Consider the following 72,089-nt stretch of genomic DNA (forward strand, 5'->3'; position numbering starts at 1 on the left):
AGGTTGAGGTCTTTCAACACAAGTAAGATGACACAAGTCAAATGCAATGTGTAGTCCTGTGTGTAAGGGAAGGATTTTAAACATTCTCTGAAACTCCAAAACCAGAAGGAAACAAAGAGAGAAACTAAGCTACAGAGGAAAGAGGAGTGATAGACTTTACATTCTTAATTAATTTCTATGATGTGTTTTGTATACTTTTATCTGGTCAATGCTGAGTCCAGTCATGTCCATGGCAAGTTCGATCACGTCACACTAGTTATGAGTGAGGGTAAAAGGGGCATCAGTTACCCCTTAAACTAATCCATAAAGCAGTACTCCTGGACACTCATCTGCTTTTGGTTGAGTCAGTCAAGTATTTGTGTTTTCTAGCAAGCTTTTCTCTGTGTTAAATCTACTGCATTTATTTTTTGATTGCAATTCTTGCTTTGTTTGAAACAGCAAAACATTAACAACGTGCTTATCTGCTCTGCTATGAGCCTACTTTCTGCCTGTTGCCTTGAACTTTTCCCCTGCCTATTTTAGGTGCATATACCTCTCCATCATATTTTTAATACATTTGGATGAAACTAAAAGAGTATTTGAGATACTTCCAGCTGAAAGAGCTGAGCACTGGACAACCCAATGTTCACAGGCTCTCACTGAAGATGCAGCCTGCACATCATGGGACAGGAACGTAAGGACTCTGCCAGGTTTTAATGCATCTTACTGGCTATTTTGACTCGGTGAGCACAGTAACTCCTCATGTTATGGTACATTTTGTTTTCTTAGCTTGGCGTACCTTTTTCTGCCACTGCTTATGCTTTGGAAGCCATGTAAAAATGTTGTGAAAACAGGCTTTCTCATGAGGTCTCCTTTCCTTCCTGGATTTTCTCATGTCATAAATCCAAGAATAGCCTTTTGTCTTGATATTTTGGTATTCCTTTTTTTTTTTTTTTCTGGCACAGGACAAATGTCTATGATGAATTAAAAAAAAAAAAAAAGAAAGAAGAGAACTGAACTTCATGTCTTGTAGAAGATTTGGCTCTAGTTTTGAGAAAAGCTTCATACTTCCTATTATTTTATTCAGTCATCCCTACCATGAGATTACTTTGCCTCAGGGTGATGGCTTGTAGAATTTACTCAAGCATTACTTCTTATCAAAACTTTGACCAACAACTTGGTGATCACTGGAGTCCCTAAGCACAGACCTTACAGGGAACTTACAGGCTCATTTAAAATGCAAATTACTGCTAATTAGGCAAACAAGCTACCAGTAAAGTAGATATGGCAAGTGAGTTGGCATCAGGTAAAGTAAAAGTGATAATGAATAAACTGGTAATTTGGATGGGTCATTGGTTTGGTTGTGCTTGATCAATAGCTGCTGTCTCTGTGCATTTTGGTTGAAGACCCACCATTTCACCAACTTTTGGCACCAAGAGAAAAGGGCACTTATGTGAAAAACACACTGCTCAGGCTAAAAAGTTGTGCTAGACCACATCTCTCCTACCAATATCAATATCTTCCAACAGAGGTAGGTCTCTCCCAGTGTAGGGAGCAACTGCATAGGTATGGAGACCAGTATTTTGGACTAAATCATCTTTAAAGAGCTTAATGTTAGTTTTCAGTCCTTTCACTGCTTTTTTCCCTGCTACCCTGCCAGATATTACTGCAGATCAGATTTTGCAATTACAGAGTAACCGCATCCTAATCCTGGGTTTTCCTGCTAATCAGAAACAATTTTTCTGTTTTTAGTTGTGTTACTTTAATTCATTTTGTCTTAACTCTTTAACTGCACTTAACAGAAGATAGATGCCTAAGGTTTTCACCCCTGTTCGTATGGGGAGCTTTTACACTGACCAGACATCAACAGTAACTTTAATATTATGTTACAGAAATATTCTTTGAGCATCTTAAGCACATGATCCTTTGAGGTTCAGGAAACAGAAATGAAAGCCAGTAGCTCTGCTATAAAGACTTCTGCATAATCTGTTGAGTCCATTTTCCTTATTTAAAATAGAAAAAAAAAAATAGCAGTTAAGAAGATAGAAAATAAGTAGCTGAAAAACACACTGAAATAACACGTCCACTAAAATAATGAAGCCATAAACACAAGGGAAAATTTGTGTTAAGGCTACAAAAATACTTTACCTCAGTTCCCTTGGGGCTGGTCTTTACAAGACACATGGCCCTTTTCACTTTATGAGAAGAATCCAAGACGCTCAGCTGGATTTCCAAGGCTGGTCAGTACTTTAAGAAAATATTGTAAGACTGCTGTGTCTGGTCTAACCCAGGACTCTGAGCCTGTGTTCAAAAGAGCTTTATAAGCAAATGCTGGAGCAGAGGTTTGACTTGAAGTGTATCTGTCATCAGCTGATGGTGCCCCCTGGTCCATTAACTGGTGCATTATAGAGCTGATCCCTTAATGAGGGAAAATCCCAGAGCAGTCCTTATAAAACTCAAATTTTGAGCATCTCAACTCTGCAACTGTTTTTTGAGACTGAACAAAAGCAAAACTCATAAAGCCATAATTTGTTTATCCTTTCTCAGATACTGTGTCACTGTTTCATGCTTTGCAAATATGTTCCTACCACAGAATGTTTAGGGTTGGAAAGGACCTTAAAGATCATCTATAAAGAAGTCTCCATCTTTACAATCTCTTTGCTTCTTTACATTTTCCAAGGAACACAAGAAGTCCCTCTCTTGCTCCCACACACTGATGAGGTGATGCAAAAGTTTGTATCTGCTGAAGCTGGAGTGATATAGTCTTAATGGCTGGACAAAGATAACTCTGTCTTAGTAATTTTTATGCTATTGTTGTTTTCTAGGTCTTAGAAGTCCTTCCCTGTGTCAGAGAAAACTAGTATTTCCTGTTACTGAAGTCAATGAAACTATTCATGTGAGCAAATACTCCTGATTATGAAAAGCAATTGTATATTTTAACGATTATGGTCATATTTTGACCAGAAGTATTTTGACATCCCTGCGAGGGCCAGATTTTCAGTGGGGTTTGGAACTCAGTGCCTTTGATTCTAAATCTTGTGACCAGGTTTTTTACTGAGATGAACACCCAAAGAGCACTTGGTGAGCTGAGCTCTGTGTGCTGAGAAGGGAAAGGAGGCCGCAGGAAAATCCATCTCCCTGCCTTTGGCAGCCTGGCAGGGGCTGATGGTGTGATTCCTTCCCAGGCTCCCACCAGCAGGACGAGGGGTAGGGATGTTCTGCAGTACGTGAGAGCCACACACAGTTTTGTCTTTCAGGATGGCTAAGTAATGACTGCATTACGTGGGTGGCATAAATATGGAATGTTTTGAGGGAAGTATCTCTTTCTTCGTGTGCCACATTAGACAGGACTGTAGCATTATCTGATAAAGCAAATCTCAGCATCTCTTTGAACAAAGTGCTTCTGTGGCAGGCTCTTTGCAGATACATAAAGCTAGACTTGTGTTTCAAACCATGGAGAGGGGGCTGGATATAGCTGTAGAGGTGCTACAGCAATGATTTCACAAGACTTCAGTCTTCCCTTCAGTGTGACATTCAGGATGTGATGTACCAACAACATCCCTGTCTTCCTCCCCACTGAAAATGTTTCACCTTTTTATGACCTCATGGCAGGAAAGAATCATTTTTGACTGATTTTAACTATGGCAGTGGTGCTCAGAGATTAAAAATGAAAGTTGTTTTGCCTTTCTAATCATCTTTTAACAATGCAGCCAAGCCTTTACTAAGTTGAACTGAAATTATTATCTTTTATTATATTACGATCACATAAGAGAGGAGAAAAATGTTCTTATTTAGTCAATGGGCATTAGTGGTAGTATTGAATATATAATATTATGAAAAGACATTTATAACTCTTAAATTTGCTCTTTCTATATCTGATCTGGCATTTGCTGCCTCTATGCTGGTGTCCATATGTGTGTGCTATAGATCGGTGTGCGTGTGTTGTAGGGAAGGAGGAAGAGGGCTGACCAGCTAAATCCATCAGAAACAAATATCATGCAACACCAATCTGCTTCAATGCTTTTCTCAGTGCCCAGAAACTCTAATTTCCATCAGGGTCTCTAAGTTCTGCTGCATTTTTCCAGAACTCCATTTCGACCCTGCAAAAGGGGTGGAAGTAACTAGAAATGTACTAGAAACATTGTGGGGTTTGAGTTAAATTTTCTTTAAAGTTTCTATTTGTTCTGGTTTTATTTTGGTTTGGGTTTTTTTTTCCTTTTTTTTTTTTTTTTTGTCCTGTTTGTTGGTTGTGATTTGGTTTGTTTTTCCATAGGTTAAGTAAGATGGGAGGAGTTTTGTTGCAGATATAGGCAAGTGTCCTTTGCAAACACACAAGTAAGAGTGTTTTACAGCAGCAGGTAAGGGGATCTGTTGCTTGACACTGCAGAGGGTTATCCAGGATCACAGGGGTCAAGGGCTGTGTGTCCAACTTGTAAAGTTGCTCATCTGCTCTTTCCCACTGGAGGGGGAGGGAGCTGGTGTTCATTGCCCCTTCTACACACTAGGATTTCTGCTGCAAATTTGAAAGATGCAACTTCTCTACTTCTGCAACAAAGCTCAATGCACTTGTTAAATCCTATCTCAGAGATGTCTTCTACAGAAAATAAATTAATTAAAAAAACCCCTGTTTTAAATGAAAGTCCTTTCCTAACAAATAGCATTGACTACCTTTTCTTCACTGCTGTTTGGCTCTGCTATTTTTCTACTCAAACTAATGCGTAAAACCCCAAAAATATCATATTTGTGTCAGTTCTTTGACTTGCTGTTCACTGATCTGCAGCTTTCTTCATAACACCTGAAGATCATTTAAAACCTTGATAATTTTCAGTGGGTGCAGGAAATGTCAGCTGTCAGCATCTGTTGCTCTGTTGTGTATAAATACCTCATTTCTGGTCATACAAAACTCCTAACAGCTTTTTTTATGTGAGACACAGATGAAATCATGGAATCACAGAACCATCAAGGTTGAAAAAGACCTCTAAGGTCATGGAGTCCAACCATCAACCCAGCACCACCACAATGTTCACCACGGCCCCAGGTGACATCTCCACACGTCTTTTAAAAACTCCAGGGATGATGATTCCAACACTTCTCCGGGCAGCCTGTTCTATTTCTACCCTTTCCATGAAAAAGATTTTCCTAATATCTAAACTAAACCTCACCTGGAGCAATTTGAGGCTGTTTCCTCTTGTCCTGTCACTTGTTACCTGGGAGGAGAAACTGATCCCACCTCCCCACAACACTCCTTCATAGAGTTGTAGGGAGTTGTAAAGTTCCCCCCTGAGCCTCCTTTTCTCCAGGTAAAACAAATCCAGCTCCCTCACAACTCCAGTCAATCCTCACTGAACTTGTGCTCTAGACCCAAATCCTACTGTCTTAAATAATGTGAAAAGAAAAAAAAAAAGAAAAAAGGCAAATTATGTATTTTTCCACGATAATTCACATTTACTAAAAAACACATAAAGTTCTTAATATCTCGTGATTTTTTTATTCCAAATCTACTGGTAGTCAGTGAGATGGAATTTAAAATAAACTCTTTTCTGATTTTGTAGGAATGTTTGCATGTTCCTGGTCGTGTGAGTTGCAGAGAATGTGTGAACTGGAATTTGAAGTCAGGATGGGTTAATACATCTCAGGATACACCTTGACAGAGGCATTAATTCACTGCAGGTTCACTCCACATGGAATCTCTGCATTTTTATGACATGTACAGTTGGTTGTAATGCCATACTGGGTATCATGTATAACATCAAAGAGCTAAGTAAGTATAAAGGTATGTTGTATTTCTTCAGCTCACGTCAACAAAATCCTTTTCAACCTTGGATACCTCCTGGTTAAAATCTTTAGCTCGTATTGCATTTTTGTTTGGAGCATTTCTGTCCAAGAATAATACTTGTAACAGGAAAATGAAACAACTAGGCTATTTTTTGGGGGGATTTTTTTTTTATATAATTTTAAATTATTTAACTCTTAGATGTCCTTGGAAAGCAGACAAAAGTCTACCAAATAAAGCTAAGTTCTTGGAGTATCATCAGCTTGCTTTCCACGCTGTCATGAAATTGTTTTCTGAAATTGGGCTGCTTCCCAAATGAAATTTTCCTCTACTGAGATAACATCCCACAGCAGATTTTCTGAAGTCTTCAGAGATTATTCCCGGGCCAGGATTTCAGGCTCTACTGAGCACATTGAGAGAAGTTTTTGCAGACAGGACCAAGCCAGGTGCGACTTGGAAGTTGTGTAGATGTTTTCACGTGCTACGTGAACCCGGGGTTATAAGTCCTCCTGAGAAGGAGGGTTTGCTCTCTTTGAGCTTAGTGGCCTCTTCTGAGCAGTTTGTAGCATGGGTAAAATCATATAATCACAGACTGGTTTGGGTTGGAAGGGATCTTAAAGATCATCTTGATCCAATTCCCCTGCCCATGGCAGGGGCACCTTCCACTACACCAGGCTGCTCCAAGCCCCATCCAATCTGGCCTTGATAGACTGAATATCTGAATCCTTTAGGAAGGTTGCCTGAGTAAAGAAATTTGGATGGGAGAGCTCTACTGAACTGATGTTTGCTGAGCTGAGATGTACATTTATGAGAGGTGTGTACAGGCCTGGGTCAAACTGGTGTATTCTCTGCTTCCTTTGGAGGTGACCCCAAAATTCCTGTGACAGGGGAGCAATCAGGCTGCCCTCCCCAAAAGAAGACAAAGGGAATGATTGTCCAGCCTTTGCCCATACTGATGAGTAGTTAACATTAACTAGCAAAATATGGCAGGATCTGGAAGAGGTTTTGTTTGACCAAACAGTTTAAAATAGTGGTTGCAACTGAAGCCAGCTGCTGCAGATATTGGCCTTTGCATCAACGTAATTATAATAATCTTTGCACTTTCTATACTGCTGCTTTTCTAGCAAGGCAAATGACTTTCATGCGTTTATTTTTGTGCAGTGTATCTGAAAAGTGCCCATCTCTGAGGTGGACAGATGCCAATTGGGACATCGTGTATCGTGTAACATATTTCAGCTCGAGGCTCAGAAATGTCACAGGATCCACAGAATCCTTGAAGAACAGAGAGGACCTCAGCTTCTGATGTGTCACTCAAAGGAGAGGTTGTATATGACACATAGGTTGCTTTATACCACTATATAATTTGGTGTGCTTATGCAAAGAAGTGCATGTGGGATCGATGGCATATGGTATATTAAGAAAGAATAACACCAGATTTTTAAAAAAATGTATTCATCCATTAAATGGTGTAAATTAAAGTAAGCTGTCAAAATGACAGCACAATAATGCCATCTTTGCAATAGCACATACTGCAGCACAGTTAAATCATATCACTTTTGTGGAAGAATTACAGATGAGATCCAAGAAAAATTGCTTTTGAAATGCAATTCTTTGTTAGTTAAGAATCATCATTGCTAGCCAGGATCCCCTATAAACACATAAAGTACAGAGTAACCATAATAAATCATGATAATTTATATCACAGCTAATTCTGGGGAAGTAGCATCAGGGGTTATACTTCAGATACACTTCATATTATTCAAACTGTAATTATTTTCATTAAAATATAAAATTGCTTACAGCCAAGTTACTTGAAACACACAGTATTGCACATTTAACCATGTACACAACAGGGCCACAAGAGTTCAAAATAAGTAAAGTCAAGTGTTAAATAACAGCACTTATACTTTTTAATTGCATATCTTTGCAGACACAATCAATGCACTTTTAATATTCCTTTTTAGTGAAATGTTGGACTAGGTTTTTCAATCATCATCCTGTTGATTAAAAGTCAATGTCAAAATAAACTTGAGAAAACACTGTGAGCTGCTTGTAAGCACTGCCTCTCTAATGGTTTGTGCATGTCAAGAGGGCACATTTTATTCTAGGAGGAGAAAAAGAAATGCTTCAAGTTTGTGAGAAGGCGAGGGGTGGAAGGCTGAAGAGTTTGAATGTTTTCAAGTATAATAATTTACAATACCGCTCTCTTTCTCGTGCCTTTCTCTAACAATCTGCATGAGTTCTACAAACAGTAATTAATTACAGCCTCCAACACCTCTGTGAGGTAAATACAGGCAGTGTGAGGTGCTCTTCATCTGTCCGTGGAGCAGAACAACACTATGAACCCCTGGGAGATACAGGGGCTGCAGGAGAGCCTCCCTCTTGGACAGCCTGTGATGGGGCATAGAATCTGTGCCTGATAGTTCAATACTGGGCTTGGTTTAATGCTGTTTATCTGATTTCTCTGCTGATATGATCATCAGAGCAGCAGAGATGCCAACCTGAGAGCAGTGCATTAGAGAGTAGGGCCTGCCCTACCCACACGCTGTGCAGCTGATGGTGGGGGTTTGTCTGTCTTATTTTTAATTATTTTATAATAGGTGAATGAAACCACTTAATGCTGCTGGAGTTGTGCTAATTGTCTCTTCTTTTGCAATTTAAACCTTTACTCTTTGAAATGAACCCACAGAAACCCTCTGGCTCTTTGTGTTATTTCTAGTAGTGGTGACATGGGACAGGAGTGTGATGAGACAGGACAGAAATCTTCGTGACCATGTGGAAAGAGGAAAGATAAACTTTACCAGCATGCACATTGTTCCTTTTCTCAAATCACTCTTTGCTGAAGCTTCAATGAACTGCACTAATCTAAATGTGCAAATCTGATCAGGGTCCAAAGTCTTAACACACTGATGGAGTCTATTTTAGGGCCCTTAACACCTTAAATATATCTATTAAATCGAGAGTCAGATAATGAGTGATGAAATGCAGCCTAAAACCTGTTTGTTTGTTTGTTTTTCCTGCAGGATCATCCCCTGTTCACTGTAAGAGCTGGGTTTGGCGGCAGGGATGAATCATAGCTGGCAGCTAACAAGGTCCTCACCTGTTTGTTGCAAAAGTTAGGTAACTATGGTGGATGATACACTAAATTCCAGAAAAAGAAAGGGAAAGTGATTTCAGTTGTGCAAATGACCCTTGAAGTCAATGTGAGCATATAGAATTTGACTCTAGCCTCTACTTTCAATAATTTCACTAGAAAAAAACAACTGTGGCACATCTCTTGATGTAGGTCTTGACCACTGCTGCAGATACCACCAAGATATTGGAAATCTGTGGCACAGCTGAATCTTTTCTGTCTGTAACAAAACTCTGTGTTCAGACTGGATGAAGGGCCCAGGAAGGTTGACTGAGAACTCTTCTGCTGAAGGCATTTTTCTGGATGGCTTTTCCAGCAACTGTTTCCCATGGTAGTTCCAGGTGAGTTTTGAGTGCCTTTTGAACCTGAGCCCACTCCCTACGTTTTGTGGTGCTTTTGGCATCTTTGACATATTGAACTCTAATTTTAGTTTAGACTCAAACATCTCCATCTTTTTTAGGTCATGCAGCAGTGAGTCCTCTGTGTGCTAAAATACCATAATCCTTATTTCTCCTGAAGTGGAACAGTCCAAGTTATTTCTGTGATGCCAGTAATGGAGGAACTGGTTGTCTCAATCTTTATTTTGTATTCTCACAAACTGGTGAGCACTAGTAGCGTTGGATGTTAGGAACTAAAACACAGAGATTAGGGCTTAATCTCAGCACTAAACTTTTTGATGTCTAACTGATGTCAACAAAGCTGTTTTTCCCAGCTTTCCCATGCCTTTTGTGCAAAGTTACAGGGAGTTCAGAATGACATTCAGCAGTCTTCCCAGGAATTTCAGAGGAAAAGCGATCTTTAGGCAAGAAGACAATTCTCTGTTCTTCTGAATTAAGACATTTTTATGGAAGTGAAAAGGATGTGTACAAATTCAGCAGTGAAAAAAATGGATTTGAGCTCTGGCAGAGCAGTTGGTTGCCATCACTGTTTCCTGACTATATGATAGTGAGCTTGAACTGGAAAAGCCTCCTTTGCTCTGTCCCAGAGGGAGAATCCAAGCTGGTGTGGCCTGTGTCCAATGCTTGTGGTCCTTCTCCAATGAAAAAAAAGTTTATGGAGAGTGCAAACATTTCTGCAAATGGATGACTATTTTACTAGGGGGAACCTGACAGTCTCAGGTAAATCCAGAATATAAAACTCTAAGCACTGTCACAACCTTTAATGAGTTTCCCAAGCATAAGTTCTCCTGACAGAACAAAGCAGACCTGCACCCCCTGTGTGGACAATCTCTGTGCTGCCTACACATGTGATTGGTGTGGATGACAAAATAAATATCCTTCCGATTTTTTCTATTCCTACAATTTTTTCCCCCTTGATTTGTATTCCTCATTTTATGCAGCTTGCAATGGCCTTGCTAAAGACACCACAATCCTTCCACATGCACTTTTATATCCACATGCACTTTTATATTCAACATATGGACTTAGGATCCCAGGATGGATTGGGACCATGCCCTTTTAGGCATGAAAGAACATTTTTGTCCTTTTAGAACAGATTTTTTTTTTTTTTCCATTTAGATTAGACATCAGGAAGGAGTTAGATGGTGAGGCACTGGAACAAGTCACCCAGAGAAGTTGTGGCTGCCCCATCCCTAGAAGTGTCCAAGGCCAGGTTGGACGGGGCTTGGACCAACCTGGGCTAGTGGAAGGTGATGAGCTTCAAGGTCCCTTCCAACCCAAACCATTCTATGATTTGTCCTGTCACTTATTATGTAAACAAACTGTGCATTATTTTATCCCTTCCACCAGTTGTTAATTTTAGACCTTTACAATGAGAGACTGAAACAGAAGAAAATAGGTAGAGGGGTGGAAAGCCACTGAATTATTTGAGGTTGTGTGAGATACCAGCAATCTCCCCAGGAATATAACTTTTTTAGTTCAAGTTGACATTTAAATTGCATTTTGTGCTGGAACGAGAAGTCAGTGGGAGAAGAAGAATATCAAATGAAATAGTGGCACATGTGGTGAGTCACATTTGCTATTATTTTGTAAGTATTATAAAAATATATCTGATTTTATTGGAATTGACAGAAAATTATTAAAAATTTGAGATAAAGTTTTCCTTTGGTAAACTGTGCCTTACAGATGGCACATCAGAGAAAATTCTCTTCTTGTTAAGAAATCAAAACAGTTCAGGGAACACGGCAGCATCAGGATAATAATAGTTGACAGGTACAGTGGCTGTGAACAAACACCCATATCATGGTATCTGAGATACCATATTTTCCCCACTAAAATTAAACTATGAGCTCTCTTTGACAATGTTATGTTAATTATATGCCAGCCTTTGCTTCAGTTCGGCTTAATACTGCTTTAATTCCCTCACTAGCAGGTCTTTTTTTGGAGTTCACCAGGGATGTTTGGTTAGAACTCTCTTTCCACACCTCAAATCCACCCCAAGCAGAGCTCCAGCAGCTGCTGAGGGTAAGTTGGACACAGGTAGGAGAACCAAGTGAAACACAACCCTGTAATAACCCCATAGTAACTCTGCTTGCCCCATGTGTTTGTGCTGACAGCTGTGCTCTCGATTTTCACTGCATTTAAACTCAAATTATGTTTTATGCTTAATGTCACAATGACCAGGATGGATGAAGCATTTTTGAAACTAACTGCATGGATTCGGGACAACGGGATTTTTATGATGATAATTTGCTATTTCAGTACGAAACTAAACTGATAGTAAAATTGACAAAGTCCTTACATAAAAAAAAGGCAAAAAAAGTAATCAGTCTATAGTTACATTTGTCAAACCCCTTGATTAAATTGGTGTTCAAAGCAATAACAGCCACAATTTATATTACAATATATTGCATTTTTATGCACAATAGAGAATGAGACAAAATATCATGTGTCAGTGAATGCCACTTCAAGTGAGGTAATTAATTAATTCAAGCAAGGTAATTAATTCTATACTAAATAAATCTGTAGCATTAGACAATTTCAAAGTTAATACACTGTTTTTTTCCCCCAAAAGGCTTGTCTCTTCTGCTGATTCCCAGTCTCCTCACCTCCTGCAAGTGTTTTTAGGTGGAATAACTTCCTAGTTTTAGTTTGACTCAAAAAATTTAGAAAAAATATAGGAACTACTGGGATCATTCAGGGAAGGATTCTTTTCTAGGTGGATTCAGACATGAATATATGAGTTGGCTGTTACTTTTAGGCTTTCCAGTAATGCTTAGAACTGCCTTAGCTTTCTGAGCAAATCAGTCATTCCAAAAATAAAAGAAGGGCTCTTCTACCCCCTTTTCTCTTTCTCTTGCTGTGACATTACAGGGGGAAAACCTGCATTCGTTCTGCACAGCAGAGATAATTACATTTTGATAGTCTTAATGAATGAGTTTATATAGAAATGTTATCGCTCTGACAGTCGAGAACAGGCTGAAGCACAAGTGTAGTGATGAGGCTGAAAGCTGTGCTTGAATATATATGAGTGCACAAGCAGCATCCAGACTAATTCTTCTTCAACTCCTTAAATTGTAGCCTGAGATGCACAGGAAGCCTTGCAGTTGCTCTCTACTTGTAAATGTGAGGGGGAAGTGAAATTAGCATAGATAAAAGTAAACCTAAAAGATATGTATCTGTGCTGGTATGCAGAATTGCAGGGTCAGTGAAATCATTCAGAGCTCTGGGCTTAGATTCAGCATATTCAGAAGGTAAAACATCGAAATTGGGGAGAAACAGGGAAGTGAGAAACGGTGCAGTAGGAAGAAAACAGAAATACTGAAGCTCTTTGGAGATTACTACTTCCAGTGAGGAGGAGTGTCATGAGAGCATGGGGGGAAAAGAAGGCTTGCAGAGCCTTGTTTTGGGTGGTTCTAGTCACCATGGTGTTATCTTCCAGAGCTGCCTCCTTCCAGTGCTCCCACAAGATTTCACTCATCCTTTTATGCTCTATGTAGGGCCCCAGAGCACCCAAGGGCGTGGGACCTCTGCCTCCCACAGCAGCAGCTTCTGCTCCAGGCAGAAAAAATTGTTGAGGCATCATCAACCCTCCCCAGACACTTCCTCTTGAACCCAAGCTTTCGAAAGCAAGATGTCATGGATAAACGAAACAACCAAACAAAGAGGAAATTCCCTGAATGCCCCAAATATAACTGTTGTCTTTCCTGGTGGTGCTTTGTCTTCAGTGAGATTTTCTCCATTACTGTGGAAATGTCACCAGAGAACTCAGAAGCCTCTATTTTCTTGCTAATTTAGCAAATATAAATAAAGAAGATGCCAGATCCAAAGTATATTCAAGGCAATGAGATTCCTCTCATTGAATCAAGTGAATTTTGGATCAAATATTTGGAAGTCCAGGCTGAAATGCAACACAATGTAGAGGAGAAATGTCAAGTTTGATTGCTGCTGGAAACATAAGAAAGCAGTGCTGCTGATCCAGAGGCTGAGGCAGGAGCCGAGAAGGTTAGCATGGAGATGACAAGCCACTCTGGCTTGAGGAGTCCATCTGAGGTTCCTTCTCTTGCCATTCCTCAGTTCCCCATCTCCTCTGTCACACTGCTTCTACAGAAACAGCATATTTGTAAGAGAAAAAGAGTATTATCGTGGTCTTCTGCAGCAAATAGAAAGGAAGTGAAACTTAAAAAAAAAAAAAAAGGAAGGGGGGGGAAAAATCCAAGGAAAAGCCACTTCAACCACCTTTCTCCCAACTACCTAGCGTGTGCCTGCTGTAGAGCAAGGCTGGAGTAGATCAAAGACAGACCTAACCCAGAAAGGTTTGCTAAAGCCTGGATAAAATGGGATAAGGATCTGACTCACCACTTCCTCTGGTTTTTGGAAAACCTAAACTATATGGCCACGGCTTTTCAAATCCAATCCAAGCCCTTCTTCCCACCCGGTGCCGGCTCTGCCCCGTGTTCCGAGGGGAGCCGTTCTCATGACTCAAGGGGAAGGCTGACCACCATTCTCAACTGTGTCCCTGTGTTCCTCCTTACATATTTGGTAAAAAGAAGGAAAAAGAAAAAAAGAAAGAGAAATCCATATTCCAGTTTTATGAAGACACAAGCACATACACAGCAATGCTTGATCTGAAGCCAGCTAATGGAGAGGATATGTTGAAACCACCAGGCATATTGTTATGAGGAGAACAATAGATATTGGCAACATTGTTTGATCCATGTGCCAAGGGTAAAATTAAAGCCGTATGTTCACCCCACCAGACACAGATTGTGGATGGATGTTTACGTAAACAAAGGGTTTGTTAAACCGTGTTATCATTTTCTTCCTTTGGCTCTCAAACTTCCAGGCCAGGTACATCAATAAACTCTTTTCTGGAAGAGTCAGGAAGAACCACATCAATGGCAATAGTTACATGAAACCTTGGTTGATTACCATGTGGATATATAATAATTCTTTTCTTCCCTTAACCTCTTGGAATAGCAGCGATCAGAGCCAACCTCTTTATTCTTGCAGGGGAAAAAAAATCCTCCATAAAGTGCCTACAGATTTTTCAGGAGAGCCTGGGGACCGAATCAGGAATAAGCTGTAGGAAAAGTTTTCCTATTTCCTACCTGTGCTACCCAGCATCTCTACCTCGTCAGCGCTGCTTGTGGTGTTGTTAAAGCAATTGGTAGAAAATGAATCTGGAAAATTTCCCAGAGTGTACAGCTGCCCTTTTAACTTACACCTCACCAACCCACCCTAAGTCAAGTAACCGACATGTGGTGTGTGCTCCTCTGGGAGCTGCAGGAGCACAAATACAGCTGTGCAGATCTGGCACACGGGGTTTTTTGATTTCATATTTGCTTGCTGGCCAGACAGCAGTTAGGATTTCAGGGAAGAATCACCCATTGCTGTCTTAAAGAAAAAAAAAAAATAAGACAGGAAAAAGTGGAAAAATCATGCAATGTTTTATCGTACTTGTCTTGTTGTTCAAACCTTCCAACAGGAATATGCCACAAGTTGCTTGTGCATTACTGAGCTGTGCACACAGAGGTCTTTTGGAGTTCATATTTATTGCTGGACTTTGCAGAATTTTATAAAAATTCCTAGTAGTTCTGGGTGCATTGAAAAACTTTTACTTTTTTGGTCTGACAGATAGATTGCCATAGAATTACCAAAATTTCTCAATTAAATAATTGAGGAATCCTGATGTATTTGCCTTTTTTCCTTATTTTATTTATTTTATTAGTGTCTACTATATTGTATTAAATTTATTAATAAATAATTATTTTTGTAAAAAAATATATAATAAAGGTGTGACCATGCTGGTTCAGAGCATCAGTCTGGGACTACACATGTCTCTAGCTACCTCAGCACAAAAATTCCTGATTGCTGTAAACCAGAGTTAGATATTTTTAAATGCCTACATCTTTGATTTCGTTGTGAAAAACACCAAAATCAAAGAGACTTTATTAAAAAACTTGTAGCAATAAATTTTCTCCCTTTCTCTGCGATATCAGCAGCTGCTCTGCTTTAGAAAATGCAAACAGCAATTTTCGGGGTTATCTCTGTATTTCTGGCTGGCACTGATGCTTTTGGCAGAGATTACTTGCAAGAGAGAGTCTGCTGGATCTTACAGGACCTGCTTTGAAAACAGGCAATCACAGGTACTGAAAAGATGTATCATCTTCGTTTAACTCTGGCAGTTAGAGGAGGACTGATCACTAAACTGGTCTAATTCAGCTCTTCTCAATCACTTGCAGAGATGAGAAAGTTGTTGGAGAGATATCACTGGAGGCTCTGGGATTTTCTTCTGAAGTCATTCTGAATTAGCTGCTAATGGGGAGCTTTCTTTGATAGCTCTTTTATAATTAAATGCAGCTGGATGGAAATCAACCACAAAGGGAACTCAAGTTTGTTTATCATTACTTCTGACTTTGTTAGCAGATGTTTTCTGAGTACCATGGTAGCTTGTTTAATTTGTCTCCGTGTAATGTGAAGCAGGTAAACTTTGATTAATAAACTGACAAGTACATTCCTTAATTTATTTTAGAAGTTTCCCTCTATGTCTGTTATAGCACATGTACCAAATCCCAAAAGGAAGAAAATAACTGTTTTTGTTTGATTTTTACTGTTATTTTTAAGGCTAAGGCCAGATGAAAACGTGCCTGTTGGTAACACAGCCTTCACCTTGTAAGGGGCACAACCACCGGCAAACTTCTGCCATGTGTGAAAACTGCACACGTTGCATTTCCCACTGGGCTATTCAGTGTTAATTTATGAACAAGAATTCACCTTAGTTTACAGGTTATTTATTTTTCTGCTAATTCTGTTGGAAATACCCTTTATTTTTGGCCTCAGGACGTGCCCACCCTCACTAGTTGTGGTGGACGACTGTATGCCCACAGTCATGCATTTGCAATTTATATTTGAGGTTGTCAGTAAAAAGTTATCTTGGAAAAATGCTTAAGCATGCAAATATAAATGATTGAACTTGAATGCTTAGATGCAATTTTTCCTTAGTAAGACATCTCCATCTACATGTGAAATCCACAATCCTTGCCATAGCTCCTGTGCTGTTCAGGTTGAGTGTCCAGCACATTAATGAAATTATCTGAAAATCCTGCAGTGTCTCAAGCAACATTTCAAATTAAATAGATTGTCCACTTTCTTCAAAGTGTTTCAGATTAACAACTTGGGGATAGTTGCTAAAATGGCATAGGAAATACATATGGAGCAGTTGGTTCCCGTACATAAGATGAACAGTTTCTTTCTTATCTTCCTTCTGTACTGCGTGTTTCCTTTCTTTCTCTCTCTGTCACTCATTTATCTGCTTCTAATTTACAAGAAAATTATTTCTGCCTCTGTCTAACCTGATCTTCTATATCTTCTATAGTGCAGAGATGACCCTACCTCAATTTGTAGCATTTACTCACTGCTTTTTTTTCATTCTGACCTTTCCAACAGCAAGGACTTGGACATCTGCTTCACATCACGGTGGAAAGTGGGGATCATCAGATGTTTGTAGCTGTCCCACCATTAAGTCAAGGCTGCCCTCCTTGCTCTGGCCCATGTCAAGGCCACCTCCCTGGGCTCTGAACACCTGATTTGGGCACTAACCATTGCTGGCTGCCTCTAAGGAAATGAAGGGTTTAGAAATGCATGACTGAGGGGTAAAAACACCACTGGATCCACAGATAAAGGGATGCTGGGCAGAGCTGGGACCACCTTGTGTTCAGGTGAGATAAAACTGCAGTACCTCAACCCAACTATGAGTTTGTACTGCCATCCCTGCTGGATATTTCTAGTCTTCAGAGGGAACCAGTATCTTTTCTGGGTGCTGGGTGTCCCTCTCACTTTTGGTGCTTTGAACTACAGATCACGGTTCTTCATATTTATTATAAACAGCCTGTTGTTTTTTATTCTGTAGCTTAAGAATTTGCTTTTTGAATAATTATTTTGTACATTAAAAAAAAAAAAAATAGAATTAATGAGCCAGAAATAGAATTGACAATAATTCTTGCTTTTCAGTGCAAACATATTGAAATGAACCTTTCACAGCTGAAAATCCCTGTTACCTCACCTGCTGGCAAAAATACATTTTCCTGTGAGATTTTTTGCACTTTTGAAGACTATTGAGGCTCTTTGACAGCAAAGTGAAATACAAGGTTGCAGCAAATTAATAAAAGGGAGAACCTTTTTGAAATGAAAAATCAAATCTAATTCAGTGGACTTTGTTCTGGTTGGTGATTGTTTGGTGCAGTCAGGTGTGAACCAGCTTGTATCTCCTGCCAACAGTGAGAGCCCCAAAACTCAGCAAATAATTGCTGAATGACTCCAGTTTCAGGGACTTGGACACCTCGGACCTGGCCACGGAACACTGGCACGTGTTGCTGCCTTACTGCAATAATGGGATCTATGGGCCTGAGCTAATATTTTAGCTACAGGGAAGTGTAGGATATGCTGGAAGACTACGTGTGTAAGAAAAGAAAGCATTCCTGAGTCATCCTTTTTCAGAGCAGGACGAGGCATAAGATAGTAAATGCTGGGTATTTTACTCTGCCTTTACGTTTCCAGGGTGGGGGAGCTTTGTAAGCTCTCCTTACAAAACCCAGAGTTAAGGGATTAGCAGAACCACAAGGTTTCCTCTATATTCACGATCCAAGAAGCAGATTAAAAAAGGATATACTATTTGATCAGCAGCTTCCTGCATATGGAAATCCTGGGTCACCTTGCTGTTCCTTGATGTCTAAAGCCTGCTGTTAGGTTTCTGCAAGGAAAAACGTGTGTTTTGCTACAGTTTTAAGGACAAAGACGGTGGAACTGAGCAGGGCTGTGATATGCCAAGAAGTTGAGCACTGAGCCCACGCAGGTCACCACCAGCCAGTCAGGTGGTGGCTGCAGAGATGGTTTTGTTTGCAGCATTTTCACACATATTTATTCAATAAGGCTTTTGTTTTACTGAAACTGAGAAACACTATACGGCATTATCCTGATTTTGAAGCGACAGTGCCAAGGGGACTTCAGTAAAGGATTTGAAGGCAATTGAATCTGAAAAGTAAAGCTTTGTGATTGCTTAGTTATTTTTGAAGCAATGCTTACATTTAAGATTTATGTACAGAAACAGACTATATCAATAGTAGTGAAGTGGTTTCAGGCCAAGCCTTTTTCAAAGAAACTTATGAACAGAAGGTCATTTCAGCGTTCTTTCTTCTCTTGCAAAGAGACAAACACAAATCCCACCTCACTGTATTTGTATAATATATAATACATTATTATGCTGCTGCATTTAGTAAGTGCTTGTACTTCCACAAAAATATCTGGAGCTTTATTCTTGATTGTAGTGCACTGCCAACTGCAAGTAAAAGCAATTGTTATCCTCAGAGTTTCAGTGACCTATTAGGAAGATATAAATTGTGACATGATTTTTTTTTCTCTCTGTAAACTTCTGAAGCCTCATCTTACACCCTCTAAACCCCATCTTAAAAATACATAATACAGAGACTTTGCTGAATCCTCTGATGATACTACAATATTGAATCATCTTTATATAATTATGCTGGTGAATATAAAGTATCATTGTTTTCAGTATCTTTCATGAAAGCTGTTTTGACCTTCAGATTAAAGGATCCATATGGATTTCCAAATGAAAAAGTTGGAGCTCCTGTTTTAAAAACCAGAGCTCTGGTTCAGCACACAGACATCAGATGTGCTTCCACTTGAAAAAACGCAATTGTACCAGCGCATATCCCGTCTGAATTTTTCTCCTGGGTAAACTCTTATAAATGAGTGCATCGTGCATAATGAGGATTGGAGGTTAGCTGCTTCCAGTGAATTCCTTTTCAAAGTGCAAGAAAGAAGCAGAGCAGCAAGGAGGAGAAATCCATTGGTATTTGAGCTCTGTAGGATGAAGAGGTTTGCTGCTGGGGGAAGATCAAGAGGAGGCAGTAGGAATATTTTGGGCACTTCTGAAGGAGAGATGGAGACCATCTGGTAGAGAGGATGCTTAAAGGAAGAATGCCAGGACAGAGATAAAAGTAAAGGGAAAGGAAATAGTGACTGAGTAACATCAAAGAGCAAGGCTGACTATAGAGCAGAAGTGAAGGAGTAGCAGTGACCCAACATAGGCAAGTCATGATACAAATGGTGGCACTGGGCAATGGATCCATATGACTCTGTGAAGGCTCAGAGGAAAAGCTCAGTGTTTTAATTTCAGGAAAGTCTCCAGGAAAGTGGTGTTGACATCTTTGGAAGGCTTATAATTTAAAACTGATGCAGTAAGCAGGGTTCCTGCTGTTTCAGAAATACTGTCCTGGAGTCTAATCCAGATAGTGTCACTGTAGCAGAATTTCAAATGGAGAGAGGCCAAGAAGAATGTTTCTTCCCTCTTCAGCATCAGCATCTTTTCATTTGAATGATTTGAAGGGTATTAGAAGTTTCCGTTGAGTTGCCTCCTAAGGCTCGTGTCCTGGAGCAATGGTTGGTGTGTGGTCCTTCCCTGTGTTGGGCTGGAGCTGATCTCATGTGAAAAAGGGAGATGCTGGTTTTGCTTTGCTTCTGCTGAAGGAGAATAGCTATTGGCCAGTCCTTTTCTCTTGCCAAAGCCTGGAAAACGTTTCTGTCACTGGAATTCCATCGAGAGGGAAAATATGGCAATCCCCATGTTTTTTGTGAGTAAAGCAGCACAGAGTAAAATAAGTCTGATATTTCCTTGTGTCTTAGTTCTCCTTAGCCCTGCTTCTCACCAGCCCTAAAGGCACAGAGTTGGGGCAGGTGACAAACCTAATTATAAAGGCTGTACTCCTGTCTCTCTTCACCTTCCTTCTTCCCATCTGCCTTTATGAGGAGACTTTCTGCATGCTAGAGGAATTGTGAGGGCAAATACCTTTGTGGATTTAAGATCAAGGCTTGAAATAATCCCTTGGGTTTTTTTTCTTTTCCTCTTCTTTTTTTTTTTTCCTACAAAACAGGTGTGTTACTTTTTACTGAAGTCAGTCCAAGGAAAGAAAAAGAAGAAAGTACTTCTAGGGAGTGATTAATCCCATCTTAAAACAAGTGTGTAAGACAGGTAGGATAAGTCTCTCTCTGAAAACGCCAATCTGTCATCACTATCTATAGAAGGAGCCTTCACGAGCAGCTTAGAGTAGGTGTTTGACTTTTACACAGTTAAATTTAGATGAGATGATTGCCACTTTATAAGTCAGTCAAAATGTTTGTTTATCAATGATTAACTATAATAGATTGAAAAGTTGTGAGAGATAACAAAAGTAAAAATATAATGCCATTGATGGAGATATCACATCATAAGAAATAGCAGTAACAAATGCAGATGGTTAACATTTACATCCCCATTGTTTTTATTTTACTGTTAAATCTTCCCAGATTTTAGATCTCGTTTGATCTGAAGAAGGAAAAATTTGCCTCTGCTTTGGCGTAAGCAAAAACTGCTGAAATACTTGTAGGATAAAGAAGTGATTTGTCCTGGAAATGTCAATTCTTATATGTAGGGTCATTAATCCATAAAACGAATTTGCAAACATTTATAAATTTCCTTTAGTGTTGTTGCTGTTTCACTTGTCGTGCTTCTGACTGGTCTCTAAATGAAGATTGTACTCAGAAGGTCCTGCAAGGCCTGTGCTGGCAGGTTGCAGGACTTGGTTCTGCATGTGTCTTGACCCAATGTGCACAACCAGTTACACTGAAACAAACACATTGTCATTTAAGAGAATTAATCATATTTCAGGCTGTTACCCAAGGGTTTCATTGCGTAAGATGCTTTCAGCAGCCATTATCATATTGTAAAAATAAATGGATGAAATAATTTTTCCTATACAAAAATTAATTCTTGACTATAGTCTAGTTTACAGAGCAGATAAAGCTTGCAAAAAAACCCCCAAAAAACAACCCAGTAGATGCTCAGAAGTTTCAGCATATTGGGATGCTAGGAATTTTAAACAAAGTTGGAGAAAGCATATGGTATATATGGACGGGAAATCCTGTGGTAGTTTTGATTTTACAAAGAAAAAAGTAGTTGCTTAAGTTCATAAATCTGTTGCATGCAGTATTCAAATAGAAATATTCATGATCGTAGCTTTCGTCTTTCTTTAAAATGCTGCTTTCAAGTACAGATGGTCCCATACCACAAGTTTGGGATCCAGATTCGGATTTGGACCTGACATTTATCAGAGTGCAGGAATATTTGAACCTGGAATCTGAGGTCAGGCTCTGGTGGAATGAGCAGGCTACTGCACAGGTCTGGATCGAGTCAATCTCCCCCATATTTCAAGGCATAGGTGTGGAAAATACAAGGATTGGGTTTGACCTGCTCTCTAACTGTAAGGTATTTAAATTTTAAAATGAAAGACATTTAATGAAGTGGGAGGCTGTGATTATTGTTGTGCCTGAAGGATGAAATTGCATAGGGGGATCCGATTGACTAAGTGCTGTTGGGGATTGTAACAAGAGACAGGAACTGCCTAAGATGGTTTCCAGCTTTAATACCTGTCCAAGGTCAATGAGAGTATCTATGCTAAAGTACTGAGATCCCTGATTTATTATGCAGTGCTTTTACCACAGTAGGTTTGTCTCAGTATTGTTCTTAACCTGTTCCTGGAATAATATATAATGCCTTAATAAAACCATACACCTGGATGCAGGAAGGGACTTAGACTGCAAATGCTCAGAGTTTCTCTTTAGGCTAAAAATCCCTTATATTTTGAGATTAATGGCTTCTAGTCCGTTTTTAAATGTTCCATGTGGATAGTGAAGGCGTAACTATCAAAACACTGTAAAATCATAATGTCTGTGTAGCTATAAATTACTGTTTTCAAAATGAGCTGGAGGTCTCCAACTTATTCCTGAGTGCAAATTCTTAGATGATATAAAATTGCTCTAAAAATGATTAGGAGCAAGCTTTCTGGCTTTTGCCAAAGGGAAGACAGTTGTGGGTCCACCCATTTACTGCATGGTAGTGTCTGTATTGGTGACAGTGAAACTAGACTTGAACAGTATATATTGGGTAGACCAAAATCATTTCAGATCAGGGATTGATTGAAAGATGTGAGGCTTTTTTGCATATTTCTCTGATATGTTTCTTTTTTTTTCCTTTGTCAAGTTCTGAACTACTTTGTATGAGAGAGACTTTGACGGTGAATTCCACTGATAGTAAAGTGCTGGTTCCATGACAGATGGTTTAAAAGAAATATTGTATTGGCTTAAAGTATTTTCCTAAGTCAAACACGTAACATGGCATTCCAGAAAACAGGTAAAAGAGAAGTTTCAACTCATTATTATTTGAGTTAAATACATAAGCAATGATTACTTCTAAGGAAAAAAAAAAGACGTATAATTTAAAAGATTATTAGGGTGGTCTTTTGTGGGGCACAGAAAAAACCTTTGCAGATGTTATGGGCTCTTTGGGGTTATGCTTAAAGAAAAATTTGGAGAAGTGCCTCATTTGAATTTATACTCCCTTTGTGGTCCATCAAAAAGGATTCATCTCCTATTCAAATGACGAGTCAATATGTTAGTCAGATCAAATACCATTAATAAGATGCTAAAAATGCTTCTGAGGAACAGGGGGATTTCTTTAACAAGCCATAAAGTGCTTTTTAATCCATTTCTGACTTGTTAAGTTCTTTGTGATTCTCACAACTGTTCCATCATGACGCAGCTTCAATCCTTTGTACAGATGGAAAAAATCAAGGTGTAAATCAAGGGCAGGGCACAGATATTGCCTTTCCTCTCCAACTGTTCCCAAAGCCACCCTGGGCCTCCTTGTACTTTCCTATCTCACATCTATTTAAGACACTGGTGCTGGTGGGTGTTTTGGCTTGATAAAGCTGTGTTTAATGAGACTGCCAAATCATAGAGCCTAAGTTTTGTTAAAGATTCGAAACAACGCGAAAGAATGAAACTGTGTCTCTACACTACAACAGAGGTAGGATACTTTGAAGAGAAGAGGTGCTGCTGGTACCCTGAGAGAAGGAAAATCTGCTTTACAATCAGTGCTCTCCCCTCTGCTTTGCAGAGCTGTTTGCTGAGTTATGTGTCTCAGAAAAGTGGCCTAATATTGCATTTTTGCTGCAGACACAGCCTCAGCTGCACGGGGGCCCAGGGACGTAGGAGTTCTCCAGATATATCTTTCTAACAGTGGAAAGAAATTCTGAATAGATGGAGAAATTATGAAGAGGCTGATGAAGGGGGTGCTTTTTTCCTTGTCTTCCTGGTCACATCAGTGTAGAAGAATTCTTCTGTAGATTAGCTCTGAGTTTAAAAGGATGATCCTTAACATTTGTCTGACACTCAGGATGTATTTCTCATTCCGGTGATGTCAGTGGCAAAAACTGTTTTGCTTCAGTTGAAGTTACATATTCATCACTTTAATTTTCTTTAATTTAACTAGACATATCTAAGTTTTAGGATGTGAATTACAATTAGAAAATAAATATCTAATTAAAAAGAAAAAGGTAAGTGTTTCTGATTAGGGTTGTTTTCCTTCCCAGCTTTGCCCACCTCTGAAGAGACCAGAATAAATCAAAAGTCATAATTCACTACCAACTCTTTGCAGATAACCCTGAAAATGACATATGAAATCCTCCTTATGACTTCTTTTATTTGCTGAAAGCCCAGTACATCTGACCATGCCTGTAATTTCTGATTGAATTTGTAGTTGATGACATAGTTTGTTGCACACAAGTTTATCTCTAAATTTTGTGTGGAACATGGGGCACCAGCCCATAACATACTTTATTCAATAAAAGTAAATGAGGTCATTCATTAAAATAAGTTTTGCAGGATTAGGTCTGTGAATACCAACCATTTGGAATGGAGAAAATAAATAGTAACTTTTAATAAATATACAGTGCACTAAGACTGTATTTATTAGTCTTTTGACATTTTTATCTGGCTCCTATAAAGAAGTCTTTGGAACAGGGACAACAACTAGTGCAGGTAAATTTCCTACATTATGAAAGGATCTGGTATTTAGTTTATGGGAAGCAGGCCTGAGCAGATGTGAAAAGTTCAAATAAAGGAAGGCCAGATAAAACGCACTTTTGTGGCTGGAAAATCAAAACAGATGTTATTATTCAACCACAAAAAAATCTATTTGCACTTAAGTAGCATTAGGTGTCTGACCAGTTACATTTTTATTTTTTTTTTTAGTGAAAACAACAAAATGATTATAAAATTATATAGGCTGATAAAGTGCTTTAAAATGTTACCAATGGACTGAATGATTTGGTCTTCTGGCTAATGGGTAAAACCAGAGCAGATCTTACAAGACCAGTAGAAATGTGAGTAAACCTATTTTTGAAGGGAAAGTCAAGAAAGATACAGACCCTGGAGGAGGAAGAAAAGCGAATGGACTCTCCTCTCTGAACCCCTGATACGTATCAGAAAATCAGTGATTTAAGATGGGTACATTTTACAACTGTCCATAATGTTTTCTGGAGACCTGCCCACATGGAAAGGCTGATGCTGGCAGAGGATGACAGGTGCTGGAGGTCCTCAGGGCCCTTGACAGCAAGCAAACCTTTTTGAGGTGTGAATGCTGGCAAATAATTTTACAAATTATTTCTGATTAAAAGAAAATGCAATCTGGGTTCAGAAATGTGCACATTAACAGAAACCTAAAATAAATGGAATAACACAGGAGAACCAGGAATCTTTGTGAAAACCAGTTCGTGCAGGCAACGGAAAGGATCTTTTTCTGGAAAAGGTGATCTGGTCTGTAGGGACTTTGTTGGCCTGACGTGTTATTGTTCTTGATATAGAACTTTTCTGCTCTTGCTTGCTGGGAGTCAGAGGCAAATGAAGAGTAGGTCATGTTGACTTGCTGGGGTTGGTAAAACCTGCCAGTAAATTGGGGAGCTGCTGGCTGTTACAGGGAGTTACTTCCCTGTTCAGTAGGAAATGGAGTCTAAGACACTGATATCTCAAGAATGGCACAACAGAGGACAAAGCTGCAGTTCATTTTTGTTGCAATTGTTTGAGTTGCTGCATGAAAACCGAGGGTTTACATGTTCGGGAGGATGTTGTGTAACAGCAGAGGTTTCCCCTGTCTGCACTGTTGTTCAGTAATTGGTCACTGCTCACCTTCTTCCTTGTCTTCAGCATCACCAGGTCTGATCTCCACTGATCTCCAAAATTATCTTTTCAAATGTGCTGCTTTTCCCAAGGTGAAACTGCCCTTCACTGGGAGATGGAGAGTTGAGATACCTGGGACCTGAAGTCTCTCACCAACTCTCCTGTTTTCCTGCAGCATTTCTGAGGAAAATTCATATAAATCTGCTCTGAAGAACTGGACTTTTCTGCAATGCAGAGATGAGTGATATAACCAAAGGACAGCTACCACATATTTATGGCCAGGATGTTTGCTCAGTGAACCTATAGCTCATTTATTCTCTGTGTGCACACCCCTAGAACCCATTTTTTCTGTTCAATGTCCTCTCTCACACATTAAAATTATGGGGGGGGTTACCTTTTAGTTTAATCTTAAGATTGTTGCAGTTAATTTGGACTATTACCTGGTTCTAATGCTCTGTGATTAGTAACCATCAGAGATAATTGCTCTCAATATGTGGGTTTGTAGAAAAAACATCTTGTAGCTCCTCAGTCACAGAGATCTCCTCCACTTTCACCTTACTTATTTAAAGGCCACACCTTTTGATAGGTGGGTGCTTGGACATGATTTATACATTTATTAACCTGTTGTTCCCTGGCAGAGTGCAAAACTGAAAACCCCTACTCCAAACATGATTAAATATTAATTCCAAAGGTGAATGCCAGGGTGGCTTTCAGGCAACGTCAGGCTCCTAAAGTCAAAAATCAAAAGGTTTTGAAAGATCTGAAATTCTTATTAAAATCTGTGGTTTAGGAGCTTAAATCCAATTGAAATACAGTATAATTAAGCCTTCCAGGACACTTTGGCCTTATTTCTAAGAATGGCTTAGATGACCCCTAGGCAACTTTCAGCATTTTCAAGGACCTGTGTGATTTTAGAACTATGAACACTGGTCATTTCTGTCAGGGAGCTTAACAAACCTCTGTAAAAATGCATATTCCTTAAGAAAAGCAGTATCTTTTGTGCCATCAAGACACAGCTAATATCATTGCCTCTTCTAACTTGAACAGGTCCTTCACATTCTCAAGGAGATTGTTGTTGGGATATTCCTGTGAAGGTGGGAAAAACACGATGTGAGAAAAGGAGAAGGGACCTTTTGTCTTTGCCTTCTTTCCTAATGTGGATGCTAAATATCCTACTGGTGCAAAAGGGTCGGAGAGAGCAAAATGTGTAAATAATTTAATGGGGAAAGGAATTGTAAGACAGCAATTCACCAGAGTAAGGACAATAGAGTACAAAATGCCATAAAAGATAATAGGCTTATATGAATTGGCATGTGTTAGTGATTATGCAATCATTCATTTCCCACAGATTTCTTTTTATAGGAAACTTTGGAAAATCCCTGAAGAACTGACCGAGTCATTTAACCACAACAGGTTTCTTTTCACCATGGCTGGGAGTGGGCGAGAAATATTTTCACATATTTGTGCACTGTTGGCTTGTTTTTGACTGCTGGAAGCAGCAGTGCAGAAGAAGACAGAGGACGGTGACTCAGCCCCACGCCCAGTGGGTTCTCCTGCCACCCGCCCTGTGGGACCAGAGATCCACATGGGAATGGACTCATGTGATCGGGAGCTCCGAGGTTTGGTCCATGAGTGGTGTGACAGGCACTGGGGACGCTGAAGAGAGGGATTTCTGCTCCAGAGAGTGTTTCCAGCTCTGGGCTGGATGTGAATCCCTCTGGCTTGCAGCGAGCAGCTGAGCTCTCACTCGCTGGCAAAAGGAGTCTTTTGCTTCCTTGCTGTCACAGGCTGTTTAAATACTTGTATTTCTGACAACAGTTTTCCTTCACCACTGGGCTAAGGAAAACAAGACCTTAATCTGCACATCTAAGTTTCTTAAACCTTTTTTTCCTCCTTTCTTTTTTTGTGTTTTTTTTTTCTTCTTTTCAAACAGGTTATTTTCCTTGCATTCTTCAGAGCAGCTTCTCACAACCTCGAAATGTCCCTGCTGCTTTAAGATGTGTCACCAAAGGACTTGTCCCTCAGCAGGCTGCCTCGTTCCAGGGAGGCCCTGACCAAGCCCATCATCCTCATGTGGCTATCAGGTATCCCAGACTTTCCTTCTGCTGAGGCAGAGCAGCTGCTGGACAGGTGTGGAGGCTGCTCCTCTCTTGCAGCTTCTTCCCCTGCTCCTTTCCTGTTCTTGGGGCTGCTCTGCTGATGAATGGAGAACCTGCTTGTTGTACTCTCTCACTGCATATCCTCATCTACAGCTTCATCTCTGGTCAGGTTGTCCAATGAATACTTTTAATAGCATGCTTTGCTTTGGAGTTGGACTTGATGACCCTCGTGGGTCCTTTCCAACTCCAGATGTTCTGTGATTCCATAACTTGCTCTGCTCAGCCCTGTGGAACAAACATGCCCAAGCCACAATGATGGTGACTGCTACCCTGCAAGGACAGGATGGGCAGGTTTATAGTGTTTCTTGGAGCCTGGTACACCTGTGGCCCCAAAATATGGCATATGGCTCAGAGTAGGTAAAATAGGTTTAATCACACTCATCTCATAAGAATCTTCAAGCATAAATGTGCTGGTATCATTCAAATTATTAGTTGCGTGCAAAGTGTTATTTTTACTCCTGTGGAAGTAGAAGTGTGAAAGGGTGAAAGACTTTGAACCTCAAATCAGTTTAAAAAGATTGAAAAATAGAACCAGTTGGAGGATCTGGATCTCTCTTGCAGTTTGGCTTTCAAATCCAGAATTCTGATGTCCAAGAGATGTCATAAATCAAAGCCATCCATCAGGTTAAAGACATCTGCAAATATGAAATAGTTTAGTATTAAAAACCTAAAGAAATCTGCCCACTAAATCCTGTAAGTGATTAAAAATGGTCATTAAGAGAGTTTGCAAATATTTTTCTTTAGTTAGATGAGAGCAATTTCTATCAAGCTATGGGTTTTTTCCCTTTTAGCTACCTTACTAAGACAACTATGAATAGCAATGTTTTCATTTTTAAGATACGTTGTCTCCCTTCTCAGCTTCAGCCCTCCCCTGTCATGATTTGAACTGCAGTGTATGTACTTGGATAGAAAAAATAAAACAGGGTGAAGGGATATAACAGAGAGTCTGATCAGCCCCTTCTCAAAACACCAATACCCTCACCAAATCTTTCCTCAACTTCAAAATATCAGCAAACAGCACAAAAAAACAGCTTGCCATCCTCTGCAGCAGGGAGGACAGGCTCCCCTGATGGCTGCAGGTCGCCAGCAATCATTCAGAGTTGGGAGCTTTGCTTGAGTTTGCTTCCCCCACAGTATCTGAGCTGATCGTGGTTGCATGAAATATGTTTAGGAAAAGCAGTCAGCTCCAGTTGGCTCAGGGCAGAGCTTCTAAAAGGGAAAATTTCTTGACAGTCACACAATAAATTTTAAAAAGTTGTCATCAGTGAAAGTCATGCCGTGATGGTTCTCACCTCAGTTTGACCAAAAATGGCTCATGATTTCAGGTTCCTTGGAATTGGTCACTAAACATGGTGCTGCTCCTGTTCCTATTTTAGTTTTTTTGAATCATAGAATGGTTTGGGTTGGAAGGGACCTTAAAGCTCAGCCAGTTCCAACTCCCTGCCATGGGAAGGGACACCTTCCACTAGCCCAGGTTGCTCCAAGCCCCGTCCAACCTGGCCCTGGACACTGCCAGGGATCCAGGAGAAGCCACAGTTTCTCTGGACAACCTGTACCAGGGCCTCACCACCCTCACAGCCCAGAATTTCCTCCTAACATCTAATCTAAATCTACCCTCCTTCAGCTTAAAGCCATTCCCCCTAGTCCTGTCACTCCAGGCTCTTGTCCCAAGTCCCTCTCCAGCTCTCTTGGAGCCCCTTTAGGCACTGGGAGGGCCTCTAAGGTCTCCCTGGAACCTTCTCTTCTCCAAGCTGAACAGCTCCAGCTCCCTCAGCCTGTTGTCACCCTTCAATCTTTCCATGTTTTTTTACCTAGGATTCAAGTCCCTCTTTGTGGGGGTGTTGGCTCAGTAAGAGCCCCACTGCTCTTGATTCTTCAGTAATCCCATGGAACCAAGCACTGCAGTTCCCAGTTTTTGCTCTCTGTATTTTCTGAAGAACATAGTTCATTCAACCAGGAAAGCTGATATTTCAAACTCCTATTTTAACTCAGGATGCCTTTGGCAGGGAGCATCACGATACACCTGTGTTAGATTGGGGGTAAGTACCAGGCAAAACTGGCCAATGAGCTGGATCCAGGGCCTTTGCTGCTTAGAGCATATTTAGACCCAATCAAACTGTAATTCCTGTTCAGAACATATGACCTTGTGTGTCACTTCTCCAGTCTGTGCTGTGTCTGGTTTTTGCCCCATGTGGGAGGAGATGCTTCTTGGTTACCCACTGGTGGAAGCACAACTCTCCTTCCACTCAGGTGCTGCTGCAAGGCAGTCTCTGTGCATGCCCTCACTCGCCAAGGTGCCAAGTTTTAAAGTCTTTTGCGAATATTTCTGAAACATTTTTGCAGTCAGAAAGTACAAAAATGAGGTAAATTCTGAGCTGTCCATCATATAGAGCAGGAACACCAACCAGAGTTCCTTTTGCAGCAGTGCACTGACTGAACCTGTGAATATCTGTGATTTGAAAGCAGTGCTAATCTAAAGCAACGAGTTCTGAATAATGTTTATTAACTATATTTTAATGACTTGTCAGTTTTCTAAAACACATGCTGAAGTATTTTAGAAATCACTTAGTAAACGCAGTTTTAATTCTGTTCCCATATTCATGGGCTGCTACTTACTTTAAAAAAAAAGAGAGATTAGGAGGTTCAGATTTAGAGCAGCAAATTGCTGTGCTAATCTGCAGGTATTTCTCTTCTTGATACGGCCACTAATGTCTAATCTTAGCGACACAGGCCCCATCATTGTGCTTTTTCATTAGAGCTGCAATGAACTCTGTGCCAGGGACTTGAACTCTGGTGAGAAAGCTGCTCCGAGCTTGAGAGCTTTCATATGAAAATGTACTGTAAGAGTCTAAAACGAGCCTGTTAAGCTTGTGCAAAAGATGGGGAGTTCACAATGTGAGCTCTGGTAGGAGCAGCATGCCTTTGAACCTCTGGGCAGTGCGGTGTTCAGGGCTGGCCACGAACTAGGAATCCGTGCCATGAAAACTTTTCAAGCCTTTTAATTTGTTTCCATTTCTCAGGAGAGAGAAGAGAAAACCTTGGGAATTACAATTTTTTTTTTTTTTCTACAAAATGTTGTGGAGAAAGGCTGTGCAGCACATCTTTCCTGATGGATGCTGTCTGCAATGTTGGAAATGACTTCAGAGTTGGGATTTGAACTGGACCTCCCACCATCCCTGGACACGCAATCATCACTGATGGGTGAGTCTGGATTGACTTCTCTCTCTTCCCTCTGGCTATCCGAATCCCTCACCCCAGACTTCAAATGACATCCTGGCAATGACATTTTTTGAGAAACAGCTGTGTCTTTGTGAAAGATTCAATGCAATTATCATTTTTTGATAACTGGAGTTTCGCTGAACTCTTTCTGCTGGAGGTTGTTATGGTCGCGACTGGTCTGAGACCTCAGTGTTATGATGTGCCCTTATGTGACTTACTGTCCTTCTTCTTGAAGCATCTGAGTGACTGGTTTTGGTACAGAGCTCAGTAATGAGAGATGGCCATTGATGTTTCCCTCCTTATGAGTGGGGGTGTTGCTCCTGAAAGGGAGTTATTTGGAAATTTTCACCTAGAGGTGAGAAGTACCTCCAGGGAGTTATTTCTCAGGTGTTGCTGAGCATGGAAGTCTTGATAACTGCTTGTTTTCCAGTTTTTCCTGTTACTCGAGCTATGCTTTCCTACATTCCTGCATTGATTCCAGTATTTCTGTGTTTCTGCAGACTTCTCCCAACCTGCTCAGGGCTGTTCCATCTGCCTTAGAACAACCTTCTCTATCTTTGTGGTTTTCTTCAATCTCTATAGTCTCCTAATTTTATTTATAATCTTTCATCTTATTAATTTCAAGTTTTGAAATTAATTTTGAAATCCAATAGTTTTGATCCTTGCTTAGAAACTTATTTTTCCATTCTTTGGGTCCCTAGATAAGGGGATTAAAATTATACTTTGAAACAAGTGGTCATTTTACCGCGAATTTTGGAGACAGTGAAACTCCTGAAGACCAAAATGGTGAATAAGGCACAAACCCAGCCTTAATTTAGTATTGTGAACTTCCTAAGCCTAATTCTCTGCTTTCTGTTTTTCTGCTTGGACTTTTGGCCCACTGTGTAAAGAATTCAGGGTGTGTGGGGCATCGAAAGAAACACCATCAATTTCCAGAATAGACTTCAAAGGGAAACTCACTTTTCCCATTGCATTTTATCTTCCTTCTCTTCCTAGTGCTTACTCTTTTATTTTTTTCCATGCTGCCGTTCTAATTTTTTGCTCACTTTTAATTTCTCTATTAACTTTAATTAGGCTCATGAGCTTGATCACCAGGTGGGTTTTCCCCAAGCTTCCACAGCAATGCTTTCCATCAGCAGCAGGCTTGCAAGGGAATTTTGTTAAGCTGCAGATAGGAGATAGGAGCCTAATGTTATCGGATCCGGCGTGTTTCATTGCTAAGTGTTTTTTATAGCTGGTGAATGTGCCAGGAAGTGTTATATATTTAATTATTTTTTAAGCAAGCAGGCTCAAGAGCCCCTGATCAGTGGGGTACCAGAGGGCAAACGAGAAAAGAGGGATGTGGTGTTAGCCAAGGGAATGATTCATACCTCTGAAGTCAACCAAATGCTTGTGTGTCTTGGGGAAGTAGCTCTGCATCTTCCAACTGCCTTTTTCTGAGGAAAATTCAGTGCAGGGGGGAAAAAAAGAAAAGGAGAAAAAAATTATATGTAAAAAAAAAAATCCCTGGATTCACTTGTGGAGAATCTCAACAGATGTGGAATTCACCGCTAGGAAGGAAGATTGGCACACACCTTTCGGGAATTTTGTGCATGGTTTTCCTGGGCAGATTCTTACTGAGTAAGCTTTTCCTGTCTCAAATCCTAAGTAGCATAAAATATGAGCTATTGGGGTGAATTGCAGTTTCTGTAGCCTTTGCTTGACGATCATTTGCATATTCAGAGTCTGCCTTGGGTTTTCTTGTTTTCATTCTTCTTCTTTTTAAAACTACATTTACCTGGAGAAGGGTTTAGTTCTGAGTGCAAAAAATAAGCATTTTCTCTGCAGTTGACTTTAATCCTACCAAAAGAATTAACACTCAGAGTAGAAAACCTTCTTTGGGTCCTACAGGGCATTAGAACATCTCAGGTACTGGCTGCTGCTTTAATAAAAGGATAGGATTTCCATTTACTTCAGGCAGGCTTAATGTATTGTTCTTGTAGTGAGACAGTCAGAATGAGTCAGGAGCCAAAGAATACACTTTATAGACACAAATAATCGTAAATTCAGAATGTCACCTTTAGGCAGAGGCATTTTTATTATTGTTAGTGGAGCTGCTGAGTAGGTTTGATGTTTTATTCTCTTGAGTACTAAATGTTCCAGAGTACCACAGCCCTATCTTTATCAGGCTCACAAGGAGGGAGCACAGCCAAACTTGCTTCCTATACTTCTCTATGATTGATAGCAGATGGCATGCTTTAAAATAAACCTATCCATTAGCAGTCCTCAGTGTTTTTACTCAAGGCATTTACAACTGTCTCAACCAGAAAACACATTCGCTCCACAAGATAGTTTCAACCTGCAACAGCTGTACAGGTGCAAATCTTTCATTAACTCTTAAACCATGGTGAAATAAATGCTGCACTGTATTTTATTTTTAGTGGAGGAGCTTGTTCTTCAGCGGAGGAGTGGATTCTGTTCTCCCTTTGCACGTGGTAGAGGTTCATGTTAATAGGCTGACATTGAAATAGGAGGAGTTTAATTTAATTTTTTTTTAATTTTTTGTTCCTAGCCCCCTATAGGATGTTCTATTGCCATGAGATAAACGTGGCAGTTTGTAGGTATATACCAAAAACTGATCAAAAATACTGGAGGAATTGTAACACAGGGCTGGGATTCCTGTGGGATAGCAGCCACCTCCTTCCCTGTCCCTGTAGCATCCCCTGGAGTGGCAGCACTGACTGTAACTGGATGGAGGGGAGGCTGCACATGTGCCCCACCTCTGCCTGACACTGGGGCTATTTTTCTCTCTGGTTTATTGGAGAAATGCAGAGACACACACTCACATGCCCACACACATATACATTTTCAACCTGATTCTGAGCTCATTGCTGGCAGGACACACCATAAATAAATTGCTAAAATCTGTCCCCATATTCCATTTATTTTGCTTAGATTTCTATGCAATAGTCATAAAGGACATTAAAATTTACCCAGAGGTCCTTCCAATACAATGAAGCACCTCCCCAAACATTATTACACTACCAGCCAGGGCTTAAAATATTAGTAGCAAATCTTTAATATTAGCATTTAGCATTAATATTAGACAAGATCTTAAAATATTAGAGCCAGATAAAAGAGTATTAACAGGGGTATAGGAGTCATTAAGCAGAATAACCGTCACTGACTAAATGGATGCTAAAACTTTAACATGCAAACCAGTGTAAATGATGGGAACTTCACAGAGACAAGAGGATCCTTTCATTTAAAAGGAAGTTGGAGAGGCGAAGGTTAGGGATTTGAAAGCTGGTAAATAAAACAACACAGCAGGAAAAGTTATATAGAATGTGCCATCTTGTTAGTGGTGATCATGTCCTGTGTTATTTTTCTTAAGCTGAAGAGATAAAACAAGAAGACAGGCGATATTCTGTCACAAATAAATGGAAATTGGGGCATTCTTTGTATAAATCCAAAGTAGCAGGAGAAAAATACAAATGTGCTTTCAGCATTGCAAGTCCATGTAGGGTAAAGGAGGTGCTAAAATGATTTAACATGATGGACTGCAGCTCATATGCCTTTTTTTATGGCACAACGACGAAAATTGAGATAATTTGAGCTTGATTAAATCGAGGTGGGGTAGTTATGCCAGCGTGGGGGGCAGACCTGCTGTGGGGTAGCTCCTGAGTGGGATTGGGTTCTGTGGTGGTGATGGGATGAGCCCCCATTACAGCTCTGTATCAGCTCTGCCCTGTAAGCACCTGGAGGATTTGGTGCTAAATGAAACGGGGAAAAAAACAAGGCCAGCTGTAGACATAAGAAGTTTAAGAGCATCAGTACTTGCTTCCAGCTAATCTCTCTTGATGACTCCTGTAAGCAGCCGAGGCTGGTCGTTCCTGTTAATTATTCAAAGCCCCACACCAGTTTCGTAGCTGAGTGGTGTAAGAGGATGTGCAGTGTCCCCATTTCTCAGTCTGACTGGGGGAAAGACATGAGACATCAGTGAGAAACATCCTGTTTATCACACAGGAAAGGTGAGGCTGGGAGAGGCTGCAGCTGACCCCATTCCTCAGCCATGTTGGCACTGTGAAACCTCACCTCTTTCTGAAGGGTCTGAAGAGCTGCATGCAGGGCAGGATTCACCAGGGTCATGTTATATCTTAAAACTATGAATGGGATGGCTTTTTTTATTTTTTTTTGAAGGATCAAGGCTGCATTCTTGCGTGTAGATTATTAATCCAAAAGGTACAGGGTTGCATTTGTTAGTGCTCCATCACAGGAGGAAACAGAGGGAAAACCACGGACTTTCCCTGTAAGAAAAATGGGAGCAAAATTTTTAGCAGGGCCTGTTGTGATAGGACAAGGAATAAACTGAAAGAGGGTTGATTTAGATTAGAAATAAGGAAGAATTTTTATAATGAGTATGGTAAAACACTGAAGAAAGATGTCCTGGGAAGTGGTGGCTGCCCTGTCCCCAGGAAGGTTGGATGAGGCTTTTAGCAACTTGGTCTAGTGGAAGATGTCCCTGCTCATTAGAGGGGATTTGGACTAGGTGGCCTTTAAAAGTCCCTTCCATTCCTTTTCAACCTATTCTGATTCTATGATTAAGGCCCAGATTGGAATAGGAATGGCAGTGGGGTTTAGATGCATATTCTTACTGTTGTTTGCAGTCCCAAAAAGATTTCCAAAACATTTTGGTCCATCACACACTATGACATAAACACTGTCATAAGAAATAGAAAAATATTCCCAGAAAAAAATCTGCTCCAAAAGGATCTGTTCTAGAGACAGCCCTTAACACAGCATTGGTAGTTGGAATGGTTGTCTGTTGATGCCCAGCCTATATGGAGATATATACATATATATCTACTCCATTATATAATCTTTTAGTTTCTTTACAGTAAATATAATTTATTTCACCATAGCTTTTGGAATTGCTGATCTTTTTTTTTTGTGTGATGCTTGCTCTTTTGTGGTATCCAGGACTGCTCACACCCACACAGACAGGTCCTGAAGCAGAAAGCCTAAAACACTTGTTAGAGATGGCTGCTCTGTCCTTTGCTTTTTGGTCTTCTGGTTTTGGGAAAGGGGAAGACGTACACAGTCTGTTCCTGATGTGATTAGGACCTTTCTGAAGAAAGCTTTGCATAAAATATCTTCTACAATATGCAGAAACTGATGTGTTTGGTTGCCACTGACCTCACTGTAGTTGTTTCCAGGAGTCAAAGTGCACAGATGCCCAAATGTCTAGATATTGGCACATATGTTCCTCCTGAAAGGCAGGGAAATATCTCTATTTTTTTAAATGAGGGTCACATTCACTCTCACCGTTAAACATATTCTTAAGCACTGTATGAGCTGGAGGCCAAAGAACACAGTTTATTATGATACCACAGGTTACTGTGAATTATGTAGGGCCTTTATAGTAATAGTTTCATTTAGTAAAGGAAAAAGAAAAATCCTTTTATCGCCCCTCCAAACCCTTTATTTATTAATGACCTAGAAGGATGCGATGTTGTTATTAAGAAATGAACAAATTTTGCCTGGACACAGTCCAGCACACTCAGAACTGATGTTGCTTTCTAATAGCTCCTTTTTCTGAATCAAGGAATAAGTCCCAGTTCCATCCCTGAGCTGGTAAATGTTGGAGGGTAGCCAAGGGAGATGGGGAAGGGGAGGGTGGAGAAAGGCTACATTTAATCCCCAGTAGATTTGGCCTTTCTGTGAATAAGATGGATTTCTGATGCTGCTCTCCATGCCATTCATAGCAGTGTTGCCAGTAGTAAATTTGTGCTTGCACTGAAGAACCCCCTATACCCCCTGCTTCCTTGCCAAAACTTAGCTAAAATAAATCATATTTTGGAAAGCTAATTATACAGCCAAATTACAGAAAGGTATTGAAAAACTGGTGTGTGCTTAACATTAGATGTATTTAAATTGCCAGTAAGGAACATATACACTAAAAATAAATACAGTAACCTGGCAAAGTGGAAGTAATGGAATTGAAACAAAAATCTAATGCCAAACATTGGCATTGGTATTCAGACCTGTTGCAGAACTAACACTGTGCCTCCATTACACACAAACTTTCACAGTTTAAATTTGTTTTGAATGAAATTTGCTGTTTTATCATCTTATTGTATTTCTTGGAAATCTAAAGTGTCAGGGGAATGTAATATTCCCCTCCTCCACTGCATTACCAAAGGTGTATAAAAGTCCCCTCTGCTTTAAGAGAAGAACAGTTTGAGGCTGGTGGGCAATATCAGCTAAGAAACCAGGTATGACCCAAACAGGAGCAAACGATTAAGAGAGGAGAGAAGCAGAGGGGGGAAAAAAAAGAAAGCAAAAACTTTTGGAGAAGATTAAAAAAGTTTCCCGACGGATCAGCATCCTTGAGATTAAACATTCCCATATGTAAGCTGACATTTTAAAATGTGAGTCTTATGAAAGATAAGAAGGAAATGGTGAGAAATGCAACCTTAAATATTTTGAAGCACGACTTCCTGTATTATGTGGCAGTTGGCAAAACTTTCCGGGGAGAGACGCACTCCGCAAAATCCACACGGTGCAGGGCACGTGTTTGCCTAAAAGTTTCCTCCTGTTGCTCACTGGTTTGGTGTTCAAAATCTTCCCCACCTTCGGAGGAGCGTCGCAGTATCCCTTCGACGTTGCTTTTAATCTGCAAGACAGATGTTTTAGATCAATCGCTCAAAACGGAACGGTTTAGCAGTCAGAAAACGCTGTCAGGAAAGATTTGTTGTAAGGGAGACGAAACCGTGAAATAAAATTGAACTTTTATCCCCATTTGGATGGGAACCGCGCTTGGCTGGGAATCCCAAGGGGATGAAGGCAGTGGCCTATCGTGTGTTGAGCAAACAAACAGATGACAGTGCTCCGCAGTAATCGAGCAAACGCCGCTTCTGGGAAATGGTGTGATCACCATTGTTCAGTGCTGCAGGACCTAAAAAAAGATAATTATTGAAGAAAGGAAGGTGACCTCGTGACTGGGGTAAGGGAAGACAGGACAATCTGCTGTCAATGGCCCTGAGTTCCTGCCGGCTCTGGAGAGCCCGTGGTTTCCTTGTGGTTAAGGTGTGACATACGCAAGTCTTGGCAGAGCAGCTGGACTTTATTTTCCAGCATTGTTCAGAGTCAGGAACGATGAAAATGTCAGCAGTGGAGGGTGTCAGTATTTCCTGGATGTAAGAGCTCTTCTCACTGTACATCTTCCCTGCAAGGGTAGTGAGGCCCTGGCACAGGTTGCCCAGAGAAGCTGTGGATGCCCCATCCCTGAAGTGTTCAAGGCTCTGTTAGAACAGAGGGGCATGGAGCAACACGGTCTCATGGAAGGTGTCCCTGCCCAAGGCAGGGGATTGGAATAGATGAGATTTAAGGTCCCTTCCAAACCAAACCATTCTAGGATTCGATGATCTTTTCATTTCTGAAAACCCAATGCAGATCAGGCAGTGTTACTTACGTTAATAGCCATGAGCTTCATGCACTCAACCTGTAAAACAGAGGTGGCTCTTTCAGGACAACCCCAACTTCTCACCCCAGCTCAGTGTCTTTCTGCCTATCTCTGGATATTTTAAAGCTGAAATAGTAAAAGGTATTGTTTTCAAGGAGGCTTTGTTTTGCTGTGTGTCCCGTGATGGCCTGTTTGTATGCCGAGCTGGAGCTCTTCTTGGCAGCATCTTTTGGTCTAACCAGATTGCAGTGTGGTACCTGTTTAGAAATGGCAAATGTTCCTACCAAGGGCCATGTGTCAGCACCTCCTTTGTCCTGCTTGTCCATGTTCGGGCATGCCCCGTGCTTTTCCCTTGCCTTGTACTTTGCTCTGGGAGGTTTTTTGTGGAGCGATGCCTTTCCCTGCTCGCCTCCCTCCATATCCTCTGTGCTGGATGAGTTTGCATTGTGTGGTGTTTTCCTCTTCATTTATTGCAAACAAATCTGGTCTCTGCCATTTGTTTACTCTTATACTCTGTCTTTATGCCTTGGTATGCATTTTTAATTAGATGCGCTTCAGTTCTTTCACTGCTTGTTAACACTTTCGTATGGTAAGTACGGCCTCCATCAGCCCTGGGAGCCTTCTCTGAGCTAGGAAATTCAGATTTGCTTCTCCTACCCATGATTATCATTTCATACAGAGGCTTGTTCCCTACCTGGCTTGTGTGGTGAGTGCTTAAAATCCCATCATGGACTTTAAAGGTTGTTCCTCTACACAGGCAGGATAATCCGAGTGCCCTTATTCTGCTTAGAAATATTCTGCATACAGAGAAATAGTGTTTGGCTATTTGTCTGGGCTGTTTCCGGACTTCAGCAGCTCCAGTTTGGATGCCTGACATGGAGAAGTCCTGGACAAAGCCTGCAGTGTGTGCAGATCAACTGCCTGCATTGTGAGAAGTTCTTCTGCACATGCAGAGCGGGTCCCAGGGATCAGGAATGCGCCGAGTTAGCCCTGAATGCGTTGGCCATCAGTCCTGTGAATGGAGGATGGATGTGTCTGGAGGGGAATACTGGAGTTCTAAACACATGGCAGCTTTAAGAACTGCATCTTTCTTGAGTGCCAGTATTGTTAAAGCATAAAATTACGCTTTTTTCTTTTTTTTTTTTTTTTAATAGTGTGAGCCCATTTGTGCTTCCACTGTTTTCTTCTGCCTCTACATCTGACTCATGCCACAGGCAAAGGACTTCACCCTTTCTAACTCCCTTCTATCCCATCAGCTTTCTGGAGATGATCTGGGAACTGGGATGGAAAAACTTGACCCCACTCCACCCCTTCCTTCCAGTTTGTCCACCCTACTGCAGCTCTTGCCTTGTGTTGCAGAACGTGTACGTTCTCCAGGATTTCATACCCTTTGAGGGACTATAAGATTAAAACGTGACTAAAATGACTCTTTCCATCTCAGACAGTCTTCCCTGACCTCAGTCTCTGGCTGGGGGTGAGGTTGCCAAAGGTCACAATCCACTTCAGTGTACACAGAGATCGATATCTGCTGAAGCCAGTGCCTGGATTTGCTCCCCCTCCCTTGCCAGGGCTGCATTTCACAGTGAGGAGCCAAGAAACATTTCTCCTCCTTTCCAAGAAGAAGGGGATGAAAAAAAAAAAAAAGAAGGAAAAAACGAAAAGGAAAAAATCTTGTCTCCACACTTCCTCCCACCAGGAGGGCATTGTGTTTGGCCTCTGCTCCACTTTTTGTTATAAGTTTGCATGGTGTGATGTTTGCTTTGGCCAGTGTGGTGGCAGGGCAGTGGCTGGCAGCCGGCTCTTTTGCTGGAGGACCGGTCTGGGCAGGGTCCTCCTGGCATCCCCACAGCATGTGGAGAGGAGATGTTGGGTCTCTGGGAGGCCTTCAGGAAGTGAAACGCTCTCCTCGAGGATTTGCACTGTTGGGGCATCAAGGGCTGCGTTTTGCGCTGAAATGTCGCGATTTCGGGTCGGGAGCGTGTTGGTGGCAGGAACAGGGGGCTCAGCGCTGAGCCTGCGAGAAAGCATCACTCCATGGAGTAGCCTCACACTGGCAGGGAGATGGAGCACACGGACTAATAGGTCTTTTCCACTTTAATTTCTACTTTAAAATGACTCTTTGTTGCTGTTCTCAGACTCGGCGCCAACCGTCACTTACGCCACACACCAGGTCTTTCTCTCTTTTCTGCCCCTAAGTTCTCAGAGAAGCCTTTAAAGCAAACAAACACAAAACTGTGAGAAACCGAGGGAAGATATGGACTGGCCCACTCGTTAGCTCTGGAATGTGGAAACTATGAAGACATCTTTTTTTATTACCAATGCTGGAAAGCACAGTCACTGAGTGGGCTGGAATACAATTTATACTACATGCAGTAGTTAAAAAAAACTGCAAAAATGGGTGTAACCCTGGGCTGTGGTACAACTGGCCTTTCAGCCCCCACTTGAGATCAGGCCATCCCAGGGGGAAACTGTGGTTTGGAATAGGAGCATGCATTTAATTTCACTCGGAGAACTTATTGGAGTTGGCACTTCAAGAAAGAAGCTGAAGTATATTTTTTGTCATGATTAGTGGCCCCCTCACCACTACGTTTGATTATGTTGGAAGCTGAAAAGTTAAATTCTTATAAAATGATGATTTACAGCCCGTGATTATCCAGGTAGGGTGCGTGGATTGTGCCAGCTTGGTCATGGGACTCCAATCTCATCCTATTTTGTTGCTGTGAGAAAATAAAACTAGAATGTAAAAAAGCTGAAAACACATCCTCTGATTGCTCAGGGAATTTTCTTAGTCATACGTTATCTTTCCTAGTAGTTTCAGTTATTTTGTCTCCACTAAAACCCAAAGCAAAACACTGCCCTGACACTTTCCCCTTGATTTTGGATCCGCAGTGGCCACATTTATTTTTATCTCGTGTCGTCTTTTCCCCTATGGTTATGCAAATCCTTGGAATAGGGGGCAAGGGGAAGAGCTAATTTTAAAGCAAGTAAATTCCAGAGGAAGGTTTCTTCAGTTGCTCTGAGCAGGACTATCCTGGGTGCTGCTGTAGAGATGTGGCTGCCTCCAAATAGCACAGGGGGAGGTGCCAAGTGGGGAGGTTGAATATTTTCCTTGTAGACACATAACTTTGCCCACAGGATTGAAGTCTCTTGCCTTAATGCTCTGCTAAGCTTCTCTGGAAGTACAAAGCTGTGTCTCAGGAAGCACACGTTAGGGAAATGTATCTCCATATGATCAGCTGCTGGATAAAACCTCGGTGTGGAAAGGATTTGGTGGTGGGTGAAGTGTGGGGCTCATGAGAAGGATCTTGGAGAAAATAGGGGGCATCAGCATTTCATTGCTTCTCCCAGCAATCTTTTAGTGTTTTGGTTAGAACTTGCTGTATTTTGATGCACTTCTTTTTTTCTTTCTTTTTCATTCTCCCTGTCCAGGAAATTATTTTGAAATTATAAAATCTATTTTATTTAAATTTATCTAGTTTCTTTCCCTGCCCTCTGCCTCTGCCCTAACACAAGTTTTCCTTAAACCTATGCTTATCTCTAATGTACAGTAATAAATACTCAGTGGATTCCCAGGCTAAAAAACCAGCAGGAATCTGCTTTGTGAGCAAACATGAGTGTGCCAGTGTGTGGGTGTGGGTGTAAGACTTGTAGAATCATAGAATACAGAATCATTAAGGTTGGAAAAGCCCTTCAAGATCATCGAGCCCAACCTGTGCCCAATACCCCCCTTGTCCCCCAGCCCAGAGCACTGAGTGCCACGTCCAGGCCTTCCTTGGACACCTCCAGGGATGGGGACTCCAAACCTCCCTGGGCAGCCTCTTCCAATGCTTTACCGTCCTTTCAGCGAAGAAAATCTTCCCAAGCACAGCTTGTCTTGTAGCTACAGATTGTTTTACATGTTTTACAAAAAAAGTTGAGGATATTCAGAGTATATGACACATGTAACAGCCTCCTACCAGCGCTGGGGTTTTATTCAGTGTGCTGGGTTAGTCAATGCAATTTGTGGTCAATGTCTGGAATCACATTCAGCTCCTGTTTGCTCTTCCTTTGAGTACCATTGCACTGCTCATTACTGCAACGAATTAACCACAGTCACTAATCTTCTTTGGGGCCCAAGGTTTCTCTATCCAGCAACACATATAAACCTCTCCTTGCATGATGTGTCAAGGGGCTGTAAGTGCATCCTTAAATGCTGCTTAAACTAGGATGAGTTTAAATATCCATTTAGGCTTCTCTCTGTTTTGGGGATGAGGAGATGAGGATGTGAATATTTATGAAAATAAAGTAATTTAGGTGCAAGGTCCCAGGTTTGGAAAACTTGGCCCATAAAACATATGCAGTAAGGGTGCTTGTGGTTATATAAGATAACAAAACTCACAAGTAATTTGTGTTAATCTCTCAAGTTTCTGCAGGGGCATATTGTCTTCACATTCACCTAATTAGGCTGTGTATGAATTTATATCACAGTTTTGCAACCTAATAAACCTACACAGTTTAAGATGGCTGACTGGGGCTGTAGGGTGTAGAGCATACATTCTGTCCCCTCCTTTGATGAAGGACCATATGGATGCCTGCCCCTCTTTGGAAAAAGCCAAGCACCCCACGTCAACCTGCAAATGAACTGCCCATCTGAATGCCAGAATAAGTAGCATAAATTATTTGTTTCAGATACGTGCTCGAACGCTCTCAACCTCGGCACTCTTTTTCACACGTTCAGTTCATTCGTGAATTCTCTGGAAGTCGAGGTTTTTGTTCAAACTTTTTGGACTCCTTGAGATCTGGCAGGAAACGAGAGCACATGGAGCCTCGGACGTAATCAGAAAATGCCGTGTGAAAACGAGGAGTGCTGGGAGCAGCATCTTTGTGGAATTCCAGCCACACCGAACTCGTTCCTTGCTGCTCGAGCACTGAGCTCACGGGCCCTATGACTCTGTGTGCAGTCTGAATTGATTTCTGAGCCCAGCTAAGGGAAAGAGTTAAGCTTGTTCTCCCCTTCTCGTTGGCAGAAAGTTTGCAGTTTAAAATTACATACTGACTCTGGTGTAGAGACACAAGAAATTATAGAGCAGACACTGTCCAGGACAACGTATAATTTAAAATGTACTAAAGAATGTATACCACATGGCAAAGTAAGTGAAGTGCTTCTTCAAATATAAGTGTTTTGCATAGAAAGGCTGTAATTATCCACTCCTAGGGAAATGTTTGCATTCATTCTAAATCAATATTTACTATTCATCTCTTGTGTTCAACAAAACAAGGATTTAACATTTTTTTGTTTTAATGAGGTACTAAGACTACAATAATACTACAATGTAATTGTCTCGACACAAAATATTGCTAAATTGTGCTGCTATTTTGGGAGCAACCAGTTTTTCAAAGGAGGGGTATCCCTATTTGTGAGATGTTACTGCAGTAGCACACAATTCAAACTCAGCCAAGCAGGGAGACTCACCAGTTCCAAAGAGCTGTTAAGCCGTCTCTCTGTTAAGGCCCTTAACTGGGATCATTCGGGTGAGTCCTCTTTCTCCCCCTGAAAGTATCAGCCTCTCTATAATGATTCCTTTTCAGCTGGCATCTCAACAACCACAACAACGATGCGATTTCTTTTTCTGGTTTTAAGCTTGGGGGTTTTTTTCCCCCTCTCCTCCTCCCAGCATCTTTCAGTGAGGCAGCAGGAGCCGAGGGCGGGCGGTAATTGGGCTGCAATCGTCTCCACACGCTGGTTCAAACCTGTTGATGCAAATGGAGTTTCCTGAACTTCACCCTCCTGGGAAAATCTGTGTGTGGGGGGTGCTTTGCAGGATGATATCAGAACTCTGTCCTTCATCTTTCTCAAGTAACTAATCTACCTTCAAAAAGTTTGATGTGATTCTTGCAGAGGACATAGCGAAAGAAAAAGTCCTAAAAACCGTGTAGGAAAGTCCCTGCCTGTGGTGGGGGTGTTGGAACTAGATGATTTTAAAGTCCCTTCCAACCCAAACCATTCTGTGATTCTATGATTCCTGTAGCAAGATTCTGGTGGAATGAGCATCTGAGAAGGATCAGAGTCCCTGGGAGGAACAGCACATTTAATCACAGCCTGTGGCACTGCTATTCTGTGGTTAGGAGGACGTCCTTGCACCAAGCATCTCTCTCTTTGAATTTACCTGGCATGTCTTAAGAAGTAATTCTCAAACTTCTCTGACTTCAAAAAAATCCCCAACGAACATTTTTTGGCAGTGCTGTGGCTCCATGTGAATCAAATCAGATAACTGGAAACACTTTAGTTGGAAAATCCTTTAAAATCCTTTTCTTTAATCTCTACTTTTTATTCTTACACACTGCCCACCATATTTCAGGCTCTGGCCCATCCTTCCCAACACTAAATACTTCCACTTCTGCTACTAAAATCCACTGTACAAGCACAGACTAAACTGCATTTCAATCTCATACTCAAGCAGATTGTCCTGTATTTTTTTTCTGATGAGTCTGAAGTCACTCTTGTCCTCTTAGAAATGCATGCACATAAATAGGGTCAACAGCCCTGAGAGAAGAGCAGTCTCTTTCCCCAGCAAATGTTATTATAACTGGTGTTTTAATTCTCCAGATATCACTCTCAGTGTACTGGGTAACAAAAGGCTGTGTAATGCCTAATCATTCAGCAGTGATCCAGGGAAAAAGCAGAAGGTTAAGAGCAAGTTCCTAAAGTCTGTAAAATCAATGGGACACTAGAAAGGGAACTGAAGTGTACCAGAAGGGACCTCTTGAGGGTCATTAAAAAAAGCAGAAACTGATTATGAACAGAGCTTTTACCCAAAGAACTGGAGGGGGCCAGCAAAACCATTCTGCTGCACTCCAGTTAAATGTCTAATAGTGGAGACATTTTCTACACAGCCCATAAAGGATAATGAGGATGCCTTTGATAGCTTTCAAGAAAGTTGTTCTTGTCAGTGTTCACAAAAACATGATCGGAGCGTGCACACTCAGCACATACAGCCTGTGGTGATGGGAGATAGATGGTGAAAGGGAAGGTGGCAACCCAAAACTCTGCATTTCACCCCTGAAATAGGCCCTGTCCATTACATGTGAGAAAAATTGCATCAGCCTGACAACATGATGCAAACTTCAGCAGTGATGAAGACTGGTGTTCTGTCTGCTGCTTTGGTACCTCATTTTGCTGTGATGAGGGGTGTGAGGAGAGGTGGTAAAGTTGGGTGATATTACATGTTAGGCTGGATTCATGTATCTCTTCTTCCACAATAAATAGGTTTTGTCCTAAAGCTTGTTGAAAGCAATCACCATCACAAGTTTGGATTAGAACCTAATAGCTTTCTGCTCAGTTTCTGTGTTGGGAAAGCAACCCATGGCAGTGGGAATTGGGATGTTTGTTCTCCTCCTGACCCTGATCCTCTGTGCGATTCTGGGTGAGTCACAGCTCTGCTGTGATTCATTTTCCCAAAGAAGAAAATTAGTACGATCCAGCTTGCATATCTTACTGGTGTACTCTAAGAATGATCTGTAAAAAAAATTTAAGGTGCCAGTGGGATTGTATTTTAGAACTTAAGGGTGTTATTGGTCACCTTAAAAAGTAGGGAGCTGGTTCATAGGGAACAGGCTCTGCTTCGCTTTTAGATTTTAGAGCAGTTCTGCTGGGGAAAAATACCAGAAACCTTTGTAGTAAAAATTGAGTTCTTTGTACTTCAGAGGAGGCAAACCTTTTCTCCAGAAACAGGCGTTTACAGGGATGAACTGAATGTGAGTCAGTCTAGCAGTGGGAAAGCCAAATTGTGCAATTTTTGTGTCACTGCCCTGTGATCCCAGCTATCTTCAATTAATAGAAAAAAATGCAGGAAATTCAGGTGGAAGGAATGCACGGAAATTGAAGTCAAAGAAAAATATTCGCTGTGGCCTTGGCGAAGGGAGTTTTCTAAGCCGAAGTAGCTTTTAAGCAATTAGCATCTGCTGTGTGCAATTAGGGGGTGACATGCAGCCCAGATGGACGGATCCAGCAGCCAGTGGCCATCTGGATTTCGGTCTTTATCAAGGGCACACTCTGTTCGGGGGTTCACCTGGACCGTGACACAGCCCTCACTCTGCCCCATGTTGCACAGTCAACCTTGAATCATCAGTGGGGAAAAGAGTGAGACAATTCCTCCAGGTCTCTCAGGTCCAAAGCTTTCTGAAGTCACCGGAAAGGTTATGACTGGAGATGTTGAGCTCTGAGTTGATGCACTGCCCCCAGTTTTCCAAAATGAGGTAAGGTACTCGGATAAAATCCACCTTTGGGCTGTAAGTGGCTTTATATGCACCAGTCTCTGTTGGGACATGAGCCTTAGCAGCTGAAATCACACAAAGAAAATCAGCTCTTGAAGGGAGAATTTTGTCAACAGGCTTTTGTATTTTAAAAAAAATGCAATTAAGTTTTTCTTAGAAGTGCTGAGAGGTATCAGACCCAACCACAGAGACTAATTCTCTGAAGCAATCTAGTTTTAAAAGTGAAACTGTAGTTTAGTTTGTGAAATACAAAGAATAAAAATCAAAACCAACTGACAGTTTCTGACTACTCTGTGTCTAAAAATGGGCCAACCTCATTTATTCTATTTAAAAATCATGTACCCATAGTACTCGTATGCCAAGTTCAGCATGATGGAAATGAGAATGGTTGAGGTATAAACCCTTGGAAAACAGGGTTTATAATGGAAACAGTAATTGACTCTCAACTACCGCATCAAAAATACAATACTGTAATACAAAGCCTCGCTCTTGGGATCCCAGCTCTGCTTCTGACCTCAGGTTGGCAGACAAGCACCTCACCACAAAGCTAACTAATGTTTATAGGTTTGGGTTTTTTTGTTGTTAGTTGTTCTTTCTTTTTCCTTGCAAAAAGAACATGGCAAGTGAAGAAAATTTATAGGAGCAAAGCAAAGCTGGCCAACAGTTCAAAAGTTCTCTCTTGTAAGCTTTTGACATTTTTCCCAATCACTGGTTCTCTCTCAACTCCTAAGACTAAGGGAGATGCCATGCTTCTCCTCTGGATGAACACTGTTTTGGATGATGATTTTATTCATCTCAGCTTTACAAATAATTTAACTGTTCCTTCAAAGGTCAGAAATTTGATTTTCCTGTAAGGAGAAGACAAAAGAGACCAGTATCTTTACAGCTGTTTACTTTCCCTTCTCTGCATGGCTCTAACAGAGAAGAGAGGCAAAAACAAATCTTCCATTGATCTCATTAAAGATTCTTCCCAAAGTCATTGCCCAGTCAGAGCCAGGGGGCTACTTTTGCTGCCAGTTATCGTTCCCATGCCATCTTGTCATTTTGGGTTATAGAAAAAGTACCAGTCTTAGCTGAAATTCTAATTAAAGGTGGTGAAATGGAGAAGATCAGGAAGTTCATCAAGGGAGAACTACTACTCAGCTGTGTGTGGACATGTGAAATAAAACTGAATACCATGAAATCTGCATGCATTTAAAAAGGAAAAAAGAGAGAGAGAAATACTACTGAGGTGACTGAGCTTGTGGAACTTTAAAAATTCTTGCTTTTCTGTGCAGCAATAGGTTATCAGATTTGGATTTTCATAGGTATTGAAGAAAAAGACACACAGCAGAAGCATTTTTTTTGTCCAGAAATGATCTTCTTTCAGCTGCAGATTGAAATAAAAAGTCACAGCTTCAGTTTTCTTTAGGTATTGAAGATGATATAGAGCCATAAGTTTGGAGCTTGGTGAAGCTGCACCTTCATCTCTGCCAGCTTTGCAATAGATGTAATCGTGGTTGCAATGGTACCAGGTGGGTGCACAGGCTGAAAAACTCAAAGTTTGATTGATGATCATTATTGGCATTATTCAAATCCAAGAAAATAGGTCATGTCTATTCCACCAGCATAATTTACCTATTCTTAGGCAAGTTTCCCAGTAATGGTCCCCTGGGCATCATTTTTTTTCTTACCTTTAACCACTGAACACCTTTCATTGCAAACTATCCTGTTGATGTCAGTGTAAAGAGAATCTGTAACTTAACACAGATTATTATTGTTAAAGCTCTTTTTCCTGGAAGAGAAACATTTTACCTTTACTGGCATCCATGTCTTTACTCAAATGCTACTCCATGTGAAAATGATTGGGAAATTGCCAGTGCAAATAACAACTAAAGACTCCAAGAATTGGCCCTTTATGATGAGTGATTCATGATTTATGCTTTAAACTATATAAACTATGTATTTCTATTTGGGTTTTGAAAAACAAGCCAGGAAAAAGCAACAATAGCTTAGCAAAAAAAAAAATGTATACAGTCCTGGAATGCTAGTACAGTCATTGGCATAGGATCAAATAGTGATAAGGCTTGACTCTATAGGGATATTAATATTTTTTTAAAGCAATCAACGTAAAATAAATCTGAAAATGTATGTTTAAATTATAAAAAATACCAAAACACAAAAACAAAACCAGCATGAATATGCATTTTGTAGTTAACTGCTCCCTGTTGTTTTGGGCACTTGTCCTGCTTTAGTACAATTTTTGAGGAGGAAAATCCTGACTGGAGCACAAGTTACACTTCAAGTCCTATTTTAGGTGGTTAGCAATCATGGATTTCCCTATTTTTCTTATCATTTTTCTTTGATTTGCTTTTTTAGGAGTATTATCCAACTCAGCTTGGCACGGTTCAAGTGCACAACTGCAACCTTTTCCATGACCCAAAAGTCAGTGCCACTCTGTGGGTTGGCAGTTTGCAAATAAAACATATCCTTAATGAAGTGTGGAAGCTCCTGTTCTTTTCCTTCCTCAGGAGACGTGCCTTAATCTCTGGCTCAGAGCCTTGTCAAATGCTGCAGTAAAGAACTGGCAAGCTCAATGCTGCTAATGGATTGAAACCTCCACCAGGTTGTTCATTTCTAGAGGGCTTTTTTGCTCCTTCCTTCTTTTTTTTCTTTTTTTTCCCTCCCCCTAAATACTGCAGCAACTAAAGCATCACTCCAGTCCTCAGTCTTCTGTAATGATTGGTTGGGGACTTCAGTGACAGCTCTACAATACACGTAAGAGAAATTTAAATTATGCCACTAAAACGTACCAAGGATTTGGTTGCTTATGTAGGTCAATTATTAAGGGAAAAAATAAGATTAAAACCAGGGGGCTGTTCTGCGTATTTGAAGTTATTCCCGAAGATATAAAACTGTGGTATTTATGCTTATAACTGGTGACAGGTTCTCTAAGTCACAGGCATTTTTGTCTCTTCTAGAGTAGAGGCTGAAAATGTTTAGATTTTTCTCTTTTATGTCCTTTTTTATTTTTTTTTTCTGCAAAAGTGACCGTAAGCTGGTGAAACATATCTGCATACCTAAAAAATACTAAAAATGCAGTACTAGAAATTATTATAGTGTTTGGTTTTTTTTTTTCAGGATGTGTTTGACTAATATTGAAATAAGGGTAGCTCTCACTAGTTCTGGCATAAATCGAGAAAACTCCTCGTTGTTTTCAAAATTTGAATTTTATTTCTTTCTTATCACATGGGTATGTTATGTGATCTCAGGTAGTATTTTCTAAAATTTCTGGGTTTTATGCAGCTCGAGAAAATTATCTCTCAGAATTTACCTCTTTGCTGAGTCATTTTGAGAGGGGTTCCAGGCGACCTGGTCAGGGTGCAAAATGCAAAACATATTTTTAGCGTGGTTTGGAATAATCTGGATTGCAACCTGTTGTAGCACAGAGCTTAAGAACATTTGCATCAGGAAAAAGGGAAAAAGCAATTACCCAGTCCCTCGTGCTAGGGGCAGGAATTCGTAGTGTTCCTTCAGTCTCTGCTAACCTGGTTCTGTCAATGTCAATAACTCTGTGACATCCTGGGAGGAGGGAAAACCGTGGGATGCCGGGTAGTTGGGTGCTAAAATGTTATCAAATAATGGATGTGAGGTAGCACCGTGTGTTCGTGTCGTTGTGCCTGTGCTTGTTTGAAACACGGGGACTCCTCAGGGAGAAACAGGTTCCCCTCGGTTCTGCTGTGGATGGAAGGGATGAAAAGGAAGGTTTTCATACTGCTGCTTGTTTAGGTTGATGATGTAGCGCGTTCCTGGAGGGACCTTGGTGTGATTTATCTCCCGAGCAGATGGGAAGTCAGGTTCTTCCAGCAACGCTTTTGCAGATCATAGAATCACTAAGGCTGGAAAAACCCTCTAAGATCATCGAGTCCAACTGCCCCCCCAGCACTGCCAAAGCCACCATGAACCCATGTCCCCAAATGTCACATTTACACATCTTTTAAACCCCTCCAGGGATGGGGACTTCACTACTGCCCTGGGCAAACTATTCCAACATCCAAAAGGATTGGACTCTGCATCTGTGTTGGTGTACTCCATAAAGTTCATGTGCATCTATGGGAACTACTGAAATGCTGGAATAACTATTCCTCTTGAATATATTTCCATCAGTAAGAAATTAATGTGTGACAGCCTCATGTCTCATTATTTCAGGCTCTTTAGAGGATATAATCAAGGACAGTGTGTGAACTGAGTCCATCTGTGCATCATTGCACATACATGGTCTAGAACTTCTGGAGCATCTCAGCAGCTGCCTGTGCTGCAAGTTGCTTAAAAGTACTCTTGAGCTGCCTGCTGGAAGAAGTGGTTTGTAGCCTGTAAAGAGAACGTTTAGATTTAGGAAGAGAAATAGTATATATTTATATAGGGATTGACCCAGCTGTGAAGTGTGGTGTCTGTTCAGTGAGTTTCTGGAAGAGGAAAAAAAAAAGAAAAAAAAAGCAATGTTTGACTGTCTTTTCTTAGGAGACTGAATTTTGTGTTAAACAGCTGTGTTTCTAGAATTCCTTGAAAGAAGACTGAAAGGACACCAGAGTTGTAGGAGATCAGATGCTGCAGAATTGCTGAAGGTCAGAGACAGAAACAGTGGGAGCTGTCTGGGGTGGAAAAGTGGAAAAAGGCATGAGTGGAGAGATTAAAACCTGTTTGTTAAAGTTGTGCAAGGATGGACTAAAGAATTTAACATGAAGTGAGAGGAGAGGACTTAAGGAGCTGCTAGAATGTGACTGCATTGTTTAGCTGCTGGATTTTGGATGAATAACTCTGGACTTTGTAGTGCAGTCCAGGGATCACATCTCAGTGAAGGGAATCCTCACAGAGTTTTTCTCCTCTGCCTGCACAGACCTTGATTAGTGGTAAAGGCCCAAAGTGGCTGAGACACGTATTAATGTAAGGCCTCCGGTTGTAAATCAATATTTGAGATAAATGGTTTTAACTGTTCATTATGGAAGCTTCATTCTGAGAATAATTATAAGTCCAAAAGTGAAAGTGAGATTTAAATCCTGTGTTGATCTGTGCAGATTTGGCAAGCATCACACATACTTAATCAGTCACACGGTGGCTTCCGTGCTTAAGATGGAGCTTGCAGTTTGTTTGTTCTGAGAAATACAGTGTATTCATTCATCATGTTTATTCAAATTAGGGCATCTGAGGAGGAATGACAACCTTATTCTGCAGAATTACCCGCTGCGGTTTAAGGAATGCACCTGCCAATAGGAAAAATCAGGGAATGTGGTGATGGCACGTCTAAAAAGAGTTCAGCAGCTCGGTGTTAACCCATGACAAATAACAGAGCAGAAGCTCCCACAGCTGCCTTGTCCACAGCAGCCAGAATTTGTAACTTTACGTTTCTTCTTTATTTCAATTAACTTATGTTTATGTCGCTAAATGTGAACTTTCGTTGTCAGCACTGGAAATTTGGGCTGTATCAGAGCTACACTAGCAAGCACTGTGTTAATCGCTGCAGAGCTATTTTAGATTTTCTTTCCTTTTTTTCTTTTTTTTTTTTTCTTGAGGAAAATCAAAGTTTTATTATTATCTCTGCTTTTGCAGAGCAATATATTTCCTTGGTGACTTAGAGCTGCATGAATCTCTTTCTCACTGAATTTCTTTACATTTTCTTAAGGTGCTTTACCTCTTATAAAGCATGATTACTGATTAAGTAACACATGCACTGTCTGTAGGAATACTTACTGGGTTTTTTCTCTCTTCTTATAGAGGTCCCATTATCAGTTTCTCCTCCTCCTGCTCGGAATTAAAAAAATAGAAAGAACAATAACAATCTTGCTGGTTTTCTCCCTTCCAAGTAGGTAGAAGAAAATTGCTTGATTAGATTATAGGGTTTGTATATGTGTTTAAAGAATTTATTGCAGGAAATCTATATTGGAGCCAAAATGATTAATGGTAATTAATGTTCCCACGTTTAATAACAAAAGAATTAATAGTGAGCAGCCACTTACCATAAAGTGTTTCCTTGACATTTCTTCCTAAAAATAAAATTCTGAACCTGCCACGTAGATTTTAGGGAAAGAAGAAAGAGAAAGATTAGGCAAGGAAACTTCTCACTGTAATTTAAACCATTATTTTTCTGACAACTTTTTATCTCCTGTCTGGAAGAAATAAACATATTAAATTTTTTATTAAAATAGTTAGGCTTTGCGAGAATACTCTTTTCCCAGTGCAATAATAAATATTTATTTCTGCCAGAAACAAAGAAGTTCGTCCATGAGGCTTTTACTGATGCTTAGCCAAAGGTAGGACTCTCTTAACCTCATAAATACAGCCCTTATGCACTTGCTGTCTCTTCTCCAGTGCAAATTTTGATGTATAAGTAACATTCCTGCAGAGACCAGGTCATCTACTGGTATTGATCACCTGCCTTCCTGCCCCTTTGATTGTTGTTTATGAAGGGTGAAGTGCACTATATCAATTAAAGAACAGCTCCAAAACACAGAGTTAAACCACAGCCACAGTAAATTTCCAAATAAATAACAAAGGCTTTACAGCAGAGATCTTCAGACATACGGGCTGGACACTGGATGTGGCCAGAGAAGGAGTTTAACGTGACCTAGTGAGCTTTTGCAAAATCCTCCTTCTGTTGCCTGTGCTCTGCCTATCCCCTGTTGTGTTCCATTGGCATGGCTTTAAATATCACCTCCTACCCGTCAGCGCCGCGGGGGCAGCGTGTCTGGATGGAGTGGTAGGAGACTGGTGTTAGGCACTCACATCAGAAAGGGGATTGCATCCATTTGGGAAAAAAGCTCTTGGCCAAAGTGTCCAGCACAGAGTGAAATTCCATCCTTTTGAAGAAGAAGAAAAAAAAAAAAATTGCATAAAAAGAAAAATACTGTCAGATGTCCATGTACTATTAGCACGGAATGATTTATACTGAATCCTGCTCTTACTGTTTTGGTAGATCTGTATGTGCTCTGCCTATGATCTGGATGTGGCTGAGGTTTCTATGTCTGTGCTTCTGGCAAATGTGGTCAGTATTTAACCCAGACTGTATTTTTGTGCTTGCCATCTGCTTAATTCTGAATGTCAGATCCACAACTGGCCTGCTAGTTATTGCTATTCAGCTATTTTGAACTCAGCTCAGTGCAGCAGATAGGAAAGGATGTACTGGTTGTGTGAAAATGTCAGCTGAACTGCATCACCTCCCAAAAGCTAAACCCAAATCTCTGTGAAAATAAGAAGAGGGGATGATACTCCTACATTTTTATTGCATGTGTTCTCCAAACTTCTTGTGCCTTCTTGTCTTTGTTGCAACTAGGAACAAAAAAAAAAAAAAAAGGAAATATAATAGTAAAAGCTGAGCCTGTAAGAGTTTTTCTTCTGGTTGGATTACCAGGTCAATGGACACACCACGCTAAACCTTTACTAAGTAATTTTCAGTAAGATTCTATGTTTTCAGGTGTGGAAAAACTTCAGTATGTGATTTAGCTGGAAATGTTTAACTAAAGTGAGCTATTAGATCTCACTCCTGACTCTCCCCCTTCCAACCTTTCTTACAAGGTCAGGCTACTCAGATTCTTTGAATATGTTTGGAACATCTAGTAAGAAAATAATTGGAAATGTTTTTGACAGCTCACTACAACTCAGAAATTTGGATGTAATGCAGGAACACTGGCAAAACTGCTTGCAGTTATTTCTTGTAAGAGAAATTACTTAACACTCACAGTTATTTGTACACTTCACAGGTCTGATTCAGCCTTACAGTTTCGGTGTCTCAAATGAACATCAGCACCTTTGCAACGAGCACACTGACAAGTGGATGAGGCAAGCAAGTGGGCTGGAGAAGACATCTGCCTCCATTCTCCTGATGTACCTTGAGGACCAACATCTGGAGGTAGGAGAACTGCTGCAGGATGGGAGGGAGAGCTCAGAAAGGATATTTTTTTTGGTGCCTGAAACCTGGGTTGTGCTGGAGGACAAACGGAGTGAGGTTTCCCCACCTCTTGGGACAGAAGTACCCACAGAGATCAGAGGTGGTTTGTGGCTCCAAAAATTCCTTCAGGTGAAAAAATGGCCATTTTATGTCAGAGGTTGGGGTAAAGATGTGGGAAGGAAGGCTTGCAATGGCATGATCTGCCTCTTAAGCTATAGTGAATTTGCACAATGTGGCCCCAATGCAGGAGGCTGAGGTTGAGAAGTGCTGAGGTAGGATTAGAAAGAGGTTTTTCCTCAGTCTCTTTGGATGATGTACCCAAGTGCCTCCTTTGAAAAGGGTGTTGCATGTGCTCCAGGTGCTCCAGTTGGCTGAAAGGTGGCTCTGCCTGCCAGACCAGAATGAGAGAGAGTAGGTGGACACCCTTTGAGGAGGCTTTTTGTTTCCTCACCCCCACACAGTCCTTCTGCAGAGAAATGGTCAAGTAAAATACACACATAGGTGAATAAATCGATTACACAGAGCCTGCTTGCAATCCAAAAGCACTTCTCCAAACCCTATCTGCCAGAGATTAAAACGTGAAGGTACGTCTGATTGTAATCCATTTATTGTTTATGAATTCACAATCCTCTTGGATGTCCCCGGGTGCCAGATTTCGCTTATGGATCTCTGAACCAGCTGAAGGAAATGTAAAATCAAATGTAGACAGACAGCTCCCTCTCGAATACACATCCACAGAGGCTCGGGAACACTTGTTATGCTAGCAAGGGTGTGGAATAAATTAGGCTCAGGAAATTTGCTCTAGATCCACCTATTTTAGACGAGGGGCTTTGTGTGCCACGTTGAAGCCCCTCCTGGGGGAGCGGCCGTCACCGCGGCACAGACAGGTGGATCTGGAGATGCTCGGGCTCGGAGCGTGGCAGAGGACCAGCAGATCAATATTTAATGCAAAGGCTGTTGCAGCCCCTCACATGCATAATTTATTCCTGCTTTTGGGTACAGCTGGACCTGCACCAAGCCACGCTTCCAGGCTGCAGCGGTATCAGAAGTGGGTCCAAGCGTTTCAGATGGTCCTCACCTTCAAAATGGGGGCAATTCCAAAGCCAGAATTCAACTCTTTCTCTCCCCTCTCCTTTGCCCAACACAGAAACAAATTCTTTGGGGCAGTCTTTGAAATTTGTGTCAAATTACACTGACTTTATGTCATTGAGGGCACTGTTTGTATAGAACAGAATCAGGGCCCCAGAAAGAATTAAGCATTTTGGAGTTTAATTAAGTGCGCCAACAACACATGAGCAAAGTCACCCTCATAAAAAAGAACTTTATTGTGCAAACTGACAAAAAATAAAGGCCCTTTGGGATTAAATAAATAATAAAAAAATAATCTGAAAAAACCCACACTCTGGTGAGTAACCTGGCCACCCTGGCTCACTTCAGTGGGTGGATATCTCTGCTTGGGAATTTTTTATTCCCTGACAAACGATTAAATAGCAGCGATACGATAGCAGGCGATGCCGGCGTAGCAAGGTATGAGCAAGAGGGATTTGCTTTCGACTAGTTAAGAAGTAAGCTTACTAATTCAAAAATTTATTATGAGATTAGCCTTTAATACCTGATAATCACCTTCGTCAAGGAAAATTTCTCCTCTTCAAAAGGCAAATGAAATTTATAGATGGGTCTTGAGCCAGGCCTGTGGGTGGTAGACAACATTCAGGAGAGGTCCAGCCTTTCTCTTTGAGCAAGGGGAACAGAGACAAGACAGGCATGGCAAAATCTCAGATGCCTTAAGATTATTAATCTCTTTGCAGAAAACAAGTTTGATCTCTGTCAGACTGCCTATTAATTTTGAGGGAGATACTTTTAAGATCTTATGTTTGTATTTTAGTGGAGCTATTACAGATAAATAAGGAAGGAAAAATGTATTCTCATAACATATACAGACAAGTGTTCCCATTTCAAAGGTGATGTGGTCATATAGATATAAGAACAGCAGTATTTGCTGTAGTCTTGTTATTATCTCCTTTGCAATAGCCTGTCTGGTCTTGAATTAAAAAAAGTTTCCCAATGTGTTACACGCATGAAAACATCTGGTGCAAAAAAGGCTTTTCCTCCCAAGGACTTTTAGCTTGAACTAATGAAAAAGGCAAAGTGTGGGAGAGAAAGAAAGGAAAGAGAGGAGGAAAAAAAAAAAAAAGCAAACTTTCTACAGTCCCACAACCTTTTGCTAACAGATGGAAGTCTGTCTCCTGATTCCCAGCCTAGTCCCATTGCCAACAGAGGATATTGCATAACTGCTGAGCACAAGTAAGTACCCAAGTCACTCATGCAATGATATTGTGAACAGGTATGAGAGTGGCACAAGCCCTACGCCAGAAATGGTTGTAAAGACAAACAACAAACAACAATATAAATATTTACTGTGTTGCTGTTATTACCTTTAATTTTTCAAACATATAAGTGAATGACAAGTCTTTATGCACGGATGTTGAATTTGGAACAAAATTCTCCTCTCTGGGTACCAAGCATCACATCAGTTTGGTTGTTATTGTATTCCTCTGTAGAAATTAAGCGAAACAAGGATTTGAGAATCAGCACTTGTGGAAATCAACAAGATACACCTTGTACTGAGAAATGCAGAATTGCTGAAGATTTGTTGTCTGTGGATTTGGACCCTTAATCTTCCTACCAGGTACTAATGTCTTTGTCTTTATCTTCTTGCAATAGCTCCAGTCCCCTCCATACAGACCCCAGACTGTGCCTCAGTTTCCCCTGAGCTGCTGTTTGCTGCAGAATGGGAACTCTACAGACTCACATATGTGTCTCTTGGCCAAGACCAGAACAGCAGAAATGTTCCTGTACAGTCTCAGAGAATTGTTTAGGTTGGAAAAGCCCTCAGAGATCATCAAGTCCAACCATTCCCCCAGCACTGCCAAGCCCAGCACTGACCCGTGTCCCCAAGTGCCACATCTACACAGCTTTTAAATCCCTCCAGGGATGGGGCCTCCACCGTGCCCTGGGCAGCTGTGCCAGGGCTTGACAGCTCTTTCAGTGAAGAAATTTTTCCTTAGATCCAACCTAAGCCTCCTCTAATGCTGCAGTTTTCCCTGCAGCAGAGGAACTCCTTTCAATCCCCTACCTGTCTCCAGCTGCCAAAGTTTGTAGAAGTTACAGGAATTTAATTATCTTCAGGGCTTCTACCTCTCTATTGAATTGGATTGGAATAAGCCAATGAATTGGTGAATGGTTAATGAAGGAAAGGTCTGGCAGACAGTGTCAAAGCTTCGTTGCTTCAGGAGCGTTGCCCAAAAGAATTGAACTCAGAAAAGTGTGGGACTTCGATAAGTATAAAACAGCATTTGAACTGTAACAAAGATTGCCTAGTTATGGAGCAAAAGAGAATAAATCAAGGGATTAAACAGAGAAAAAGTCAGAGGTCTATCCCCTCCTTGGATGACAGAGGTGAAAGGGATTAGAAGTTTCCACGATTGGGAATATAGTCTTCCTAAAATGAGATAGTAGTTTCAAAGTCCAAAGATTAGACAAAACTTGTTTATTCAATTTATTAAAGAGGTCTCAGGCTTAGGGTTCTCATTCCTTCTACTTGCTATGGGTTTCTACACACTGGAGCAGGAATAAAAGTCTAGCCCAGGACATTTGAGTGTGGAGCACTCAGTGCTGAAGGTCCTTGTGGGGCTGGGACCAGGCTTGGTTCCTCCTGGAGAAGGCACAGGCAAAAAGCTTTGTAGAAATCCACACACTTCATTGCACCACAGAGGACAGAGAAGCAAATGGTTTCTCTTGTATTTAAAGTGACAGTTTCAAGGCAAAATGTGAGTGTTCTTGTGCAAATATGCAGGCAAGAGGCCTTTGGAAATTACTCAACAAAGTTATGGGGCTTCCTGAACCTGAGCCAGGCAAAAATACTAGGACCTGACCCAAAAGGAAATATTTTATAGCTTGAATGCCTTTTACCAATTTTTTTTTTTTTTTTTTTTTTTCTCCTTGGAAATGCTTCTTTCCTCTTGTGGCTGAGATGAAAAGATTAAAGTATGATAATGATGCAGTGGAAGAGTCATGTTTGGCCAGGTGATAACTGAGCATTTTGGGTATTCTGGTATTGGCTTTCAAGCACAAGTGCGTGTGCACATGAGTGTTATACCTACAGTTATGCGTGTAAGCAAATCTCCTTTTTCTCTTTTTGTGCTATGTCTGTGCTTATACATATATTTGAGATGGCAGTGATAAATGGATCTGAGAGTCCCACTATCCATAGGCATACAGGGATTGCTGGAGCAAAGACTGCCAGCCAAGGTGAGAGCTGATTTCCAAACGTACTCATTTTAAAACTCTGCAAGTTTAACTCTTACTACTAGAGGTATTTTAAATTTTTACTTTTCCTGCACAGGGTGCCTTCATCCCTCCTCCATGCAGGAGGCCTGGAATAAGCAGGATTGCAAGGGGGGGCTGATGCCCTTCACCTCCCACTCTCAGACTGAGAGCTAGAGCTCCACAACACTTTTCTTCCAGCCCACAGGTTGTAGCAAGTGCTCAGTCACACCAGCCCTCTCTGTGATTGTACCTGCATTATTTATTAGCCAGAGGATGTAACTCTGTCCCTTTTTTCAACCCAGCTTCAGTGACTGTGTATTCAGGGTCAATTCACTCGCCTCCCTGCAAGCTGTGCAGGGTGAGGAGAAGCAGGGATTTTCCATGCCTGTCCCTCGGCTGGCTCTCAGCACAACTCCACTTCAGATTTTAGGGCTTTGCGTGGATTCTTAGGCATTTGTGTGTAAAAGTATAAGTATTCCTTGCAAAGAGGCAGATGCACTTGATGTGGAGCATCAAAGCAGATGGGCTGCACTGTGGAGAGGGGTTTCATCACAGAACTGGTAGTTCAGAATAAATCCGTGTCATATTACAGTATTAAGATATAAAACCAACTTGATAAGGAACACAGAAAACTGCAAGGCAAGCTGCTTGTAAGCCCTGTGCTCACAAAACAGTCCATATACTCTGACAGCTGATCTAATTTTCTTTGTAATAATTCTAACAGCAACTCCTAATAATTAGCTTGATCTAATTTAGATTTGCATTTCTTCTTTTCAATGCTATCCTATTACAAATGGTTGAGGAACCTGTCCTTAAAAAAAAAAAAAGATATTATCCTGACAACCTAGGACTGCTGTTGGAGAAAAAAAATCGCCTGAAAGGGTTTCAGGAAGTTACAAAACTCCTTTACATGGCCTGTTGGATCTGTGTATGATTTCCAACATTACACAAAATAAATACCAGGAGACTGGTGTGGTTTATACAAGAGTTTATAGAGAAAAAAATCCACCCACCAGCTCCCTTGCTGAGGATTACAACCAGGTCTCTGCTGCCAAGTTCTCTGTTTAGGTAAAGCATGAGAAAATCTGCCATTTTTTTAGAGTCACAAAAGGGGTGCTACAGGGGGGCAGTGAGAAGCTGACAGCTCTCGCTGCTTAAAAGGCAGCTGTTCCTTCTCAGGTACTATTATTAATAAACCCTAAGGTAATGTTTGCTCTGAAATATGTCTAATTGAAATAATTTACCCTAACCCTTAGAGAATTATGAAACTGTTTTCATCATGTTCACACACAGCAAAATAATTATGAGATGCCATATGGAAAAGACATCATGTGGTATATGTATTTCTGAATGTATACTTTTTGAAATGGTTCCCACAGATAAATCATACAGCTAATTTACAAAGAGGAGGTGGATAGTAGTTCTTAAGTGTGCAGTTTAAGTTTAAAATGGTTTCAGGCTGGGTAAATTTACAGTGGTGATGACATGCAGTAATTGCACTGATCACAGGATGTATATCACAGAACATGTCGATAATGCCATTAAGTTGCACTGCACAAAATGGAGCGAGAAAATTCTGCTGGTGACTCTCTGCTATTGCAATAAACCATCCCTCGAAACCTCTGCAGGTCCTGTGTGGTCCTGAGCTCATTTGGCAGCTGAAATGTACCTGACTAAAGCACTGGAGATGCTCCTCCATCCTCTGTGAGTCTCTGAGGTGTTCCCAGTTTACATCTGGAAAGCTCTGAGTGGACACCTAAGCAAAGTGAATACTCTCTCAATACATAAATTAATACTTAGTACTCTTAAACACAGAAATTTATTTTTAACGTAGCCCACAAGAGAAAATTTATTATGTTGCTGTTCTGCTCCTTCCATCTCTTGAAGGTTTTCCAAAAGGTTTTATTCCTAATATGTATTCCCCAGCATTGTGTGTATATGTAAGATATATCTCTATGTTTTTATGTATGTAGGTTTGGTTACATACATACATAGGTTTGGTAGTAGGAGAATTCTGTGGGGCACTTTTTGGTCTTTTTCCAGGAATAATTGTGGCAGCCAATGAGACATCTGAGGTTCTCCTGCTGGTAGTTAAGAAGTTTTGAAGGTGCTTTTTGAATAAGGAACTCTTATTAACATTTCTAGAAATCTGGCTGGAGATCAGGCTTTCTTGTCAGACTTCTGGTAGTTCTTCTTTCCAGATGGATGGAAGTAGAATAAGAGAATAGCTTATTGCACCCTTGCTGTTTCATGTCCAATTGGAAACCAGCAAGTGAAGAAGGCACAAAGATATTTCATTCTGTCCAGTGCACTGTCTTTATTTCTAAGGACTTTTAAAAAAAAAAAAAAAAAGGTAATCTCTTAATTTGAGCAGTTCAGGTTTGTCTGTATTTGTCTGAATTTACTCACTCATCACTTCTGCAATGATTTCTAAGGTGATTGATAAAATGTTTGGAAGATCTGAGATACACAAACTAATTCAACTCCAGGTCTATTTTGCAAGAGCTACGGGCCTGCGATGCTTATCCCCCAGTAATGACATCATTACCCTGCATTACTGCTCTAGGTAGTGTATTTGTCAACAGCCAGCAACTGATGAGCACAAGGAAAATATTTACCCAACTTCTGTGCTGTGGCATTACCCCAGTAATGCCATTTCAGGAAGATCACACTGTATTCCTGAGATTCGTGCTGCAGAAACCAAAAAAGCTTTGACATTTCTGTGCGTGTAACACCAGTCTTCAAATAACCACCTTTTAGAGACAGTAATTACAGTAATTCTGGTTTTAAAGGACAAATAAAAAATAAAAGAGAAGGGAAAAAGTGATATTCCCCACAAATATCTAAAGGTGGGAGTTTTCCAATACCCTCCCTGCGTGCGGAGCGCTAGGGACATCCATATTTGATGTCTCCCTAATCTTCCCAGGAGTAACCACATAAGCCAATATTTACTCTCTCTGTCTGTACAGATACAGTATCTGAATGCTGCTGCTGCTGCTGCTGCATTAACGTGCAAGTATTTAAACTGAGCTTTTCTGCCTCATCCCTGGCAACCGCCTGCACGGGAGAGGTAGCCTCGCGCCTTCCTCCTCTCTGTCATCCCTGCTTTGGATGAGAAAATGTGATGATCTTTCTCTGTTTCTAATGTTGCACAGAGGAAAAGGCACGTTCCCCTTTTAGCAACTTCCAGTCATTTGTTTTTATGCTCACTGAAGGTGTATTGGGGTTGGTGTTATTAAAGCGCCCTAAACCAAAAGTCACATTTTTTTTTTCCCGGTGAGTTACAGTAGATTATTGTTTCACTACAGTATCCAAAAGCATGAAATAGAGATTTATGATACTCTTGTGTTTTCCACTTCAGTTCATGTAATGTAGAGAAGGTAAAGTGTCTCTAGCTGCACAGTATCCCCTTTTTTTCCTCTTTGGAGCAGTGTGTGCTGCGTGATTAGAGGATAGTGAGAAGGTCACTGACCAAACTTTATCTTCCACACAGTTTCCCACAGAATGTATTCCTCCTAGGGAACATTTTCTCAGCTCAGGTTATTTCCAGAAATGTTCTCAAACCATAAGAACAGTCCTTGCAGTAAAACATTGCATTCCCACTTTTTATCCTTTATCTAGCAGCGCAGTGTTGACAGCATTTATGTTTCTTCTATTGACTGGGCCAAGAACAACAGGATTAATGAGGTTGTCTCTTCATGAGTGCATTATATTTTTTTTCCTCTGACCTTTCAAACATGGGAATCTTCTGTTTGCAATATTTCTTAAGGAAGGAAAACCCCTTCTTGCCGAAGCTGGTTTGGATGGGGGCTGGCTGGGTGAGAGCCCGGGTTCCCGCACACCTCGGGTGCCACGGGGGCATCCCCCACACCTCTCACCAACCTGAGGGCTGGAAGGAAACTGGGAAAAAGCTAAAGAGGGAATATCTTCATTTCCTTGCTTTTTAAAATGTTCGTCTGGGGAGGATGTGGGATATTTTAAGGACTTTCTCAAGCCACGAAATTCTGGTTATAATTCTCACATGATTGCCTGTGGACTGTGGTACTGCAGGAACTGCTCAGGACACGAGTGAACAACTGGACACTGCCCTGTTATTTCATTTATTTATTTATTATTTCCAAAGGATTGCATGTGTTTAGACTGGACAAGCAGTGGAAGGAGGAGTCATTGGAATCACAGCGTTCTTCTTGCATTTTATCTTTCCTATTCCTGATTATTTTTGACACTGGGCGACTGGAACACAATCAAGATAGGATCATTTTTAAGTGCAGCAGGACAGGGAACGTGAGGAATTTTCCCAAGGATGGGAGCACAAATATCTTTAAACACAACAAATAGCTTTGTGCATATGACATCTCTTAGCCAACATCCTCAAAATACATCAATTAGATAAGCTAAACATAATTAAATTTTTGCATAAGATCGTTAGGGTTGGCTTATTCCCATTTTTCATCTGGGGAAACAGAGGGACAGAGAGCTGGAATAACTCCCACTAGCCCAAAAGTTATCCATATAGGCAGGTCTCAAAGCTATAAATTTCCCTTTCAAACTGTTTATTTGCCCTTTTACTGGGGAAAGAAGCACCACAAATTTGTGCATTCCCATTTTGCATCTTATGGGGCAGAAAATCCTGTTATGGAGGTAAAGATGGTTTACTGTCAGCCCTTTGACCTGCTCTTTCCATCCAACCCATGATAAATGGTGGAGAAATTTGCCTGGTATTTTGAGGGAGGGAGAAGTAGAAGAGGTTCTATAAGTTTGTACATAGACAGGTGTTTGTGTGTGTATATATATATAATTTATGAAAATATATAAAATATAGAAATATATAGCTATATAAAAAGCTATATAATATAAAAATGACTGTAAAAGAAGTGCAAACAGTTGCAGAATATATTTTCCATAGTTATGTAGTTCTGCTGCAAATAAGAAATACCTTTGCCACGCAGGAAAAACAGCCTTTACCTGCTGATTTAGGGGAAAATACAGTGTCCAGGGGACTTCTTTGCTGAGCACTCCAGTGCTGGCTTTAATTCATGTCCAGGGTGCAGAAGGCCAGGATGCTGGGCTGGGATCCAGGGGGGCCAAAGCTCAAGCACTGGGCTTTAGGCTTTAAGCAAGCTCGAGACCTCTGTGTGTGGATTCAGGTCATCCTGGGACTGTGAGATCGAGCTGAACTAGACATGTGGACATTGCCAAATTCATCCCTGTCAACCCTAGGAAGGGAGCAGAAGCAAATATTCCTGGCTGCTTGTTTTAATAATTTAAATAATCCTATGTATTAGAGACAGGCTGTTTTTTGCAGAGGTTTAAGGTGAAAAAAGTGATCATATAAGCTAAGAAATTTCTGAGCAACTCTTCAGGGTAATATTTCATGAGATCTTGAAATATTTGCTCCTGAAAATAATACTTACATAGTAAAAAAAAAAAAAAAAAAAGGAATTAAACTGTTTATTGTCCACACAGGAGAGAGGGAGAGAGTTTTTGAGTTTTAAACATGATTGCATTACATGTCTTAGATTTGAGGTTCGTGTTTTTTGAACTCTTGTCCCTCATTTAGAATTTCTATAGCAGCTGAACTTAAATAACCTGAGAGAGCACTTATTGACTCCCTATCTGTATTTGTCAGCATTTAGGGCAGTTAAGCATAACTATCACTGAGAAATTCTTGTATTCTACTTTTCTCTTAGAATGATGTATGCACAGGCCTGTGTTTTACTGCTGAGTTTTACTTTTGTTTAGCAAGAATTACATGGGTAAAGCTAAAGAAGCTGCAGTTTGCTTTCTGTTCCTTTAAGCAGCCGAGCTCCCTGACATAGAGTACTGAGATATCCTCATAAAGCCCCGAGTGAAAATAATTTTTGGGTTGTAACCCTCAAGACTTTCAGATTTTTAAATCCTGACACTTCAGGATTAAAAAAAAACCTCCAAACCCACGTATCTATCAGTGAACGGTGAACACAAGTTTGTGTAGTTTGCTTAATTTGCATTTGCTGGTAATTAATTAAAAAACATGAGTTTAATTAAACTCGGAGTTAGGGGATTCATTAAAATAAAAACAAAAAGCATTTCAGTTAAAAATGTAAAATAACGTGTTCGGCTGAGTTTGCTGGTGCAGCTTATGGATTTGCAGGGAAATGCCAGGAGCAGTAAAACTTTAGGGACTATCACACTCCACACAGTTAGAGAAGAGTTTCTGAACAAGGAGAGTCTTTGTCAGCAGATAAATTTCACCTTGTAGATACTTGAATTGAAATAATAACATTTGCCCTCGGTTTTTTTTCTGGCTTGAGTCTGTGGCTATGAAAAAAATAACACCCATGGAAGTCCAAAAGGAAAGGGTTACAGCATACCTGGAGGTAAGGTTATTAAAATAAGAGTTAGAGGGAAAAAGGCAAGATTAAAAAGCTTAAAGGGAAGAGATATCCCTCGTGAAAACTCAAGGTTAAATTACATTTACCTGTTTATACTATCATGAAAAGTTTTTTCTCTTTTTAGTCTCTTTTAGTCACAACTCACTACCTTAAGACTTTTTTTCCTTTGAGAACCATGGAAGAGGCTTGATTTTTAAGAAAAAAAAAGTTATTTGGATGTTGAAAGTGTGAATAGAAAAAAAAACCCTCAATTGATAAGTAAATATTTATTAAATGTTTTTCTCTGCTCCCTTTGGTTATGCCCTTTTTGCAGGACAGGGCTCATCACTCCAGCAGAAATGTTTATAGTCTGTTTTATGAAAACTGTCACCTGGAACAGAAGTGGAACCTTTCCACCCTCTCAAACTGAAGGGATTTAGTGAAGATCTCCCAAAGCATCTCTCACTCCCACACAGGTTAGGCTTGTTGCCTTCATGGACCCACATAAGCCACTGTGCACTAGCTATGGCAGCTTGGGAAAGGCACAGAAAGGAATATCACTGCCAATTCTGTGCTCTTGGGGTGGGAGAGCTGCTGAAAACTGACTGACTGATCAAACTGCCTCAAAATTAAGAATTTCTTCTACTTTATTCTTCCCCCGAAGTATTTAATTTGGGAAGGAAACAATTATAATAATGGAATATAATACTCACTAAAAAATTCCTAGTTGCATTCATTAGGTTCATTTTCCTAAGAAATTAATTTAAAACACCTCAGTAATAAATATGAAATGCACACAAATAAATCAATATTAATTTGCCTGGAGGTGTGTTTTGACGGTGGCTTGGCATCCCTGTGAAGGATGTTGGTGGACAACTTGGTTATGTGCAAAGGAGCAGATTTAAAAGAAGAGAAAAAAAAAAAAAGGCAACAAAACACAACAGAAAAGTATTTAGCATCTTTGAGATGAGGAGCCATCTGTGGGTGCCCATTTCCTGTGCAGGATCCCACTTTAGGAAAACACCTGCACCCACTGTGGTGCCAGAGAAGGTGGCCCTCACTCAGGGAGCAGATGCTCCACAGCTGAAGCCTTTCAAAGGAGACACCTTTAGAGCTCCTGCCCTTATGGGATAACTGAATTATCCATAAATAGTCTTTAAAGGGAGCATTGTCTGCTTAAAAAGAAAAAAAAAAAACACGAAAGGAAAACGAAGTGGGTTTTTGTGTGTGGGTAAAGTAAATACGGTTAGAAATACATGACTTCTTAAAAGCTTTTTGAGGACCCCACACTCACAAAATCTTTTAGGTCATGTGTTTGCTTTGCAAAACATTTGGTAAGTAATAAGTGCCAAGGGACTATATGCACTCCATCTGGAATTAGCAGATTCCTCTTTGTTCAATTGTTCCTAAATTTGGAACCAGCCGACTTGCTTAAAAGTATTTTGATTTGCCTTTAAATAAATATGGAAAATAAACACAGCCCAGGACCAGGAAAGGTACGTTATTAGTCCTCTCCCTGCCTGCATGAGCCATTTAATTCTTAAAGGAGCATTTGCCAATTCTGAAGTTTACTGCTAGTTTGTGGTAACAATTTTTTTGGAGCGGTCCATCATTTTTGTTTCCTTTTCATGAATAGTATCAAAGAATTCAGAGGTGGACAAAGAATGACTAGTTCACTGAATCCACTCCACTGCCAACACCATCTTGTTCCTTACAGAGTATTTTTTCCATTTCTTTCTCCAGGTTAAACGTGGAATTAAGTTTAAGAGCCTGTAGGTCTGAAGAGAGGTACAAAGGTGGAGATTTCACTCTCTTCTGCTTTCCTTACGAGACAAATATCTCATTTTCATCTCCACCATCCCTACATAAGGAAATGGTGTGTCAAAAGATCAAGTAGATGCTTGCTCTTTGCAGGTGTTGCAGATTACTACCTCATCCCTTGTAAAAGTTTAATTTTTGCTTGGGGAAAGCAAAAAAGGAAGAGAAAAGCAGCACTTCTCTTATCTTCCCTGATGTCCTATAACATACGAGCCTGAGATCAAAACACCTGCTTGTCCTGCGGGCGTACGAAAAGAAACTGTGTTTCCTTGAAGGCCCTTAAAAGCTTTTTTGGAGAAAGCATCATGTGAACCATAAGCAAAACTTTATAAATATGTTTGGGAAAACACTTTAAAGAATTGAAAAAGCAAACTGGAAAAACCCAAAATCGCATCAAATTCATGGCACAGAATTCAGCTGCGGGAACATTTGACGCTGAAAAGGTTTTCAATGAAAAGCCTGTAAATCAGAGCTCAGAAAGGTTGTCCAGTGTTGTTACGTTTGGCATGTGAAGAATTATTAAGAGGTGCAGATCTGTAGATTTGGGATCCCAGCCTAAGATGTTCAGCCTGTATATGTTGGTTTGCTTCCATGGATTGGAGTGGAACGATGCCTGTTTACTGTAGCTGGGGATGGATGATCCGTCTCTCCACCGGCTGCGGGGAAGGCTCAGGGAGACTCACTTTCCTAAGCCAGAGCTGGCCTTGGTGAACTGTCTTACCATGCATTACAGAGTAGGATCAAGGTCTTTATCCAGTTCACGGTTGCTCAGAATCTCCTTTCATCCAACATTTGTTCAAAATCCAAGCAAACATTTTGTTTCTGCCTCCAGCTTTCCCGTGAGTGGGAGAGGTGCAGCATGAGCAGATACATACTTTCTCTGTCTCTACAAGGTCTTTTTATTTGGTCTAGATACACATCTGTAAGTGTTTTACCAACTCATGTATTCATATATACTGTAAGTCAAAGGAGCTTAAGTTTTCACTTCTTATTGCTTTGCAATCATTTTGTTTCACAAAGTGCTTCCAATGTGTTGTGTTTCAACAGCCTAAGACCTTCTCTAAGTCATTATTCTGTTCTTTCCTAGCAAGGAGGAACTGAAACTATGGTCAAAGATTAGCATGGGACACTCAAAACTTACCTATCTCTCCTACTTCTTTTCCTATTCCAGTCAATCCTTGTCCTGAGGATCAAACCTGTGTTTCCTGTGTGCTTGAAGAAGATATATGAGTGTGATGAAGCATCAGCATCACTCAGCAGGACCTGTTGAGGAACCAGTACTTGGGGTTGGCCCATGACAGCATTGATTCATCCTTTTAAAATCTAAACCTGTGAGTATGAGTTCAGAGGCTGCATCAAAACTTCATGGAGACTCAGCTGTGTGCACACACCTTAGATTAGGACAGTTCTGCACTATTAGGTTAATGATTGCACTTGGTGAACTTAGAGGTTATTTCTAACCTTAATGATTCTGTGATTCTATTATTCTAATTCTTAAAGTGAATGAGCTTTCAGCTTTAAGGAATGTAGTGCCATGGGTTGCTGGCTGTACTTAGTGTATTTAATTATATACATAATATAATACACATGTATATCTATGTTAGGAAATATTTATTAGAATCTGGTGATTTGAAAAGAGAAGCATTTTCCAGTGCCTAAAGGGGCTCCAAGAGAGCTGGAGAGGGACTATGGACAAGGGCCTGGAGTGACAGGACAAGGGGGAGTGGCTTCACATTGATAGAGGGCATGGTTAGATTGGATAAACGGAAGAAATTCTTGGCTGTGAGGGTGGTGAGGCCCTGGCACAGGTTGCCCAGAGAAGCTGTGGCTGCCCCTGGATCCCTGGAAGTGTCCAAGGCCAGGTTGGATGGGGCTTGGAGCAACCTGGGCTAGTGGAAGGTGTCCCTGCCCATGGTAGGAGGTGGAACTTGATGATCTTCACATTTCCTCCAAACCCAAACCATTCTATGATTCTATGAAAAAAGAGTAATTTGTTTTCTTCAATACCTGCAACCTGAGTAAATATACCTGCTACTAAAATGTTGGTAATTTTGATAACTTTCTGATAATGTGGCCTCTTCAAGGATTTTTTGATGGCAAGAAAAGAAAAATATTCATTCTTGTTCCATTAATAAAAACCTTGTAATTAACATCTACAGGAGGACAGAAGTCCAATTGCTACATAAGTAAGAGACCAGTGGTTTCTTTTTGTTTCTGGTTATTAATTATAAATTCTGAACAAGCAACTTTGTTATGAGACCAAACTTATTTGCAACTTGTAAATCTTTTTGACAATGCATATGTTCATACTTTGCATTTTGTCATCTCCTTTTCGGAGACTACAGGAGTTTCCATCAGTTCATTTATAAAAATTGCTGAGAGGTGGAAAAAGCCTTAGAAAAAGATGAAGAAACTCAGAGAACAAACAGGAAGATCGGGTGGTAAATGAAACAAATGTAAATTTTACAACAAAGGAAAAGGTTATCAAAGTTTCACTCTCATGAACTGTGGTTTCTTTTAAGGGGTTGAAGGCAAATTGTTGTGGCAGGCCAGGTTATCACTTTGTGCTATAGTTAGAACTCTGGACTGGTTCTTTGCTGTTGTTTGTTGAGATGACTAAGTTGTCATTTTTAATTAGCTTTATGCTCCTCTCAAAGGCTAATTACTTTACTTTTTATCAAGAATACTTGATTGGTAATGACAAGGGTGCCATGGTTACATATTTTTAGAGAATTCCCCAACCTGCACCGTTATATGATTTTCTGTTCCCCCTGGATTCTTTGTGCAGTAAAGCCTTCAATAAAAATAATGCTTAAGAAAAATACAAGTTTACTGTAGATACTGGTGGAAAAAGGTATGTCTTGATTTCTTTTTGGCAGGAAGGCCATTGCTAATGTATTTAGTCAGTGTAAAAAGCCATTACGGTTAGTTTACCAGTGACACTGGTGCTGCTCTATTACCTTTGCTGAAGTTACCTCGGGCAAACTGAGTCTGAGACCTTCCTTTTTTTTCCCCTCTTATTTGTCTGTAGTTGTGCATCTCCTCTGGTCATCATGGAAATCCAAACTGACTGAACTGCAGACTTATTTCCAAGTGTACATGTTTCACAAGCACACACTGACTTTAGGAGAGTGTTTACTCCCCTGTTTACCAATATTGGCTTGAGGAGCTCTTGAGATAAATACAAGAGTTGCAGTAACAGGTGAAATCTCCCTTTTCTTTAGTCACCTGTAAATTGCTGTAATTTATTCTCGTTTGAAACAGCAGCAGCCCAAAAGGTGATGCTTCTGTGAAGGCTCCCTCGAGGGGGGAGACAGCAACAGGGGACATAAATACTCCTCTGACACTTTTGAGAAATACAGTCATACCCAGAGAATTGCTACTTTTCTCCTGTTCTGCAACACATAAATACGTGTCAGATGTGTGGTAAACCAAATTCTCTCAGGAGCTTGTCCTGAAAGAGGAAAAGACACAATGATTTAGAGTCTGCATCTGCAGCTCTACAGCTGCTTCAGTACCTGCTGCTGGAGCAGAATTCCCTGCACCAACAGAGTCCTGATGCTGGGGCTTAGAGCTGTTCCTGAAGCAGGAGTCCAAGGGAAACTAATGCTGTTCCTAACCTGTTGGAAAGGCAAGGAGGGGACAGGCACCATGCAGCTGGAAGAAGGGAGGTTGTTCCTGCTACCAGAAGTCCCATCTGACATCACCCCCACTGCCACTTTGCAAGAGGAAGGGGACTCCCTGATGGCAGCAACTCTTGTCACATTCCCCAAAATCTATTGAGAGCAGGATTAGAGGAGGTATGTTCTGAACTGAAGTGAAAGTCAGTATGGTGGGGTGCTGGCATGGCACATCTGTGTGCTCAAGCTCACAGGAGGAGCTCCTGAAGGATGTGCTTGGCTGGGAAGGCCCTCTGGAATGTCTTCAGTTGTAGGGACCATGTGTGGGACATCTCTGTAACAAGGCAGATGAAGATGTGAGGATGTTCTGGAGTGAAGGCTCACACAACTCCTGTGTTTTGAAGTTTTCCTGCTTGACCATAGATGGGGAATGTAGCAGCTCCAGCCACTGTGGCAGAGCAATGTGAGTCCTTGTAGTCTACATGTAGAAAACACCTTCTCAGTAAGCATCTTGTCTCACAATTGAGCCAGAAACACATCTATGACTTCAGTAATTAATATAATGTTTCATTGCTTACTGATGTTAAGACTGAAGAGCAAGAAGAGAGAAACAGGGAAGGTGGGCTGGCAACCACTGGGACTCTGGGAAAAAGGTATTTGGCTCCTGCTTCCTCTGCTGTCAGGAAAATAGATAGGACTGGATCCTGGTGGTAGCACATGCCCAAATCCTTTGGAATTCAGCAAAAATGAGTGGCTAAACGTGTGGGTGTCTGGGTTTTATCTCTGTACACCTCAACTCTTCATCTGTTCTATAACTATAGTAATTCGAATATAATAATTCTTCCCTGCTTACAATAAAGTATAATATAAATATGTTATGGAAAAAAAGGTACTCAGCTACGATTACCTCTGAATATATATATGAAAAATATCTAAGCAAAACATGCTTATTTTTTTTTAAATTTTAATTATGTTGTATTTCTCAATTTTAGAGAGAAGTTCTTGTTGATGAACTGGTTGTTGTATTCCCCAGTCCAATAACCTGGGCACAGTCTCCTCTCCAGAAGTTCACTAACAGCAAGGATCAACAAGAAGGTAAGGACTCAGCTCAACTTTTAGAAATCAGCCTAATAATATTCTTTTCTCAATGCAAAACTGAGCCCTTTTCACTTTCAGACTAACTTTCAGGCTTTCTATGTGATGCCTTGCTTCCAGTATAAATAAATGATCCCACATTCCGTCATGATAACATATGCTCACGCAGAGCTCAAAATTAGAAGGAATATGAAGTGTTCTATTAATTGCATGAATGTTGATTGTTAAAATCATGTGCTAATTGGTAATATCTGTGTGCAGTAGGTTCCCGCAATATGTGTTAGATTACATTAGCTGTGCTCGTGACTCAGATATCAGCATTATGGGTTTCATGGAAGGATTTCTCTTTTTTTTTTTTTGAAACTTTGTGTAATTGGGTTCTATAGATTATCAGTGGAGAAAAAAAATTAGTGGAAGGCTGTGTAAAGGGCATGTGAAGTTAGAGGCATGAGGAATAGTGAACTCTCAAGATGCATCTGCTCCTCTTTCTCATGGTGTGCTTTTCCCCACATCCTCTCCAAAGT

General features: G+C 40.7%; 3 long non-coding RNA genes across 4 annotated transcripts; all 3 read left to right on the forward strand.

The window, feature by feature from the left end:
• Window positions 1–5,537: 5,537 nt before the first annotated feature.
• LOC127481167 (uncharacterized) lies at window positions 5,538–8,889 on the forward strand. The gene is made up of 3 exons (XR_007908132.1): window positions 5,538–5,740; window positions 6,914–7,074; window positions 8,776–8,889. It is a non-coding gene; the product is annotated as an uncharacterized LOC127481167 (long non-coding RNA).
• Window positions 8,890–9,045: 156 nt separating this feature from the next.
• LOC127481168 (uncharacterized) lies at window positions 9,046–16,948 on the forward strand. 2 transcript variants are annotated; one of them, XR_007908134.1, is made up of 4 exons: window positions 9,046–9,226; window positions 9,346–9,486; window positions 11,214–11,308; window positions 16,733–16,948. It is a non-coding gene; the product is annotated as an uncharacterized LOC127481168 (long non-coding RNA). The 2 variants fall into 2 exon arrangements; XR_007908133.1 differs by having other exon boundaries at window positions 11,217–11,308.
• A 13,592-nt stretch (window positions 16,949–30,540) lies between these two features.
• On the forward strand, window positions 30,541–57,039 carry LOC127481218 (uncharacterized). The gene is made up of 3 exons (XR_007908152.1): window positions 30,541–30,714; window positions 54,163–54,311; window positions 56,912–57,039. It is a non-coding gene; the product is annotated as an uncharacterized LOC127481218 (long non-coding RNA).
• The last annotated feature ends 15,050 nt before the right edge of the window (window positions 57,040–72,089 follow it).

This window comes from Manacus candei, unplaced genomic scaffold (genome assembly GCF_025592945.1).
Source record: "Manacus candei isolate 608988 ecotype Guabito, Panama unplaced genomic scaffold, ASM2559294v1 h1tg000077l, whole genome shotgun sequence".
Lineage (NCBI taxonomy): Eukaryota > Metazoa > Chordata > Aves > Passeriformes > Pipridae > Manacus > Manacus candei.